This window comes from Zootoca vivipara, chromosome 5, assembly GCF_965207765.1.
Source record: "Zootoca vivipara chromosome 5, rZooViv2.hap1.1, whole genome shotgun sequence".
NCBI classification, from domain to species: Eukaryota; Metazoa; Chordata; class Lepidosauria; order Squamata; family Lacertidae; genus Zootoca; species Zootoca vivipara.
The window spans coordinates 13,603,816-13,674,413 of NC_142588.1; the positions used below are offsets into that span (position 1 = coordinate 13,603,816).

The 70,598-nt window shown below is 43.8% G+C and overlaps 2 protein-coding genes across 4 annotated transcripts; one reads left to right on the plus strand and one right to left on the minus strand.

Annotated features, from left to right (window-relative positions):
• The first annotated feature begins 3,588 nt into the window (after positions 1 to 3,588).
• Positions 3,589 to 23,987, plus strand: VDAC2 (voltage dependent anion channel 2). 3 transcript variants are annotated; one of them, XM_035137959.3, is made up of 10 exons: positions 8,366 to 8,521; positions 9,744 to 9,805; positions 12,558 to 12,629; positions 14,723 to 14,772; positions 15,545 to 15,697; positions 15,785 to 15,837; positions 17,292 to 17,519; positions 20,176 to 20,326; positions 22,582 to 22,639; positions 23,425 to 23,987. In XM_035137959.3, exons 2-10 carry the CDS (start codon positions 9,769 to 9,771, stop codon positions 23,514 to 23,516), a joined length of 894 nt encoding a protein of 297 aa, XP_034993850.1. In that variant the 5' UTR covers positions 8,366 to 8,521; positions 9,744 to 9,768; the 3' UTR covers positions 23,517 to 23,987. The 3 variants fall into 3 exon arrangements, with proteins under 3 accessions (XP_088526243.1, XP_034993850.1, XP_034993851.1); XM_088670117.1 differs by lacking the exons at positions 8,366 to 8,521; positions 9,744 to 9,805 and adding an exon at positions 3,589 to 3,914; XM_035137960.3 differs by lacking the exon at positions 9,744 to 9,805.
• A 10,267-nt stretch (positions 23,988 to 34,254) lies between these two features.
• COMTD1 (catechol-O-methyltransferase domain containing 1) lies at positions 34,255 to 42,803 on the minus strand. The gene is made up of 7 exons (XM_035138558.3): positions 42,626 to 42,803; positions 40,805 to 40,932; positions 39,421 to 39,526; positions 37,554 to 37,672; positions 36,653 to 36,707; positions 36,170 to 36,303; positions 34,255 to 34,527 (listed from the first exon to the last, which is right to left on the minus strand). Exons 1-7 carry the CDS (start codon positions 42,705 to 42,707, stop codon positions 34,375 to 34,377), a joined length of 777 nt encoding a protein of 258 aa, XP_034994449.2. The 5' UTR covers positions 42,708 to 42,803; the 3' UTR covers positions 34,255 to 34,374.
• Between the last annotated feature and the right edge of the window lie 27,795 nt (positions 42,804 to 70,598).

The following is a 70,598-nucleotide window of genomic DNA, read 5'->3' on the forward strand; positions in this document are numbered from 1 at the left end:
CTTAATCCAAAGTCGACCCCCCTTTCCAGCCTCTCAGTTGGTGGGAAACGTTTTTACTTTGTTCTTAATTATAGCAAAGAAAAAAAAAGGGCAGCCTCCGTCTTTCCCCCCTTCGGTGCTGCAGCGATACAAGCAAAGCACTCAGGCAACTCAAAGCTCCTCTGCATTCAGGGCTAGAGCGCAGAAAATATAAAGTTCCCAGATCGCTTGCAGTTCCACCCCCAGGAAAGAGACAAGGTAACAATATAAAAGCTCTAAGCAATTCTTTTCCACCCTCAAAAAATTGCCTTGTTACAATGTAATCAAGGACTTCTGAAAAACTCACTCCGCAGGCAATCAGTTTCACTTTCCGTCGCTCAGCTCCTACGATCTCTTCTCTGCGCCATTTTTCCCCGCTGTTGGGACGGACTCCCTTTTTGCGCCCCACAGCTTCATCAATCCGATTGTTAACTTCAATCCAAAATCAATTTCACCTTCTTTATTCCTCAGATTAATTATAATTTAAGGAAGCTTGCTGCTTACCATCGGAAGCCAGAGACTGCACTTAACGGAGTCAGTGGTCTCTCCCCCTTCGCGCCCGCAGCTCAATCCTTCCCCCGGCTCCCACGCAGTAAAAACCGGGTGAAGGAGAGCACGCAGGGCGCTGCTGGGTGCCACGACACTCAGGGTAACCCCCCCTGAGGTTTTTGAGGTCCGCGGAGCCTTCGCGTGACCTCTAAAGGCTCCGTTAAGTTCGGGATTCCCCGGAGGGCTACCCCGCGCTTCCTTCGATGGCCGCAGCTCACCGGAAGTCAGCAAACCAGAGCAGCACATGGAAATGCTGTTTACCTTCCCGCCGGAGTGGTACCTATTTATCTACTTGCATTTTGATGTGCTTTCGAACTGCTAGGTTGGCAGGAGCTGGGACCGAGCAACGGGAGCTCACCCCGTCACAGGGATTCGAACCGCCGACCTTCTGATCAGCAAGCCCTAGGCTCAGTGGTTTAACCACAGCGCCACCTGGGTCCCTAAAAAATGTTTAGGAGTACTCTAATTTTGTCTCAAGAAAATCACCATTTTATAGTTCAAATTGGGAAAAATAAATACAGTCAAGTACAAAGATTCGCAAAATGTTTAGGGGTGTGCAGACCCCTGCATCTCCCGGGGGGGGGGAAGCACTGTTCCAGCCATATTTCTTAAAGGAAGAAAGAAACAAAATAACCGCAGCCCTTCACAATGTGTGATTGCACCAAACAGGTGTTTGCTAACTCTACAGGTAGAGTGACCAGGGAGCTGCAGTGGCTGCAGCCCCTTTTGAGTGTAGCCTCAGTGGCATACCCACGCTGGCAGCAGATCATAGACTCTTGACAGAGACAAAGGAAGCTTCTCCGCTGTGATTCAAGCTAAGGGAGTTTTTCGACACACATTCGCAATTTGTCCTTGCCACGTGGGGGCAGCATTGTGAAGCTGCTCAGGCTCGGAAAATAAAAAATTACAGTCAGATGTGAGAAATAAGGACGTGAATTTGCATTTTACTACAGACAGGTCTTTCTGCAGGAGATTAATTTCTTTATACCATATTACAGTGCCCGTTAACAAAAAAAAAAGAGACACACTCATGCAATCTGGAACAGTTAAAACAGCATCAGCATAAAAGCAGTCGCAGAAAACAACACCCGTTCAAACCACTTAAAGGCACTGAAATGAAAAAGTTTGTGAGACAACAGAAATGTGTGGTTTTTTAAATTTATTTATTCGTTGTTTTTTTCAAATTATAGTTTTACAATCACATTACAAACAAGATTCCAATGAATCTCCTGGAATTCCCTCCTCTCCTTTCCTCCTGCATATAATAAACCAAATCTTTTACATCTCCATTATATCCAAAATTCACCATTAAACTACAAGTGTTATTCCAATCCTACTAAGAATTTTAACTGTTTACAATGGTTTTTAAGATAAATTATAAATTTTCCTCATTCTTTTTTAAAATTTTGGTCTTCCTGCTTTCTGATTCTTCCTGTCATTTTTCCCATTTTGGCATAATCCATCAACTTAATTTGCCACTCTTCTCTGGTTGGGACTTCACCTTCTTTCCATCTCTGGACCAGTAACACCCGTGCAACTGTGGTCGCCTACATAAATAGTCTTTTCTGCTCCATTGGGATCTTGGCACCTAGAATTCCTAAAAGAAAGGCTTCAGATTTTTATTTTTAGAAAAAAAGTCATATATCATTTCCCAAAATTCTTTTAATACCTTACATGTCCACCACATATGATAGAAGGTGCCATCAAGACAAGGTGCTAAAGAGGCCACAATGTAGGTGCCAGGCAAATCTTTGTAGGAAAGGCATTGCACCAACTAGGGTGCCACCACAGGAAAGACCTTCTACCTAGAAGCCACACACTTCTTGTTGTGCAGCTATTAAAGGCACAGAAACTCTGCCAGAAAAGAAGTAGCAAACCTAGGCTTTCTGCAGCCCATAAAGAAGAATTCAGGTGTGTCTTTAATTAACAGAATACACACGGATACGAGAAGGCCACCCAGTGCAATTTGCTCCACCCCAATCTTAAATTTATTTATTTATTTGCTCCACCCCAATCTTAAATTTATTTATTTATTTAGAAGCAAGTCCCATTGATTTTAATGGCACATGATTTCCCCACTGCGCCAGCAGAAAGGCCGATAACAGAGGCGCCCCTTTTATATTGCCTTCCTAGACCTGACAAAGGTCTTTGACTTCGTCAGCTGAAAAATAACTCTTCACACTGCCCAGCAAGATAGGATAGGCGACAAGGACCTGGCTTCAGGCACGAGGCCCATTGGCAGGCCAACTCCGCATTATGAAGATGTCTGCAAATGAAACGTGAAGGCTGTCAACATTAACTCCGCCATGTGGGAATCCCTTGCAGACAACCATAGTGCCTGGAGACAATTGGTCTGGTTGTGTGTCCACAGCAGTGACCAGAGGAGGAGCACGGAGAGAAGAAAACACCATTGTGCATCTGCAGCAGCACAACTGGGGGTCTTCCCCTGCCCCAGTTGCAACAAAACATGTCTCTCCTGTATCAGTCCCTACAGCCACAGCAGGCGCTGTGCCTTCCAACATTTTTTACTTCACCCCTTAAACGCGCACTCTTCCATTGTCTCCCGGGGACAGATGGATGTCAACCATATTTCCAAAGGAGCATACACTAAACTGCAGTCTGGTGCTACCGTATACCTATTTAATCCTCAGTGAAGTTGCACTAAGTTGAACAGGATATTGCCTTAGAAGACCTCTTGAACTATAGGAGCCAACTCCTAGGGGTTGAGATCCGTTTGACCCCCCCATAAAATATTTGAGGGTACCCCCCCCCAAAGTTGATGGGCACTGCCATTCAAATGGTGTGCTTGCATCTTGTGATCAATTATATGGACCGGGGCTCACCTGCCCCTCCATATTTTATTCAAGACAATGCCTGTCTCAGACAATAAAGTGGAACCAAACTATATAACATGTTTTGTGCACGTTTGCTCTGAAGTAAGTCTTACTAGGTACAATAGGTAAGTGGGTTGGGATTGCAGCTTTGAAAATATACGCCCCTCCCACTGACATATAAGTGGCAGGAAGTGATTGTTTAGTCTTCCTCCATTTACAAGAGGCCCCTACAGCCCCTTTAAAGACAGAGGTCCTTCTCCCTAGAAAGAGGCAGTGACAAAAGTAGTTTTGCACCAGTGCCAAAGTCCACATCTTCTGCAAACGGAGTCTTGAATTGAGTCAGATTGCCTTGAAGGAAGCAAAACACCGAGAGACGGTTTTCACTTATGCCAGAAAATCTGCTTTTCTCTATGCTGCAGGGGGAAATGGTGGAAATGAAGAAAGAGGAAACGGCTGACAAGAAAGAGAAGAAAAAGAAAACACATAAACGGTCGCATAAAGAGAAGAACAAATGTGAGTACAATCGTGGCCACATTAAGAAGAGAGCTCCATCATTATCCTCATGGTTCAGGATTGACTCAGGGTGATGATGGAGCAGTCAGGCGTTTATTTGGGCCCTAAGACTGGGAGGGGCTGGCCTCCTCACTGCTCTGTGGGGAGCAGAAAGCCAGGTGGAAATTCTTGTTTAGCACACTCTCTTGACTCTTCCAGTTTAAAGGAGAGTCTTCCTAGGCATCTCCATGATCCTCGCAATGGTCGTGCTGTTATAAATCTCCTTGTATCTCTTATAGATCAGACATGAACTAATTAGGGTTGTATGAAGATTATATGATTACCTGTATATGATGGCAAGCAGCCTGCAGGGGAAGGTGTACGGAGGTTAGTCTGTAACTAGGGTGCTATTTTGGCTGTAAGATTCTAAGGCCTGCTCTTTCTTGGATATATTCAATATTCAATTGCAAACAATCCCCCCCATGTAGTCTTAGAATACTGATTGTGATTTGTCCTGTTGTGTATCTCATAATAACCGGAGGGAATAGCATAAGTGCTTCTTTTCAAGCAAAAGGATTTGGCATGTGTGCCTGTTACTAGGGCTGTTGTAACTGGCTTGCTGGATCTTACCTGGATTCTATCCATGTTACTTTTTTATCTTATTTTTTATCTGGATCCCGCTTTCAAGCAATATAGAACCAAAGATAGGAGGCAAAACTGTCTTTCTGATCATGCCTGCTCCTACCTTTCATTGTTCTCTAGGACTAGGTCCACATTAGATGCCGGCGCTAAAGATAAAAAAAAGTTTGAGTGACACACCCATTGACTGAAGAAAGGGCTTGCTGGTTATTTTGAATCCAGTTGTTTGTCTTCCTGGTGGAAGAGTGATTACTATCCATAAGGGATAGTGGGGAAATCCCTAATTTTATTGTAGCTGTAAGAAGGGCAGTATTGCATGCACTCCTAAACAAAAGGCGGTTTTCATTCTCTTTCAAATTTTTCAATGCACTTTTACCATTTGCAACTATTAAAGAAAATTTGCTGGCCCATGCAAATAAAGCCAACCATTATTATGCTCGTGTTGTAGAGAGTTGCACCAGTTCTGCAAGTTGCACCAGTTCTGCAAGGTAGTTGGTGGTGTTATATCCGAATTGATCGGGGGGGGGGGGGGGAGAGCTAAGAAACACATATTTTGCACACCTTACCTGCTTGCCCCAGAACATAGGCAAAGGGTGCTTTATTCCCCAGTATGAACATTGCTGTAACCCACCCTGGGACCTTGGGGTGGAGGGCGGAAAATAAGTACGTAAGAGAAATTTGGGATAGTTCTGTTCTTACCGGTACTAGGTACAGTACCTCATCTGCTAGTTTCCCCTTTCCAGTGCCCTGGCATAGTTCAAAATGAATTCCAGCGGTTGTGATTTGGGAAGTGGCAGTTGTACAGTCCCATTGTGCTTTAGTGTCCATGCATACTCGATAGAAGTGAGATTCATGCAGCTGAATTCTGGGGGGGGGGGGTTTCTGGGGGGAATGCAGGGGTACACATACCCCTAAACATTTTTTCATTGGGTGAATTAATTGTCTAAACCACCGTGAGCCTCTTGGGCTTGCCGATCGGAAGGTTGGCGGTTCGAATCCCCGCGAAGGGCTTAGTTCCCATTGCTCTGTCCCAGCTCCTGCCAACCTAGCAATTCGAAAGCATGCCAATGCAAGTAAATAGTTACAGTTGCGGCGGGAAGGTAAACGGCGTTTGTGTGCTTTGGTTTCCGTCATGGTGTCCTGTTGCGCCAGAAGCAGTTTAGTCATGCTGGTCACATGACCTGGAAAGCTGTCTGTGGACAAATGCCGGCTCCCTCGACCTGAAAGCGAGATGAGCGCCACAACCCATAGGCGCCTTTGACTGGACTTAACCGTCCAGAGGTCCTTTACCTTTTTTTACCTTATCATATTGCATTGAACTGTTTTGATGCCGTTGGTCACGCCATTTGTTTGGAAACATGGGATATCAATTATTCTGACAAATAAATGCTAAGATAAAAACGTATCTATTTATTTTACAAACTACTTCTAGGGGCATGGGGGGGGGTTAAAGCCTTGCAAATAGCAACTTTATTGCAGAAGTATGCAACACTAAATATTTTATTTCAAAACTGGAAGGGGGAAATGGAGCATGGCCTGTACATAAGAGACAGTCCACAGTTAATATGTTATGCCTCAATACAACATGACAATCCTCTCCTTTTCACATAAGCATTGGATGGAATTTGATCCAGCTAAGTGAAGTCTTTATTAGTGTTCTTCTTGATTGCTAAGTTGTTCCCCTTGGAAACTGTGTTTTAAGTATTTGTTCAGGTTTGGACAATGGCGATTCTTAACAATTTTGCCTATTTTTTAACTATCCTTTGCGACGTGGCTTAACCAAATAATAATGTGCACCAAAAGGCAGATATGTGGGCAAAATTGGTTCATGATTTGCTTTGGACAGGTACCAGGAAAAAAGGAACCGATCCCAGAAGCATATGATTACGGTGTGCTTAGGGCTGCAAAATCGTTGACAAAAGTGGGATTTGCTTCTGAGAATCAGTGTGTAGCAGGCTGCTGCTGAGCTAAGAATCCAGAAATCCATTTTCAAACTCTCCTCTGCTGTGCACTGATTAGGTGATCTTCGGCAAACAATTTCCTAATTCCGGAATCCAGCATGGATTCAATTGTTGGACAAACCAGGACAGCCTGGGAACAGCCCACTAAGGCGGAATCTACACACACATATATAAAAAAATGCTGTTTTAAAAAACGTTTTGAAAAATACTCACCCCAAAATGGAAAGAAGCAGAAGTCCCAGCAAAGGAAGAATGGATACAAAAACTTATGGAATATGCAGAAATAGCAAAACTTAATGGGAGAATAAGAAATCAAGACAACAAACCTTTTATAAAAGAATGGAAATGGTTTATTGAATATTTGCAGATAAATTGTCAACAGGTAAGAACATTGGCAGGATCATTGCAATAACCTGCAGTTTTATAAGAGTATATATTTAAGGCAGATGCAACTGCATATCTGAGCGGTAGATTCGCAAAAACCCCAGTAGAACATCGTTTGTGCCCTTGCCTTATGAAAATTAAAGAGGATCTTATACATTACCTCCTCTACTGCCCCATTTACTCGGGCTTTAGAGACGCAATGCTGCAAATTATACCCAACTCTATAATCAATCCTGAAGATAGAGTAAAATTTTTGTTAGTTGATGCAAACCCACGTATTACCCATGCGGTAGCAGTTTTTGTGATGAAGGCCATGAAAGCCAGGGAAAGATTTATGGATGACAATGTAAAGACCCCTTCATCGTCTGTTTAACTCGTTGCTTGTTTTCCTTCTCTTCCTGTTTTGTGGGATGAAGGTTATGCAATGAATTTTATTATTTTTAATTATTTTTCTTAATTATTTAATATTTTTAATTATTGTTGTGTTGATATTTGTGTACAGGCATGGTCCTCACAATAAACAGATTTGTTGTTATTTAAGGCAGATGAATAAATGAGCAAATTAATTTGGATATGCAGAAGACATAAGGAACCGCAGAAAGAGGGGGATGGAAGTCAAGTTTTGAAATGTTAAAATGATTGCAAAATCAGGGAAATGTATAAATCTGAAAAGCATAAATTATATATAGAGAGAACCAAATAATCTATATGTTGCGATATATGCAATTGCATTTACCATATATCCCCATAAGCCAGCAGAGCACAAGGTGTTTCATCTCACAGCACCTTCCAACATTTCTGTGATTTTATATTTATAGAATATATTATAAAAAATTTTGTGTGTGTTTATAGATCTCTCCTTATCTATATCTAAACATATGTATATATCATATGTATATATTAAAAACCGGGAATACTGTACTTTTTTCCATTGCAACAAATGCTATATCCAGACACACAACCCACTAGCAAACGGATAAACTTATTATACGCGTTTCTACTCTTGTTCGGAAGGCTCCAATTCCGCGCATGCTCAGCTCAAAAGCAACTCCGCCCTGAGCTCCCCGCGGCTTCGTACCCGACAAAGCGCAGGCGCGGCCTCCCAGCGCCATCGAAACCCGCGCTTCTGCGTTCGCTCGCACTGCGCACGTCTGCTCGGCTGCTCGTCGCAGCCCGCCCCTCTTCTCCTCCCTTAGGAGCCCCGCCCCTTTCCGCCCCTCCCTCCTGGAGCCGAGGACTTCGACGGCCCGCGGCATCTCCTCGATAGGGCTGTCTTCTCCGGCGCCTGCCTGGGCTTCGACACTCCCCGCGCCCGTCCCCCCTCTCTCTGCCTCCCTCCCTCTGCAGTTTGCCGCAAAGTGTCTCCTCGGCGCTCCCTTGCTCGCCGCCGGCCCGTCTCCGTAAGCGTCCCCGGGGCCGCTCCAACTTAGGCGCCTGCCTAGGACAGCTCGTCCGTCGTTGCGCGCCCGAGTCGCGGAGGGGGTCCTTGCGCGCAGGCGGGCGGCGAGCGCGAGGTGTCTCCTTCACTTCGCCCTCCAGCGCGGCCTTCACGCGGGTAGAAGAGGGAGGGGCGGCGGAGGAGGCGCGCGCGGGTCTCTCTGGGTCTCGGAAAGAAGCACGTTCCTTTCCCCCCCGACTGGGCAGGTAAGGGCCTTGGCGGGGTTACCATGACAACGCGGGGTGGGGTGGGGGGGTTCCTTTTGCCCGGGGGTGATGGCGCGGGAGAAGAAAGAAGTTGAAAAGGAAGCATCTCGTTTCCCCGCAACAACAGCCCGGCGAGGTTGGCTCGGCCTCAAATCCCTCCTGCGGGGCTTAATAGGGAATTTATTCTGTTCAGGGTGTTTCTCCACGCGCTCTTTTTGTCAAGGTTTTCCGTGGGTGGGATCGCGAGTAGGGTGTTTCCTCCCGATCCCCCCATTTCCTTTCCTTCTCCCTTTGCCCCTTGTGAGGTATCTGGCGCAGGCCCTCCTCTCTCCAGTTTCCTGTTGGGGCTTTCCTCTTCGCTTGCTTTCCAATCAGTCAATCATTTTGTTTGTATGCTGCCTTTCCGAAGTTAAAACTATGCTCAAGGCGGCTTACAACATATATAAGAAAACCACAGAACTACAAACATAAAAGCAATTACGGTATAAATAATGAACAAAACTTCAAAAAGTACACAAGCAAATCGAACAATTCCAAAATAAAGATACGGACAACCTGTCATTTGCTTTATTTCCTGTCGCTCCCCCCCTCCGTTAACCCCTCATAGTTTGGGGGTCAAGTAGCCTTGGCGTCAAGTTGAGCATCAAGGTGGCTCCCTCTCCCTTTCCTCTGCAGTTTCCGGATGGTTCACCCTTGGAAGTTTTTGGCTTGGCTCCCGTTTGCAAACTGTCCCCTTTGCAAAAAAAGAGCTGGCATTCTCCTATACCCCCCCTTTTCAATCCTAGTTTTCGGGTTCAGATGCTTATTCCTTTATTTGTAGCTTTGTGACGTTTGCAAAGAGGAGAGGAGGATGTGCTTTTCTGGTGGGCTGTACTTAGGCTGGTGATGCAGGGAAGGGGTCAGGACTTGCTCCCTAAGATGGCCGCAAGGAAGAATTCACATTGCAGTAGCAGGGGGAAAGTTATTTTATCTTCTCTCTCTCCACCCCCCCTCCTTTGTCCCCAATAGCTGCCCCACCCAAAGTCATCTCCTTTATGTGGGACAGAGGCAGCCTCCATGAGTAAAGGGACACTTCTGTGAGGGAAACTGCAGACATTTTCTGTTATCTTTGTGTGTAGCATTCCTCCCCAAAGTCATGACACGAGAGTTATCTGAATACCATGAGTTATTAATTCTAAAATCTGTATAATTTTTATTTTTAATGTAATTTTCCATTTTATAGATTCTCTAAATTGGACTAGATAGCTATGTCTTTTAATCCAGCATGTCAGCCGCGTCCAAGACGTAAGTAGGGAGATGAAGTAAGGATGTTGAAGTAACCTAACTAACAGATTTATAAGTTGCAGTAAGAGTGATCGTTGAAGTTGAGACTAATACCTAACCCACTATATAATCCACAGTCAGAAAAAGTCAAAATAAGTATTTGAAATCTAGGGGACTAAGCTGCTTAAATATGTCTTTAAATGAAATCTTATAGGTTTGTCTGCCTGGACTGCTTAATATGTTAATATGTTGGGAGTTGCAGATATTTGCAAAGCCTTGGGGATGTGCATTGTGATCAGGGTGTGGAGATGTTTGAAATAATAACTTGAGGGAAAGGTGCAGCATAATTATGTAATCTTCATAACTTGTGGTTTAATCATCATACATTGGGCTGCCCTTAGCAAGGGTTTTGCAAATATTTTCTCTCCTTGGTTGTCTGTCCCTAGGGCTCAGCACATAACTGGAATTAGAAAGTGCAATTATTTGCTAAAATTCATTATTAAGAAGTTGTTACATGGCTGGCACCTTATTCTTAATTGTATTGACTTCGAATTCTGCCCCGCTTCCCATTGGTTTCAATGGAACTTAAACACTTAACTGTTCAAATTGGCAGGCCTTGTGTTTTTTCTTTGCAAATGTATGTTCTGATAAAATTGTCAACATTTTTTGAAATTGGGAGAGAGTGATATTTAGAATGCCTATTAAAACTTTGCCTCGTGCTCTACCAACTGAGCTACCCATAAGTGCCCCATTGAGAGTGCAGGGTAGTGGACCCTGCCTATCCCCAAAGTGAGTTGCTTCAGCTACCACCAGCTGAAGAAATGGGTGGTCTGAGGTTCAATTTGCTGATCCTACTGGATAGGAAAGGAGATGTTGGCTTTCATTGAGCCCATGCTATCCCAGTTGACAAAACTAGATAGTACAAACCCACACACTTGCATTTCTCTAATACAGTGGAACCTCGGTTTATGAACACCTCGGTTTATGAATTTTCGGTTTACGAACGCTGTGGACCCATCTGGAACGGATTAATTTACTTTCCATTACTTTCAATGGGAAAGTTCGCTTCAGTTTATGAACGCTTCAGTTTATGAACAGACTTCCGGAACCAATTACACCCATGCTTCGGGTTAAGTACGCTTCAGGTTGAGTACTCTGCGGACCCGTCTGGAACAGATTAATCCACTTTCCATTACTTTCAATGGGAAAGTTCACTTCAGTTTATGAACGCTTCAGTTTAAGTACTCCGTGGACCATCTGGAACAGATTAATCCACTTTCCATTACTTTCAATGGGAAAGTTCGCTTCAGTTTATGAACAGACTTCCGGAACCAATTGTGTTCATAAACCGAGGTACCACTGTATGCAAGTGAAACATAATTAGTATTGTGTTATTGTAATATTTTTATACCCAGCACAGCAGAGAGATGGAAACACAGGCCTTTGTTGTAGGATAAATATTTATTTATACACTAGTACATGTGAAAATGTACTAATGTTATCCTTAATGCCTCAAATGTGCACTAATGCATTTTGACTCGGAAATATTACATATTGATGTTTGGTTCAAACCACTCATTGAATTCTAACTTTCTCTCAGAATGAAAGATTCATCATCTGAGCAGGAGTCCATCAGATTGTGACTAGGGTTGCCAACTGACCAAAAATAATGGGCTTGGCCTGCTTTGGTGCTTAACAGCAGCATAGTGTGCAGAAATCTGAAACCGAAGCTCTTCACAACATTATATCCGCCCGTCAATATTTTAAACATATTAATAACAAATGCTGTGAACCAAGTTTAACAAGTATTTTGTTCAGTGATATGCAAGTTAAATGTGGTGTCTAATTCATGGTACACGTTTTGCCAATCGGAAAGTTGGTGGTTTGAATCTGTGCATTGTGGCAAGCTCCTGTTGCTCTGTCCCAGCTTCTGCCAACCTACCAGTGCGAGTAAAAAGGTACCGCTGTGGTGGGAAAGCAAACGGCGTTTCTGTGCACTCTGGCTGCCATCACAGTCCTCCTCATGCTGACCACATGACCCGGAAAGCTGTCTGTGGACAAACGCCGGCTCCCTCGGCCTGAAAGCAAGATGAGCACCACAACCCCAGAGTCGCCTTTGACTGGACTTGACCGTCCAGGGGTTCTTTACCTTTTTTTACACGTTTCATGCAGTTTGTGCTATATGGGGTGTGCGTGTGTCTGTCCTCCATTGTCAAAGGATTCTCCATATTCTGCATGAGCAAAGCTGTATTACAGATTAAAACAGATTTGTGTGGGAACAGTTTAATAAGTAAAGAGGATATTGGGTTTTACTTCCACTATGTGAATAGATTTGCAGCTGTTACTGAGTGGCTCCTGGCATTATTGGATGTGAACATCTGCTTTTTAGGACTTCCATGCATGGAATCGGGGAGGAGGCATTTTGTAAAATGCATCAACATTTGTTTGCATGTTACAATGTATTTTAACTATTTGTATATATTTGAAATATTTGCCCTTGCAAATATTTGCCCTTGCACCCAGATCCCCCCCTAAAAACATCTAGAGGTATGTTAGTCTGTCATCTTAACTTTGCAATTCCTTTAAGTACAGTACTGCATTGCCAGACTAAATATATCACCTTTTGTCAAATTACTTTTTAAAAAAATCATGCAGCAGTACTGGCTAACCATCTCATATATGACTTGTTATTTGACTTCACAGCAGACAGAACTAATTACTGCTTATGTTTTGTTCTTGCAGTACTAACATTCCCATTATTGTGTCTCCCTAGCTCCAATGGCTATCCCGCCACCATATGCGGACCTTGGCAAGTCTGCCAGAGACGTCTTCAACAAAGGATTTGGTATGAAAACATTTGTAAAGAATATAGTATTGTTTCCAGGCAGACACAACATTTACTGCTGCTTTCAGCAAACCCAAACTATGCAACATAGTTGCTGTCTTCCACCTTTCCCCCCACATTATTTAGCAAATTATTGCTAGAAGTGGAATGTTTATCACCAGAATGTTTGGCATGTCATTAGACATAAATGTAACTTGCTGCTGAATATTTTCACTGTTTAGTTTAGTTTCTCTTTGCACATAAAGATTGGCACTGCCGAGTACAGTGGAAGCCTACTGTATCAGGACACTAATGTAGTAAACGTATTAAATATAGTGCTTAGGGAATACTTAGAAGGTAGCTCAGATCAAAAGTTTCTTACGATAGGCCTTAGCACTACAATTTTCAAACAGGAGTAGATGTTGCAAAGGGGATTTACTATTGGTTATAGCAAAGTGAGAACTCGCCTGTCTACCCTGGGTGCTGTGTTTTTTTCTGACAGGAGCAAGAGGTGGGAGTTGAATGAACAACATTCCCCCCTACTAGTGCTGGTAGCTGATTTCCAGCGAGGGAAACCTTAGTTTTCAAACTGTGGGATGGTTCTTTCTTGGGGGTTGCAGGGCACCAGGAGCAGGGTGGGAGTTTATGAGGTTATTGGGAGGGATAAGGTCCTGAGGCAGTTAAAAATTTCACTCACCAGCAGCTGAGAACCTCATGGGTTGAATGCCCCTGAACAGAAAGCACTGATTGATGCATTTTTGGGTTTGTGGAAATAAACAATGTACTGGGAAAAGGGGGACTCTGAAAGAGCTGCTCCTTTTTTCCTTGTGTTAATTTGTGTATCATTTTATAATGGTGTCAAAGATTCTGCTCTGTTTCTCTTCTAATGTCAGTGCAGAATTGCATGTTCACTGACATTAGAAGAGAAACACTTAAAACCACTTTGAGGTTGCTGGTTTTACTTTGTTTTGTTACAATCAAGCTGTATAGTAAGTATTATTAATCGAATGAATCAATCAATCAATGCACCACTTGAAACAGTTAGGGATTCCCCAAAGAATCCTGGGTACTGTAGGATAATCCCAGTCTCCTCACGGTGCTACAGTTCCCAGCGGGGCTTAACTATATTCCCCTCCCCATAGAACTCTGAATACTAGCTCAGAAGAGGAATGGGGACTCCTATCAGCTCTTAGCACACTTGACAAATGCAGTCGGTGGCATTCTTTTGCGAAGCCATAACTATTTAAAGTGCTTTGATACTGCTTTAAATGTATAATGCAAATGGGACATACCCCCCCCCCCCCCCGGGCAAAACAGCTTGCTAGGAGAGAGCCTTGCTGGAGGAATGCAAGGAGAATTGATTTCTGGTCTCTGGGTTCTAAATTGAGCAATGACTGCTTTCATGAAACCATTTACGTATTCATATTCCATACTAACTACTGTGGGGTGCATCTAAGTAAATATCTCTCAGGTAAATATTGGGTTCATTCCGCATTGCCAAAACTTCAAGGGGATCATGGAAGCCATAAATTGGTTTTTATATTGCTCTGGTCTAGCAAAGGTCTGTTGAGTTTCTGTGGACCAACAGTGAATCTTTCAGAAGGGTGTGGGGTGAGATAGATAGGCAAAGATGCTTTAGAGTTGGTCAGGAACCCATCGGAAAGCAGCATGTCCTGGGCCTACTCTGTAAAGTGCTTTTGCTCCCACTAAAAGCTTGGTGTGAATTCTTTTGGGGGTGGGTCCTTGTTCCAGGATTTCAGTTTTTAAAAGTCTTTCCCCCCATCTGTTCCGGGAACGAGCATTTTATATGCAAGATGTTGCTAGAGAAATTGATTACATCCATATAGATGGTAATTTCAATTGTAGAATGCTTTGTTACCACTCTAGTTAAATAAAAGCAATGCTTTAGTAAAAGAGCCCTTGCTTATTCATCAGAGATGTAGATGTCCTGAGATCAGAATTTTGTTACAGTTATGCAACCAGGAAGAGAGCAGCGTAATGTTTTCTTACGACTCTGCCTGGAATTGTATTCAAGCTTGGCTATAGTGTAAACTGATTGAAACACTGGCATGTTGTATAAAAGGGCAGTAGTAATTTCAGTTCTGTCTGTCAAGGTTTTGGTCTGGTGAAATTGGATGTGAAAACGAAATCTGCAAGTGGAGTGGTAAGTGCATTTCGGTGTAATATTAAACAGTAGCTCATAACCTCTGAAATGTGGTGGGGAGGGCTCCAGCCCCTTCTCAGCCTTCCCACACACCCTTTCTCCCCTCCCCAGGAAATAATAATAATAATAATAATAATAATAATAATAATAATAATAATCTGCCCTTCATTACATGTTGCCAAGGTGACAAGAATATTAAAATCAGTGAAAACATCTTAATAAGCAAAAGCCCATGGGTTAAACTTTTCTCCATGAGGCATTATTATTATTATTTACCCTCCCATCATCCTAAGGTCCCACGGAAGGTCTCAACAATTTAAAATGCAACATTAAAAACAGTTCAAAACAAATTCAATTCCAAATTATTATGTTGCATGCTCCCCCCCTTAAGATTTCAAGCACATAGAAATGAAGGAGAAAGTGGTTTTATTTCGTTTCATTTTCTCTTTCTCTTTTCTTTTAAGGGAATCGTTCTTGTCTTCATTGCAAACTAAGTTGACCTTGTTTAACATGCAGTGTTCTGATGTGACAGCTGAATGGGGAATCTGCCATGGGCTCATTTCTCTTCCTTCCCTTGCAGGCTCCTTGCCCCTCCCTTTTCTCATCTGTAATAATCATAGTTTGTTCATGATCACAATTGTAGCAGAGATATACAGCCTGTCAAGAAAAAATAAGGGATATTATAATAGCAATACAGTAGTAGTAATTGCTCCTCTTGGCATTCCCCTTTGGTTTGTTAAACCTTTTCTTCCCACCTGCATTGTCCTGCTAGGAGTTCGCAACAGCTGGTTCATCAAACACAGACACAGGAAAAGTGAATGGGAGCTTGGAGACAAAATACAAGTGGTCTGAGTATGGTGTTACTTTCACAGAAAAATGGAACACGGATAACACTCTGGGAACAGAAATGGCAATTGAAGATCAGGTAATTGAATTTCGATTTGCTGAAAAGTTAAGTGGAAGTCACTTTTTACACCTGCTAATTCATAACTTTTTTCCCTCTCTAAACTAGCTTGCCAAAGGTTTGAAGTTGACATTTGACACAACTTTCTCACCAAACACCGGGTAAGTTCTTTCCCTCTTAAGTCTTGACATGTTCCACGTAGATTACACTAAAAGTGAGAGATGAGTTAATGAATGCTACTGAAGAAGACTTCAGTGGCTGGAGACATACTGTGGTCTTTATAAACAAAAAGACAAACACAAAACGAATTCACACCACATACAATACTTACTTTAATTTGTCTTAATTTTAAAATACATCTCAGGGAGATACATGGTGCCTCATGCCCATGGTTCAAGAAATAATTCTATTAAATCTCAAGTGAATTCAAGCAGATGATCCCAAAAACATGTGACAGAGGAAAACCAGCCAAATGTACAATAATGGCTATTCATCTGACCTGGCAAAAGACACTTTTCTGTCTCCAAATGCCAGTTATAACCAGAGTGGACAGTATGAAGCTGTTTTTTTAGTTCTTGTTGGTGTCACAGAATCCAGACTTCACTTCATAAAATGTAGTAGCAGATATTGCTATCAAATACCGTAGTAGTAAGTGGGGAAAGCCTCCATTAACTTGTGTTTGAACTGCCTCGATTCCTAAACTCTGACTAAAACAACTTAAACTGCTGAATCGACTTATCTACTCTACAAGAACAGGAGTTATTGATTGTCTTAGGGTGGGCTTCTGCCTGGCTCATGGAGAAGAATGACGGGCAAATATTTGTATACTTGAGTGGCATATAATAAACTTACTGATTTCCATTTACCCTATGATATGCTTCCAGTTATAGCATTTGAGAGGGACCCAGGTGGCGCTGTGGTTAAACCACTGAGCCTAGGGCTTGCTGATCAGAAGGTCGGCGGTTCGAATCCCTGCGACGGGGTGAGCTCCCGTTGCTCGATCCTAGCTCCTGCCAACCTAGCAGTTCGAAAGCACGTCAAAATGCAAGTAGATAAATAGGAACCGCTACAGCGGGAAGGTAAACGGCGTTTCCATGTGCTGCTCTGGTTCGCCAGAAGCGGCTTTGTCATGCTGGCCACATGACCTGGAAGCTATACGCCGGCTCCCTCGGCCAATAATGCGAGATGAGCGCGCAACCCCAGAGTCGGTCACGACTGGACCTAATGGTCAGGGGTCCCTTTACCTTTACCTATAGCATTTGAGAAAATGTGGAACCACTTAACACCAAGTGAGGCCATAGGTTCAACTACCAGCAGCTCCCCATGATTTTCCTGCCCTACCTAGAGGTGCCAGGAATTTGATACCGAACAAGTTTCCTACTGTAGAGTTGAGTTACTAATTTCAAGTAAAGTCATTCTACAAACTCTCTTGCCCCTTAAACATACAGATCTCCTCCTTCTAACCACAGGTTGGCTCTGTGGCTCTTGATCTAGTAAATATTCACATTTTGGACTATGTGGACATCTTTAATTTATCTGCTTAAGATGAGAATCAGTATAACTTGTGCATTCCAGGGGAAGAGCGTTTTTTTCTCTTACATATTTCTTTTTCCAGAAAGAAAAGTGGCAAAATCAAATCTGCTTACAAGCGTGAATGCATAAACCTCGGGTGTGATGTTGACTTTGATTTTGCTGGACCTGCCATCCATGGTACCGTTGTCTTGGGTTATGAGGGCTGGCTTGCCGGCTACCAAATGACCTTTGATAGTGCCAAATCCAAGTTGACAAGGAATAACTTCTCTGTGGGATACAAGACTGGAGACTTCCAGTTGCACACCAATGTGTAAGTATCAGAAACTAACCTTTACACAATTGCAGGTAATGAAGGCATCCAGAAATCTTGAAAACTAGGGGAAATAATTTCATTGTTGGAGCTGTAGTAGTACTGAATATGCCTATAGTCTGAATAGATTTTTTTTGCTGGGTGATTAATTATCAAAATAATTTTTGAAGGTCTAGAATAGCAAAAGTACTTTTTAAGCATTGTTCTATATTGGTTGTTTTTAAAAAATGTTTTTAAAAAGTTCATGCATGATGCATTTTTTTTTTAAAAAAATGGACTACCTTCCTAACTTAGGTTTCATGCTCCAGTGAGTAGTTTTATTTCATACAGCTTCAACTGGATATGATCTAGTATTGGTATGAGAACTTGCAGTTTCTCATTGATAAATACTGCATTAGAGTGTGTTGGATTGTTCAACTTCCGATTTCAAAAAATGAGGGTTGCTTAAAAAAAAATTGTAACATGGCTTGTAAATTCAAAATATATTTTGGTTAAATTAATATAATTTAGTTTTGCTTGGTAAGTAAAATGTGTAAAATTGCATAGAAATTATTAAAAAATTATTTAAAAAATCATTGCCAAGTACTTGTAGTTATGTTATATATTTATAGTGCTTAGCTAATTGAAGATTATTATTAAATTAAGTTTCGCCCCTAAAATGGCGCACCCTAATACTGTGTGGAACATCTTGATTAGTTAGAAGACTGCAGTACCTTTTTAACTCGGCAAGTCGAATTAACAGAGACAAGGCAACCTGAGTTGCGTTGACAGCCCAACAGAAAATTGAGGTTTCAGTTACTTAAAAGAAATGGTGGCTTGCAATTGTAGCATGATATGGAAGGCTTTCTGAGAGGCTGTAATCTGAACAAAGAACTGTAAAATAAGCAAGGAAGTACAAGCCTTTGAGAAAAAACTTATTGCATACCTTTTAGTACTGATTTTTGTGTGTGTGTGTGTGTGTGTGTGTGTGTGTGTGTGTGTGTGTGTGTGTGTGTTCTGAAGTTTCCAACTACATGGCATCAGTTTGTATGCAGTTGTCTCTTTTTGAGGGCCAGAAAACAAGTGTTTGCAGAGCCATATCCTTTTTCCCAGCCCCTGAGAAACCTTGGGCTGGGCTGGGCTGGACAATACCGTACTTCTCCCTTGTGATGTTTGCCCTGCCCCCATTCCTGGATGCCTGTTTGAATATTGCCTCTACGTGCACACCTGTTTTGTGCAGTTAAATTTTCCAGTTCTAATCCAGCAACTGACCTTTGTGCAATCTGGGCCTACAAATGACAAATCTTACATGTGCATTCTACCTGTTTTGAATATTGTGCTGCCATTGTGCCCCCATCCCAGAGTGGACATCCTGGGGACATTGGAGATGGGGCGTGGGAAGAACAGGCGTACTCTTGCTCCCATCCATATAACTAGAGAGATATGGTTGTGTTTTTGTTGGAGGCAGACGTTGGGTCTCTTCTCTGCCATTCTTGGGAACATGGGAAGCTACCTTATGCTGAGGCAGGCGCTTGGTCCATCTAACTCAATATTGTTTACACTTGACCAGCAGCATATCTCCAGAATTTCAGACAAGGGAGTCTCTCCCAGCCATAGCTGCCAAGTTTTCCCTTTTCTCGCGAGGAACCCTATTCAGCATAAGGGAAAATCCCTTTAAAAAAGGGATAACTTGGCAGCTATGCTCCCAGCCCATTTAGAAATGCTGCAGATTGAACCTGGGACCTTCTGCATTCTCCTTTTAATTTCATCAATCTAGGTTTTCAAGATAGCCTGCAAAAGAGAACCATGAAACAAATATAAAACAGATCAAAAACATCAGAAACAAAAGCAATTATCGTAGCAACTGTAAAAATACAAAAAGCAGTAGATATCAAATCAGTTCTGTATTTCCTCAGCTCCAGCTTCTTCTCTTGAGTGGCAGCAGGAGGGAGTGCCTTGAGGGAATCTTCGTACTTGAAAAGTTACTGGTGGGCCTGCTGCTGTAGTTCAGTTGGGATGTGGGCGATGCTGTGGTCTAAACCACTGAGCCTCTTGGGCTTGCCGATCAGAAGGTCGGCAGTTCAAATCCCCGCAACAGGGTGAGCTCCTGTTGCTTTGTCCCAGCTCCTGCCAACCTAGCAGGTCGAAAGCATAGCAGTGCAAATAGATAAATAGGTACCGCTGCAGCAGGAAGGTAAACAGCGTTTCCATCCCCTCCGGCACTCGTTGCAGGGTCCCGTTGCTCCGGAAGCGGTTTAGTAGACGCAGAAAGCTGTCTGTGGACAAACGCCGGCTCCCTTGGTCTGAAAGCGAGATGACCGCCGCAACTCCATAGCCGCCTTTTCAGTTGACTTAACCATCCAGGGGTCCTTTATCTTTTTTACCTTTTAGTTCATTTGGCAGTTAGTGCATGGATCAATGGGGTCTGGAACCCTAATGTACTACGGGTTTTTTGGTGAGGTGGATGAGAACTGAATATTCATGAGCAGAACAAAAGAATCTGTTGTGGCTTGCCATCATTGTAGCCTTTTACTTACCAGGCTTTTTATCTCCCACTACCACCCTCAAATGCAGTCACTTGCTATGTCACGGGGAAGCCTCAATGCTCTTCTTCATTTGAAGCTTTTCTTTATTTTATCACTTGAATTAAAAAAACCATTTCAAAAATATCTTTCAGCAACGATGGGTCAGAGTTCGGTGGCTCAATTTACCAAAAAGTCAGCGACAGCCTTGAGACTGCTGTAAACCTCAACTGGTCAGCGGGCAGCAATAGCACTCGTTTTGGAATTGCAGCAAAGTACCTGTTGGATCCTACCGCTTCTATTTCCGTAAGTAGAACTAGAGAAGAAAATGCCATAGCTATCTTGGTCCACAAAATATATCCCTTGCCATGAGAAGTCCCCCCTCCCCCTCATAGCTTGAATGAGCATCTCCCAACTGACCTTTGTTCGTGCCTGAGTTTACCTTTGTGAGCTCCCTAACTCCAACTTTGGCATGAGCAGCTTTTCTTAATGGCTTCGTAGTCTAAATGAAACAGGGTAGGCTCTCAGTAGCACCATTTTCTCTGAGAACTAGCACAGCAAAATGGCTAAGAACATATTCGAAGCTGCCTTGTGCACGGACAGATAATTTGTCTACCTCAGTATCATCCACATTGATGGGCAGCATCTCTTTGGAGTTTCTGATGGGGCAGGATCATTCCCATCCCTGTTTCGTAAGTTTACACAGATGAATTGCTTTGTGTAGCAGAAAATGCTGTGTACAGTTGTACCTTGGCTCCTGAACATCTTGGAGAGCCAGTGTGGTGTAGTGGTTAAGAGCGGTAGACTCATAATCTGGGGAACCGGGTTCGCGTCTCCACTCCTCCACATGCAGCTGCTGGGTGACCTTGGGCTAGTCACACTTCTAGTCATAACAAGTCTCTCAGCCCCACTCACCTCACAGAGTGTTTGTTGTGGGTGAGGAAGGGAAAATGAGATTGTTAGCAGCTTTGAGACTCCTTCGGGTCGTGATAAAGCGGGATATAAAATCCGAACTCTTCTTGGGAGTCAAACGTTCTTGCTTCCGAATGATTGAACACTAGAAGTGAGTGTTATAGTTTTTGAACGTTCTTTTGGAAGCTGAATGTCTGATGGGGCTTCCATGGCTTCTTATTGGCTGCCGGAGCTTCCTGCAGCCAATCAGAAGCTGCACTTCGGAAGTCGAATGTTTTAGAAGTCGAACGGACTTCCAGAACAGATTCTGTTTGACTTCCAAGGTACGACTGTATGTTCTAAGAATTGTGGTAAGGTTCACTCATGAATGGAAATGAGGTCTAATTACATAGCAGGGACGTGATTGCATTGGGGCAAGGTTCCCCACAACTGTGTTTTGAGCTGTAAATTTAACTGTAGGTGTGCCATTATCTTTTACCCCATCAGTAAAATTAGGAATAAACGACCTGAAAGGAATGGTTGTAAAGTTAAGATAAAACCATATGAAGCATTCTACTGCATGTTTAAAGTGCTTTACAGATATTTGATGGAGATTATAACAGTCCAATATTGTAGTGAATAGCACTGCTTCTGAGGTTTCTGCCTGGTATGGCTGTAATGGGTTTGTACAGAACTCCCCAACGTTCCTTTGACCTGTGGCCTCATTATTTGCTAAGACACACGTACATAGATGGCAGTATATAAATACTAACCCATCTCTTGTTTTCATTGTGCATGACAAGATAGGAAGCTGTGTCATAGTAGAAACAGGCCTTAAAGCTTAAGAAACGGGAAGAAAACCCAAGTTGCATAGATCTCCTGGTTTGAGCAGTCATGAGTACTAATGATTATCTTCTGCCTACAAATTCTGGGAGCCCTTGGTAGCCAACAAAAATGTATGGTTGTCAGGACATGCTCCTACTGCTCCCGTGGGTTATGTCCCTGGTCTCGTGATAACACCACTGAAATGCAGTGGAAGGTCGGGGACAAGCAGAAGTGTGAATCTGTCACCCAGCTCTGAGCTAGAGAAGGGCTGCAGAAACATGCTGCTTCTCTCTCCCTCTGTACCTGCTGGACAGCAGAAGTTTTAACCCCTTGGCAGAAACAGAGACGATGCAACATGACTTCTTCATTCTCCTCTGGTGAGGGGCAGCAGGGGTGTGTCTCTGCTGCGACTGGGCCGTTGCAACTCCAGCAGCCCAGTTGTGTACAAAGACAAGGCTCTTGCTCTTGTGTTCTCCCTCCAGCTTGGTCCCACTGTGGGGAAGCGAGTTGCATTCATCATTACTTGCACACGGGAACTGCATTGCTAAAGCCAATTTGCGAGCTTCTGGGGCCTGTACTTATCCTGCCCACCTCGCTTTAGGAGGAAGCCCCGGGTTTGGTGTTGCCATGGCGAGGGGGTGAGAGATTATTTGAAGCCTGGTCATCATGAGTCGAAAAAGCAGTTGAAGAAAGCATTACATTCCGGTTGCGGGTGCTGCCTTCTTGCTTTAGTTGGGCGCTACGTTCTTTGGAGCAGGGCAAAGGGATGTTGAAATTAGGGTGCAACATATTGTGAGGCACAAAGGATTGATAAAAATGTCATCTTGCTTCTCGTTGTTTTGCAGGCAAAAGTGAACAACTCAAGTCTAGTTGGAGTTGGGTACACCCAGACCCTGAGGCCAGGTAAATAAATTTGATAAGAATGTAAGAGATATTGAAGGTTTTGATTAATATGCAGGTTAACGGTGGCTGGAGTCTGTTGTTAACATGCTCTTGGAAGTTGGCAGCTCTCCATTCAAGTTTCAAAAGAGACTTTATATATAACGATGAGAAAACACTGTCCAAAATGTATAAGATCTTATTAGAATGGTCAGTGAAGGACGAGGAGGTAAAAATCAGCCATGGTAAAATGGGCAAGAGATCTAGGTCATAACATGCAACTCTCAGAATGGCAGAAATTGTGTAGGGAAGATCTTAAGTTCACAGCATGTTATTCTATTAAGGAAAACTACATGAAGGTCTTCTGTCGCTGGTATATAACACCGAGGAAATTGACGATCATGCAGAAAAATAATTCAGACTGTTGGAAATGTAAGGAGGCAGTGGTGGGATCAATGTACCATGTCTGGTGGACTTGTAAAAGAACAAGGGAATTTTGGGATTCAGTCTATAACGAGTTGAAAAAGATGTTCAAAATTTGACAGTTCTCAGAGCAGCAGAACTTGCATCTTCAAAAAGGATTTACTTCCATTCAGTATGAAAGTTTGAAACTTTCCCTTTTAAGTGTCTCCGCAACTTAACTGGTATGTAGTTGTGTGAAGCTTGATGCTTCTAATCCCAGTGGCGTCAGCACCCATGTGTGTTTCAATATAATTTACTACCTTTGAGTATTGAATATTGTTAGCAGCAACTGATGTGTTCTGTGAACCTTGCCTTCTCTAAAACCCTTTGGTTATATTGATCTGCAGGTGTGAAGCTCACCCTGTCTGCCCTAATCGATGGGAAGAACATCAATGCTGGTGGACACAAACTTGGTCTTGGCCTAGAATTGGAGGCTTAAGAGGTGTGAAGAAAGCTGCCGCAGGAAATGGGATATCAGAAGAATATGGCCTTAAAAATGTATTTCCAGTGTGACCCGGGGGGCTTTTTTTCCTACTCAGACGGATGGCCTAGAACAAGAGCTGTATTCAGAGTATTTAGGCAATTGTTAGCTGGTTTTTAGTTAAATTGGTTACCTATCTAGTTCTCAATTCTGCATTAGTGCAGTCACTACATAATACATTATTTAAATGTATTTAACTGTTGAATGCACTACCCACAAATAATGAAATAGACTTTATGAAAACCTGTACACATGTGTGCATGTTATGTTTCTTTTAACACGTGATAATAGCCATTGAAATAACAGAATGGATCAGTGGATGTTCTGAAAAGTAAGGTCAACGGTTTTGTTAAAATCACCTTAACTAGAAATACTTTTGGTATCCCAAGGCAATTCGAAAATTATGAATAAAACAAATACACACACATACTTGTGCCTCCAGATATGTTCAAGTTATTGATAGGGAGGGCTGAGGTCAGCCTTACTTTTGCTTTAAAAAAAGCTGCCTGTTGTTCCAGGTGCCCTTGCTCCTCGGTGTTCTGGAGCATTTGCTATGCATCCAGTTTGCCGAAGCTGTTAAATGTACAATCTGGGGATTTCTTGAGTTTGGCCATGGCTTAGCGAGATTTTTTGAGTGCAGTACTACTCTTGGGGCAGTGGTTTAGTGATGCCTTAAGGAATCATAGAATTGTAGAGTTGGAAGGGACCTCGAGGGTCATCCAAGCCGCTGAAATGCAGGAATCCTGCCCGCAGCTGTCCATGGGTGGGTTCGAACCACCAACCTTCTGGTTAACAGCCAGATGCACGGGCCTATTGAACCACCCGAGGGCTGCTTCTCTTCTTGCCTCTTAACAAAATATGCCAGCAATATGAAATAGAAGCGGCTTGGAGAGGAAGAGGTACAGAGATTGCCTCCTCGGGCAAATGTCTGCCGTGGGGAGTCTGCTCTACTTGCATAGGCTCCCCACGCAATTTAGAAACCCCGAGACAATGAAGGTGGCAGAGCTAGCGTGCTTGCCTGCACCCTGCCTCATACAGTCCTTATTACACGAGGGAAAGAAATGCCTTAATAGTGTTTCATAGCTGCATTAGGTACATACATTCATTTTGACGCATTGTAGAATGTGCCCGTGCTTTGTTCATGTGTGAAATGGTTCTCGGTGCCTGTTGGCTTGGGGAGCTATTGGTTGCAGTGTCGGGATTTTTTTTTTAAAGCGTCTCCATCAATTGCTTTCTCCCATATATTGAGAGTAGCTTGCTACACAGGGGGTAGCCCTGTATTACCCCCAAATGGTGGACCTACAAGAGATAGTAAAAGGTCTGTTCCTCTGCGGGGTTTTTTTTTTTAAAAAAAATTACGGTTATTTATTAAATTTGTGTACTGCTCTTCATCCATAGATCTCCGGGGGGGGGGGGGGCGTTCACAACATAAAAATAAGAGGTAAAAAAACACAGAATAAAACAAGAAAAACAAACCAATAGCCCCCCTCCCTCCCACAAACACATTTAAAGGGGTATTGGATGTTAATGAGGCACAGGCCTGGTTGAAGAGAAACATTTTTGCCTAGTGCCTAAAGGCATATAATGAAGGCACCAGCCAAACCTCCCTGGGGAAAGCATCCCACAGATGGAGCCACTGCAGAAGAGGCCCATTCTCATGTTGCCACCCTCCAGACCTGGATTTAGAGCATTGGGATTATTGAAATAGGGCAGGTGGGGCTTGTTAACCTGGGAAGGCAGCCCCTCTGGGAGAAGGAGCACTCTGATCCTAAGGTTCCACTGCCTTGCAGGATATCTTTGGGAGAAGAAAAGGATAAGGAGCAAACCCTACACAGATCTGGAGTGGAGTCCCTAAGGTGGTTAGATGCTTCCTTGTCCGCCTTCTAGCCGCAACTGCAACCCAGCTGCTGCCAAACTTATTGCTCTGTTTTCCTTTGGACCATGTCAGCGAGGCCGAGTGGGTGGGTCTTGTGGTCTGGGCAGCCCAGGACCTCCATAGACTTCACTGCCAGAGGTTCACTCCATTGTTTCTTGAGACATGGATGCAAAGCAGTCATCGAAAAAGCCCCAGTCTTGCTCAACAGGACATTGGAGACTTGCTAATATTGAAATATGTGGGATCTAGAAAAGGTTTTCTCCAGGGCTGGACTCTCCGAGCCTTCCAAGATTTTTCCATCCAGGAAGCATTTACTGTCTCCTTTACCCAACAGGTGAGCCCCCTTTGTTCTGATGGCTCTATTTAGCTCGGCAAGGCAAGGCTCCAGAGTGCTATTAATATACAGACTTCGGGTCTTTATCAATGTCCTTGGGCTGCCATAACCCCAAGCAAATGTGGCAATGAGATTGCAAGGACATTCAGAGCACAACAAGCAATGTGACACCCAAGTTAAAGCTGATAAATGAGCGAGATTATCTGCAAAGTGATTCGCAAGCGGGTCACAAAGGTTGACCAAGTGTTCCTCATGTGTAAATTAAAAGTCTGTAGAGATGGACAGAGAAGTTGATTTAGAGCATCCTGGAGTCAGTGCTTGGGAATTCCATTTTAGAAAGGAATTAGTTGCAATCCGCATTCACCCCTTCCAAAAGAGAATGAACGGTTTCCAGTTCGATTCACAGCTCATTATGTAATTGATTCACGTGGTCCTTGGTGTCTGCTCCCCTCCAGCCTTCAGAATTTTACAAGCTGCTCTGCTGTATAAAATAGACATAAAAAAACCATCAAAACACACGAGAGTAATGTGAACAATGGTTTCATTTATTTCCCCCAACAATTAGGATCTTCAAACTTAACACAGCAGCATTACTTTTCAGGGGCCACAAACCCAGAATTAAGTGTGATGAAACTACTATACATATACAAATGATTGAAATGCAATTAAATTGAATTAAAATTGCCCCAAGCCCCGTTGCAAAAGGAACTTAATTTGCTTTTCAGTTCCCCCCGAAATTATAAGGAATGGCTTTCAGGTGCCATTCAGTGATTTTTGAATCTGTTTATAGTGAATTAATTTGCCTGAATTATTAGTTCATGCCAAGCACTGATCAGAGCTAGAACCGAGTGGCTGAGAAAACAAGCAAAATAAGGTTGGGCTAATATGCTGGGGTAACTTGGGAGAAAGTTTTAAGAAACTTTCCATCTCCAGAGTTTCATGCAAATAGCCTTGAATGGGAGACAGGGCATGTGAACTTTGACCCCTCTGGAGTGAGGAAGTGTGCGCACATGGGAGATGCAACTTGCATATTGCCAAAATAAGGGGAAACGGCCACCAAAAAGAGGATTCAGATTCACATATAGTCTTCACATGTTACCATACACATATGTCTGCAAATATATAGACTTGCTTGCTATAATTTAAATAGAAATAAAATACAGAAAAGCTGTTCTGGTAATCTGTGTCTGCCTCCTCAGTTCTGCTGCCCAGATACAAACTGTGGATGAGCAACTTCAAACCACCAGCAACACTCCTCTTTTTTGGGGGGGGGGCAACGGGACGTTCTTAATCTTTAAACTGGACTTGGACAGGACAGCCCTTCAGATCAGGTCCAGCCCGTCCGTGAGGCAGACACCTTGGGTGGCAGAATCCCCGGGGTGGCTCTCCATCCCTTCTACCAGAAAGGCAAAGTGCTGGTGGCTTTGAGCAAGATCTCTCAAGCGGGATCTCACTGGGACATGGGAGTTGCTGCCACACTGCCCCAATCCGCGAGGCTTCAGGGAGGCATGGCACCTTCCCACTTCACCTCCAAAGTTGAAACATGACATCCCGTCCCTGCATTGGATAGAAGACTGTCCTCCGTCAAGTAGGGTAAAAGGTAAAGTCCAGTCAAAGGTGAATATGGAGTACGGCGCTCATCTCGCTTTCGGGCAGAGGGAGCCGGAGTTTGTCTACAGACAGCTTTCCGGGTCATGTGGCCAGCATGACTAAACCACTTTTGGCGCAACGGGACACCGACGGAAACCAGAGCTCACGGAAATGCCGTTTACCTTCCCGCTGCAGCGGTACCTATTTATCTACTTGCACTGGCATGCTTTCGAACTGCTAGTTCGGCAGGAGCTGGGACAGAGCAACAGGAGCTCACCCTGTTGCGGGGATTCAAACCGCTGACCTTCTAAATTGGCAAGCCCAAGAGGCTCAGTGGTTTAGACCACAGTGCCACCCACGTCCCATGCTGTCAAGTAGGATGCATAGTCAGCAGATGAAAGAGACACCCACAAGGTGTTTCTCTCTCTCTCTGTGTGAGAGAGTTTTAGAAAGAAAGTTTCCACCGGCAGCTGTGCTTGGGATCCTTTCCTCCAAGCAGCAACAGAGGTCTGGCATAGCACCCCTGCCGCCTGCAAATCATGGAAGGCACAAAAGGGCCAGAGGCTATATTGTGGGAGCTTCAGTTGCTCCTGTGCCCTTCCCTCGCCATCTGCTTCTAATGCCAGGGTGGGAATGAGTAGCCCATGGCAGAACTTATGACACACAGAACCATGGGCTGAATGCATGTATGAGACTATGTGCAGGTAGGCTTGCCATGCGTCAGGAAAATTCCTGACATGTCCTGGTTTTTGGGTGTAAGAATGGCGTCGAGGGAATTTTGGCGAATCGGCAAAATGCCAGGGGAAACCCGGATGTATGACAATGCCACGGAAAAAGCAGTGGAAACAGCTCAAAAAGCTTTATTTGGGGAGGGGGAGTTTCTCCAAAAATGCTGAAGAATTTCGGTTTGTTCCCCAAAAACAAAGTTCAACAATTATGCAGGTGTCAGGAATTTTACTTTTTTGAAATATGGCAACCCTATGTGCAGGGAACTGTGTGCGCTTTTTGCCTGCTGAAGAAGATTCGCAAGTAGCTTGCGGGCTGAGATGGTAGAGTTTAGAAACGGAAGAAGGCCAGTCTCAGGTGGAGCAATTGCACCATCTGCTGGCAATCCAGAGCAAAAAAACCAACAACCCAACCACGGAGAAGAGATTTCTGGAACGCTACTTAATGGATAGCTGGAGCCTAAACCCCAACCGCTGGTGGTCTGGCTAAATCTGTGGACAAGAAGGGCAAGTTATATTGTTGCAGACTCTCCAAGTGTCCCTATTTTCCAAGGATGTCCCTGATTTAGAGAAGCTGTTCTGGTTTCTGATTTGATCCCGGAACGTCCCGCTTTTCCTTAGGACGTCCCTATTTTCATGGGAGAAATGTTGGAGGTTATGGTAAGATGGTAAGATGTCCCACTTTTCATCAGAGAAATATTGGAGGGTTTGGAGTTGCAGTTTCACATGGTAAGCTTTCCTTTGACTTAATACTGTGTGTGTGTGTGTGTGTGTGTGGGAGAGAGAGAGAGAGAGAGAGAGAGAGAGAGAGAGAGAGAGAGAGAGAGAGAGAGAGAGAGAGAGAGAGAGAGAGAGAGAGAGAGAGAGAGAGAGAGAGAGATGGGGGGGTTGTATGTGAATGCTTAGTACAGGCTTCCTCAACCTAGCTAGCAGGACCAGTGGTTAGGGATGATGGGAATTGTACTATCAAAACATTGTACTATCAAAACATCTGGAGGGCCAAGGTTGAGGAAGCCTGGCTTAGTACTTCCTCACCCCACAATCCTTGCACATAGAAAACCAGCATGTCAGAAGGAAAGCTCACCCTTCTCCATGATGTGCTAGTTTTCTAAGTAAAGGAATGTGTGGGGTGTTTTTTTTATTTTAATGATGCATTCAAACACATAACCCTCTCACATTTCATTTATTCTATTGTTTCATTGTTTATTCTATTTCCATGCTTCTTTTCACTCACATGAATCGCAAAGCGGCTTGCAAGCGGTAAATAACAATAACATAACAGCACCTCACAGTTACAACTTAAATCATAAGAAAAACTAACAAATCATCAGTAGCAATTGCAAATCATCGCTAAAACAAACACCTTCGGTAAAACACCTGAAGGAGCGTCTCCATCCCCATCGTTGTGCCCAGACATCATCATCATCATCATCATTTTATTATTACAACCACAACAAAGGTAATATCTGCCCAATGTTGGACAGTCCGGGCAATTCTGCTGACCATGCAACAAGCCCTGAGCCCCATGAGGACTCAAGAACAGCTGACATAGTTGCGGGTGTTTAGTTAGGAGGAGATAAAGTATAGGGTGGGACGGGACATGTTGGGGGTCTTCAAATACCTGAAGGTTTGTCACCCAGAAGATGGAGCAGACAGTTGTTGAGAGTGTTTAGGAGGTGCCTATTGCCCTCACAGAGCTACATTTCTCAGAGTTCCCTGGGGAGAGGGATTGACTGTTAAACCTCTCTGGGAATTCTAGCTACGGCAAGGGGAACAAAGGTCTCCTAGCAACTCTCGGCACCCATAACAAACTACACTTCTCAGGATTCTTGGGGGGTGGGGGTGGGGAGCCGTGATTATTTAAAGCGGCGCCATACTGCTTTCAGGGCATAGCGCTGATGGGACCCAAGAGAGGAGCTGAAGCGAATTAGCCCCCAATTGTAATTTACATTTAATGTAAAAATACATTAAAATATCAGTCATTAAAAACTTCCCTAAACAGGGCTGCCTTCAGATGTTTTCTAAAAGTTGTTTATCCCCTTGGCATCTGATGGGAGGGCGTTCCACAGGGTGGGCGCCACCACTGAGAAGGCCCTCTGCCTGGTTCTCTGTGACTTTGCTTCTCGGCAGTGAGGGAACTTCCAGAAGGCCCTCGGCGCTGGACCTCAGGGTCCGGGTTGAAGAATGGGGGGTGGAGACGCTCCTTCAGGTATACTGGGCTGAAGCCATTTAGGGCTTTAAAGGTCAGCACCAACACTTTGAATTGTGCTCGGAAACGTACTGGTTGTCATGAGGCTTTCTCTGCACTCGGATGGGCTGCTGTTTCCCAGCACTTCTGACACCATGTGGCGTTGACAGAGAACCAGGATGCCGGCTTGGGCTGAAACCCCAAGCCAGCTTTAGTTTCCTGGCCTCTTCTCTCCTTGCGCTGGCGTTTATGCGGCTCAGACCGCACACCCTCCTTTCCCAGTGTCAGAATAAAGATATGTACGACCTGTACATGTATGTCTGAATGCAGAAATACCTGCACATGTGCTCAGAATGGGGAAAGGCAGGTGAGGGACATAAGAATATTTAAAAAATAACAATAACAAAAAAACCCCACACCCTAGGTACATTTATGGGTGTGGATGGCAAGCAATGGAACAACAGGGGATACTGTGGGAAAACGGGAACGTGTGGAAATTGATACAGATGTGAGAAATGGCACTGCCAATGTTACCCCACAACTACACAGCAAACCTCATTCCATTCAACTTTTTTGTTTTGTTTTAAAAGAGTCAAAGTGACTCTGTTCTGTGGTAAGAGACTCTATTCCATTTCTGTAGCAACATACAACTCAGTCGGTAGATCACGAGACTCTTAATCTCAGGGTTGTGGGTTCGAGTCCCACGCCGGGCAGAATATTCCTTCATTGCAGGGGGTTGGACTAGAAGACCCTTGGGGTACCTTCCAATTCTATGACTCTTAAGTTTTTACAATCTGGCCCCTGCTCCCCGCTCATGGCATTTCATTCATTTTTTTAAAAATGTTTGTATTAAATATTTTATCGGGTTACCAAAGTACAAAAATACAGAGAGCTTCACAAATTTTCTTTCATTAATTTCTTCCTTGCTGTATTATTTTATGGGTCAAAAACCACACTACAGTATAAATGTTTGCAGCTGTTTGGCATTTATTTTCAAAACTGGCTGCAAGGCCCGAACATGAATTATTTTTAGTAAGTCTGGTGTGGCGCTATCAGTAAATGTTGTGAATATTCAGCTTCTCCCAGGAGCCTTAGCAGTGTAGGAGGTTGTTGTGTTTAGCGTTGTCAATGAAACTTAGAAGCCTTTAAAGAATGATTCATCACCACCGAGCCCCCTTTGCAGTAAAGCGCTAGTCAATCAATAGTCTTGCCGCTAACTCTGGGGAGGATTTTTAATTTTATTTTTTAGTTGCCTTCATAAAATATTTTAATTATCTCAAAATCATAAAATATAAGTAGGCACAATTTGCTTGGAACTCAGGAGGGTAATATGAACGAGAGGAAGAGATAAATGTTTGCGTTTCCACAAACTTAAATCAACCTCTATAATATGAAACCTAACGCAGAGCAAAACCAGTGAGTTATTGGCAATATTTAACTTCCCAATAATAGGAATAAATATCACAGCAGCCAGTTTATGTACTCGCTGTTATGGAAAAGAGAGAGAAATAAATACATTGTTCGGAACTGTGCATTAATCCCCCCTTTGGCATGTTTCCCACCACCACAATTGTTCATTTCTTCTTTCCAACTGTTTTACAACTATGCATTCTTTGGCGGGATCTAGCCGCATCAAAGAAGTGTTTTGGTTTAAAGCACTGTAAATTTAAACAGGGAAATCCTGTAGGGAAAAACAGGACTCCGCGTTGCCATCTGGTGGCACACGACATTATATTGCACATACAATATAAATGGCTTTTTCTTTAGCACATAAAATGCACATAAATGGCTTTTTCTTTAGCAGTCTAGCCGAGTCCCTTCTTTCTGAAGCCCTGCTTCAGAAGTTACTCTTATGGTATTATGGTATTATTGTATTAGTGCAGTAAATGACAGAGGCTGTGAGCAGCTGCAAAGGGTCACTGTGTGACAGCCTTCCGAACAGAAGGACAACCTCACGCCAGCAGGGTCAAACTTGGTGAGAGAGGGGGACTTGGTGCTCACCTTCTCTGCCCCGGGGCAGACAAGCAGCAGCACCGTGCGCTGGAATGGCCCCCTCTTGCCCAAACTTGCCAATTCCCTCTTGTATGCAAAGGTGCAAGAGTCTGTCCTCTTTGCAAACTCCTCTCCCGCTCTTCCTACCCCAAATTTCCCGGGTTTCCTAAGTTAGCTTGCCATGGACACACTAATTCGGCCCACAGGGCATTGCTGCGGAGGCAACCAGGAAGTGTACCTTTGTATCAGGATTTTCATTTAAGTGCTGATGGAGATCCTTGAACCCATATTACATTTGGTAGGAGGCACTGCCCAAATGAAGAGGCAGGGCATTGAGGCAATTCTCTTAAAAAAAAATAATTTTCATTTATAACAAACATTTCAACTCTAATTCTCACATTTCAAACTTGGACTTCCCTCCCTCTTTCTGCGGTTCCTTAGATTTACTTACATCTTTCCCCACAAATCCCAACCATCTCTACTTATTCCTTTGTTCACCTGTTTTCATAGATGTTTTCGAAACTACAAGTTTCCACACTAACCCTGCTAATGTCCTGATCTGTTTGCAATTTGTAGACATTTAATGAACCATTTCCCATTCCTTAATAAAAAGTTTGTTGTCTTGATTTCTTATTCTTCAGACATGTTTTGTCGTTTCCGCATGGTCCATTAATTTCTGTAGCCATTCTTCTCTCATTGGGACGACTTCTTCTTGGGCATTGAAACAATTCAACTTATCTTGCAGGGTTGAGCTATCTCTCTTTTTCTCCTGCTGACAACACAGATTTTTTTGGGGGGGGGGATTGGGAATACTCTTTGCAAAGAGGCAGGGAAGAATGCACAAAAGAGTTCCACGCGTTTTTGCACCTCCAAAATAGGTTTTGCAGCATAGATTCCACACACACAAAAATCACTGGAGTAGGTAGACGTAAAGCCTTTGCAATGGAGAAGTAGGATTATATTACTGGTGAAGAGCTGGCAGAAAACATATCCAAACATGTCCTGCCATAGCTTTCCTGAAACTCCTCAGGCTGACTCACAACCATGATATCTGGAGTGGGTTGGTATGGAGAGCAGATTAAAATGCCGTTAGCATCAAAGAAAGAATCGAGGGATATTTAGTAGTCATGAATGCAAGACAACCCGACACAAGCTGCTCAGGGTTCGCCCACGCTTTGAGGAAATGGGAGGCGGTGTAATATATTTTCGGTATCCAGTTCCACCCTGCTTCCTTCTTAACTTTTGCGGCAAATTTACAGATGGCTCATTGATTGTTGGCCAAGGCGGGCATTGGGGGGGGGGTCTTCCCTAATGGCAGCTACAGGATCAGAAAAGAGGCAGCTTTCATGAACGTGCTCTCTCTATGTCTTTAACGTAGAAGACAAGCAAGGATCATTGTAGGAGGGAAATGGCCCTATGGTCTAAACCACTGAGCCTCTTGGGCTTGCCGATTGGAGGGTAGCAGTTCGAATCCCCGCGGCAGAGTGAGCCCCCATTACTCTGTCCCAGCTCCTGCCAAACCTAGCAGTCCAAAAGCACGCCAGTGCAAGTAAATAAATAGGTACAGCTGTGGCGGGAAGGTAAACAGCGCTTCCATGCGCTCTGGCGCGCGTCACAGTGTTCCGTTGCACCAGAAGCGGTTTAGTCATGCTGGCCACATGACCTGGAAAGCTGTCTGTGGACAAACGCCGGCTAGAACCCCTCCCCAACATGCAATTTTCTACGCTTCGGAGCTTTCAACCATACAAAGACCAAAGCAGTTTACCCACCTCCCAACATGAATTGCTCGTTTTAGCAACTGGTGTCCAACGTGTCCTGGAAACACCTTGGGTATTTTGAAGCTCATTTTCATTGTATGATTTTGCATGTGAAAATACAAGTTTTTGGTTTCCACCCCCCCACTGAGAACATGCAAAATACAGTTTCCTTGCGCCCTCCATGATTTTCAGCCATGACTGCGATAGAGAAAAGAAGGAACTCGTCTATGTCGGTTGCTGATTTCAAGTCTAGGCTATTTTATTGAGGCGAGCTCAAATATATATATATCATTTCATCTTCATTGTTCCCATGATTGGAGGGCCCAGCCCATCTACAGCCCCTGGGCTTCTCTCCTACAGCTTAAATGCCAACGTCACCCCATCGCCAATGGAGAGCATACTAATATTCACTCGTGGATCACGGAAGATCTTCTTATTCAACTGATGGAGGTGCTGGCCATCTAGGTCATCTTTGGCTGGCTTAAGGACTCTTCCCGACCACAAAACCTATTACAAGTAAAACACAGCAAAAGCGCACCTTTTATCCTTATATTTGCATAAATTTCATTCTATTTTATCTATATTTATTTCCATATATGCCTAGAGCCTGACACTGGAGTCTGACCAATGTACCACCAGATACGAAACAAAAAGCCCATTTCCCAAAATGTTCCTTGAAAAGTGTAGACTGCAGCTCTGAAAATAAGATCTAAGCCATCTAATGATGATGATGATAATTTATTTATATCCCACCCATCTGGCTGGGTTTCTCCAGTCACTCTGGGCGACTCCCAACAGAACATTAAAGCACGATAAAACATCAAACATTAAAAACTTCCCTAAACAGGGCTGCCATCAGATGTCTTCTTAAAAAGTCAGATAGTTGTTTATTTCCTTGACATCTGATGGGAGGGCGTTCCACAGGGCAGGCGCCACTACCGAGAAGGCCCTCTATATTTCAATCTTTGCTCATAAGTTGAGTCAAGCCGTCTTACTCCCAAACAAGGGACTGTACTTTTTGTCTTTTTTCTAATAGTAACTGAGATATTTTTAAGGGTACATGAGATAATTCCCTTCCCAACGAAGTTCCAAATGCTCCCCACCTTTCCTTTCCTTCCTGTTAGTAAAGGCATAATATGTGCCCTCTGTCCACCATCGCCAGTATTTTCCCGGTAAAACATACTCATGTGACTGAGGGCCTGTTAGTTTAACGCTGTCACCCCAAAATAAAGGAGTGGCTTCTATGAATTCCCTTGATCTGGACACTATGCATCAACAAAAGTCTAGTGTCCAGATCAAAGGAAGTCATAGTCCTGCTCTACTCTGCCACACCTGGAGTCAGGCCACACCTGGAATAATGTGTCTAGTTCTGGGTACCACAATGTAAGAATATTGACAAGCTGGAACATGTGCAGAGGAGGGCGACCAAGATGATCAAGGGCAGGCATAGGCAAACTCGACCCTCCAGATGTTTTGGGACTACAACACTCATCATCCCTGACCACTGGTCCTGTTAGCTAGGGATGATGGGAGTTGTAGTCCCCAAAGCTTCTGGAGGGCCGAGTTTGCCTATCAAGGGTCTGGAAGCCAAGTCTTATGAGGAATGGTTGAAGGAATTGGGAATGTCCAGCTTGGTGAAGAGGAAACTGAGAAAAGAGATGATAGCCATCTCCAAATATCTAAAGGGCTGTTACATGGAAGATGGAACAAGCTAGCTTCCTCCTGTTCTGGAGGGTAGGGCCCGAAGCAATGGCTTCAAGTTTCAAGGAAAGAGATTTTGACTAAACATCAGGAAGAGCTTTCTGACAGTAAGAGCTGTTTTGACAGTTGAGCGGACATCTATGAGGCCGTGGACTCTCCTTCCTTGGAGGTTTCTAAGCAGAGGATGGATGACCATCTGTCATGGATGCTTTAGTTGAGATTCCTGCATCACAGGGGGTTGGACTAGATGGCTCTGGGTGCCCCTCTTCCAGGTCTACAATTCAATGATTCTATAGTGTTCATATAATCAAATTATCTGTTGGAATTCTTTGAAATGATTTGGTATTTGATTGTTAAACAGGCTCCACAAAAAACCTATGCTCCAATAAATTTGTTAAGAACTTTTAAGGTCCCCCAAGACTTTCCTGAGGAAGCATGCTGTGCTTACATTATCAATTGCTATTATTCCTCCTTTTCTCACGAGCTTTAAGCATTTTTCATAGTAACCGTCATATCCATCTTTGTTAGCATCTATGAAAGCAAAGTCAAATGTCCCAGCTTCACCATTTTCCAGAAGTTCATCTAGACATTTAAAAAAAGGATAATTTCATTTCAAATAGGAAACATCTGTAGGACAGTTCAGTTTCAGTGAAATTAGCAGACTCCTCCAATTAGCATTGCCTAATGTCCAATAGCGCTTTGCTATAATATTAATAGGAGTTTGATTTTGTGTAAGTTGACATTTCAGAGGTGAGGGGCCTACAAGAAAGCAAACCATCCTTTATGAAAAACAACGCTTTTTTTGCATTAAGCCCCTCTCCTGACACACCACTGAAATGGTGAGCCCATTTTTTTATCTACTCTTCTCAACCTGTATGACATGTCACAATTCAGCTGCACATTCTATAATTTTCAGGTATTATTTACATACCTAGTGTTTGGCTGGCTGGATTTATCCTTAGGTCAATTTTGTGATCCACTCCTGCCTGAAGAAAGAGAGGGCTAAAAAAGGTTATTTCCTATGGAAGGCATACAGTCATACATTGGAATCCGTTCCGGAAGTCCGTTTCAACTTCCAAAACGTTTGAAAACCAAATTTTGGCTTCTGATTGGCATGGCCCAAAAGAGGCTGGGAACCACTGATTTAGATAGAAGGAAACAGCATCAAGGGGAGAGATTGATATACTCGCATAAGCCCAGCTGCGCCAACCAAATTCGTACTTCCCTGCAATTGATTCAGAGTTTAAAAACTAAGACGGATGTAAGAGAGAGGGCTTGCAGAGAGAAGCCCACTCTGCTTACTTCTACCAGCTGGGAGAACAGCAGTGAGAGCAGCAAGTCTGGGAGGGAAAACCAGGAACAGGAAGTGGTCAAGAAGGGTCCAGGGCTCTGCAGAGTCCTGGAGGCTCAGCTCCAGGCTGGGAGCAGGGAAGCAGGGGAGGAGCTAGCTTCAGCAGGGGCTGGAAGGGAGGGGGTGGGTAGAACGGCACCTCAGGAGCCTGGTTTGGGACCACGGAGGACCCGTAGAGCAAGGAGGAGGGGCGTTTGGATGCCCAGTCTTAAAAAGGCGGTCAGAGCCAGCGAGACACTATTGCGGGCTTCTGCCCCAATGCAGAGCAGACATGATTTGAGACATCTCACCACTGTATATAGCATGCACAATAAAACTCTGAAAAATCCAGAGGATGTGTGGAGTGCTTACTCGGGAGTAGCCAACACCCAACTGTGACAACACCCAATGCCTGAAATGACAGATCTCCCATGCAAAACATTGCTTCGCTCCGGTTATCAGGTCTCCCAATCCCCCAGGTGTGCCGGTGCTGCTCATTTACCTCTTTCCACACTGGCTTTCCGATATTGGCGTAATCTTCGCTTATATCGCAGGCGACGACTCTGCCATCCTCGGGTATGACCAGAGCCATGTTTAAAGCATTGTACCCTGTGAAGACACCTGAAACACACCAGGAATTACGGGCAGTTGTTGGAGCTTGGTCCCTATTTCTGCGACACAGGAGTTCCACGAGTTCTAGATCCCATTCTTAACTGGTATCTTTACACAACCTCCTCCATGCATGAGAGACTGCGGATGTCCTCAGTACTTGTTTACAGAGAGAGAGAAATATTAAAAATAATATCCTGGCCTCTTGGGTGGGTTATTCCAATCCTACTGACAATTTTAACGGTTTACAATGGTTTTTATGATAAATTATAAAATGTCCCCATTCCTTATTAAAATTAAAATCTTCCCGATTTCTGATTCTTCCGGTCATTTTGGCCATTTTGGCATAATCCATCAACTTGATTTGCCATTCTTCTCTGGTAGGGTTTTGAATATTTTCATGTCCTATTTGTAGAATGCCATTGTGTCACGAGAAAGCTACAGCAGAGAGAGAGGGAGAAGCAGACTCCACAAATCTCTTGTTCCTTTGTCCAATGACCAATCCTGCACGGATGCTTGTGGTGTCTCTGCAAAACCCCAAAATTGCTCTCTTCTGCCCCACCCCGAATTATCTTGCAGTCTCTAGTAACTAATACAGAAGTGGAGGTGGTGGCAGAGACGGCCCAACTGAAACTTGCGTGCCAAGTGTTTTTTCCCCACCCATGCAGCCCTTGAGACTTGTCTCTCATTTGGCCCTGCCGTGCCCTTCCTATAAGCAGCTCAGAATGGTGCTCTTGACCGTGGGTTAAGCCCTGAAATGCAATTATTCAATGCTTACTTATTTATAGTGTTTGCCCTTGCGACTTCACAACACTCAGAGCAATCTAACCGCAGTCAATGTACATTTGCAGGAGCTGTGGCAAGTTTGGGAATACAATATGGTCTGGGACGCAGCGCCGTTCGGAAGCCACTTCCTGGAAAAATAAAACTTCTCAGAATGGTTGGCCTAAGAGATTGCAGCCTGCTCAATGCTAGGCTTCCATTCAACATGGAAGCCGGCCAGCTCAGCTCAAAGAAGCTAGGATAATTCAGACTGGGCTCAGGCACTGAGGCATCTTTGGAGAAACCAACACAATGTTTTAAGGTGTTTTAAGATTGAATGCTGAGAAAGTCACAGAAATTCTAAAAGAACAAACGTCTGTGGCAGAATTGGGAGTATTTGTTCCTCTGCCTCAGTCCACAGCCTGAAAAGAACACGGGGATCTTTAGAGTCAAGCAAAATGTTGGGGCCAAAGAACAGAAACTAGAAACTGGTTGGATGCTAAGCAAAGTAATGGGCTATGTTGAATCAGCCATGCTAACAGATAAAATACAAGAATATAATGATGATTGGTTGGGTTTTTTGTTTTTGTTTTTGAAGAATTGAAACCTTTTTCAAATTATTTGAAGAAATACTATAGCACAAAGAACCCGCCAGCGGGTTTCAAACTATGAGCGACAGAAAGAATGAAAGATTATTGTGTTATGACTACATTAAAAAAGAGGGGAGACAGGATGTAGCATAGGGGGAGGATATGGAAAAAAAAATTCATGGAAAATGGGATGGGATGGTGACACTCTCTCTAACGTATTGGATTTTTTATGTGGAATTTTTTAAAAGAAAGAAAGAAAGAAAGTGATTGGATGCCAGACTTCCAGTGGACGCAAGGTCACTTCTCTTCCAGATGTGATTAGCAGGCAACAGCCACATGACCCACAGATCCTGCAATTCAGCCTACAGATCATTCTGGAGCCATCCCTGCATAAACAGAATGACTTACCTACTTCAATGACCTTCTTTGCTTTGATCAGCCTCGCCAGGTTGGCCATAAGCTGGGCCTGGTCAATGGACACCATCATCCTTTTATTGGGAAGGTTCGAAGTGACCTAGAAAAGAACATCTGTTTATTACAAGTTGCTAACTTACTGATCAGTAACCAGTGCTATAAGTTATTATGGGGTGTGGGGGCTGTTTGTGCATGTGAACATAATTTGCCTTTGGCTGATTTCTCCATCTGTATGACCAGAGAAATGACAATAACCTTCTGCACAGTGCTATTTTTTTTCAAGCAAAAGAGGTGCCAGAACTCTCCAGGAATGCCGCGCTTGTTCTCTTAGTTTGGGCAAGATCTCTTCGTTTGGGCAAGTTCTCTAAGTTTGGGCAAGTTCCAGCTGAAAACCTCCCCCTGCTTCTGCATAAAATATTTGGCTGTAAGTCATTTGAGTTGCCTTTAGCAAAGAAAAAGCAACCGATAACTTTGACGAATAATAATAATCACAATAATAATGGCAAAGGCTGTACACTGAATAGCAGGGGTGTGGGGAAACTATTGATCCACAACTGAATAGACAGGTAACACAGGGATACACATTTTCAAAACTGTTACATGCAGTGGCAGAGCTTCACGCTCCGGCACCAGGGGGCGGAGAGCAGACGGGGGCGGGGTTGGCACACGTCCTGGGGGCGTGGCACGCCGTTTGTGGGGGCGTGGCACCCAGCGCGGACGGGGGGGGGCAGCCACGATGAATTGCAAGGGTATTTCAAATTGAGTTCAGAGCGGCAAGGGGAAAGGAGAGTCCAAGCGAGGATACAGCCTACTTCTCACTGTGGCTTAGCAGTTCCACTTCAGAGGAACACAGCCTGGTGTTCACGTGATGCAACACTCTCTCAGGAAAGCAAAAGCTTCATTCCCCCCCAAACAAGACTAGCAGGTTGGGGAGAAACCTAACTGAGCACCTCTCTCTCTTGTCTTGAGTCAGCATTCAGCCAGCCAGTGTGCACCTCCACTTGCAATGGAAGTCAGCATGGCCACATTTACAGGGGCAAAGGGAGGTCCTGGTCTTTACTGATTTTCTATTGTTTTTTAGAAGGCTATATGGGGATTATCTGGTGAAAATAGCACAGAAACATGGGGCGGAGCTTGTGGGTTTCATTGTGGGCCCCATAGATCTTTTCCTCGAAACAACACAGAGTGGCTTCGGTTCTGACGCGGAAAGAAAGCATTGTGGAAAATAAACATCTTCTGGGGTGTCTACCCTTATCATCTCATGGAGAAGACAAAACCCAGTTCTGGAGAATGAGCAAGTTCCTAAGTGGACTCTGAACGGGGCACTTATGTGAGAGCTGAAGTCGTCAGATAGACCCAGTTAGAAAGACGTACTTACCAATCTTAGCTTCTTCAAAGCTGGGTGCTCCCTCAAGGAGTGATCCAGTACGTACTGCAGTAATGGGCTGTTTTTCCCTCGGAAACGGCTTTTGGGAGTTCCAAAGGGAAGGCCTGAATATCTTCTGCCTTTTGGGAAAGAAATAAGACAAGCATACAAACCCGTAAGCTTCCAAAGAGCCCAGGTATGACTGCATGCACACATCGCTCCCTTGCACCTAAGGGTTTCCCCCGTTCATAGAATAATAGAATCATAGAGTTGGAAGAGACCACGAGGGCCATCCAGACCAACCCCTTGCCAAGCAGGAAACACCATCAAAGCATTCTTGACATATGGCTGTCAAGCCTCTGCTTAAAGACCTCCAAAGAAGGAGACTCCACCACACTTCTTGGCAGCAAATTCCACTGTCGAACAGCTCTTACTGTCAGGAAGTTCTTCCTAATGTTTAGGTGGAATCTTCTTTCTTGTAGTTTGAATCCGTTGCTCCGTGTCTGCTTCTCTGGAGCAGCAGAAAACAACCTTTCTCCCTCCTCTATATGACATCCTTTTATATATTTGAACATGGCTATTATCTCCCCTTAACCTTCTCTTCTCCAGGCTAAACATACCCAGCTCCCTAAGCCGTTCACTTCAATGGCGGAATCAGATCTGCCCATGCAATCATTTACAGGCCTGTCTTCTTCATGGAAGTTAATGGTAAAGCTCATCCCAAACTCAGTGTGTACATCAAAGCACAAGAGCCCTGGGACAGGGGCAGTAGACATCAAGGCTGGGTCCCACCCTCTTTCCTCTAGAAAGGCGTCACAGGACTGGGAGCATGCCGATTGCTGCAATGTGATTTCCCACAGCCCGCCAAACCGAACAGAGCACCATAGCACTACTGTACAGTGGAACTCTGCTTCCTCCAGGCTCCATCCAGCCCTGAACAGGAGGGCTGTTACACTATACAGTGGTACCTTGGTTCTCAAACTTAATCCGTTCCGGGAGTCTGTTCGACTCCCAAAACCATTCGAAAACCAAGGCGCGTCTTCTGATTGGCTGCAGGAGCTTCCTGCACTCAATCGGAAGCCGCGTCAGACGTTCAGCTTCTGAACTGGATCACTTACTTCCAGGTTTGCAGCGTTTGGGAGCCGATTCGTTAGACAACCTAAGGCATTCGAGAACCAAGGTGCCACTGTACAAGGGGCATGGGTGGCGCTGTGGTCTATCTAAACCACTGAGCCTCTTGAACTTGCCAGTCAAGAAGGTCAGCAGTTCAAATCCCCGCAACGGGGTGAGCTCCCGTTGCTCTGTCCCAGCTCCTGCCAACCTAGCAGTTCGAAAGCATGCCAAAAAGTGCAAGTAGATAAATAGGTACCACTACAGCGGGAAGGTAAATGGCATTTCCATGCACTCTGGTTTCCGTCACAGTGTTCTGTTGCGCCAGAAGCGGTTAACTCCTGCTGGCCACATGACCCGGAAAGCTGTCTGTGGACAAACACAGGCTCCTTTGGCCTGAAGGGAGATGAGTGCCACAACCCCATCGTCAACCCCATAGTCGCCTTTGACTGTCCAGGGGTCCTTTACCTTTTCTTTTTTATTGAGTGTCACATAGTATCAAAACCCTAAACTCCCTCAATTTGTCCTGTTAAAGGGAGACTGGGGCTTGCCCCAACCCTAAACCATTAGGGTTTGGGTTGCCCCCTCAGCACAGCCACTCCTCCACCCTCGCCCGGTCCAAGCCGTGGGGCCGCTGGGGAACGCGCAACAGGGCGGCGCCCACGCGGATCCTGCTTCCAAGGCGGACTCAGAGGACAAAGGGATCTAGTCGCAGGATCTTACCTACTAGGAATCCAGCAACAGCAACTAACCCCAGCGCTGCAGTCCCGACGACTGCTTCTTTGGAGAGGTTGAAAGCGGGCATTTTTGTTTTGGTTTTATTTTTGAGGTTTTCGTGGAAAGCGTGCTAGGGAAGGAGGAGACTTCCTGCAGCTTTGCACGCCGAAGTGGACTTTCTCCCCGCCGCGCTCACGTGACGCCTGCAAGCTCTTGCTGTCGTCACGGGAAGGGAGAGGAAATTCTCGGTTTGAGCGGGCGCGCGCGTGCAGGAGCGGAACTAGGGGAAAGCCCACCCGTCTTGTGGGTAGAGCAGCCGGGGCGTCGCAGGCTCGACCCCCGGCAGCTGCGAAAAGGCTGAAAGCCTGGACAATCGTAGAATGATCGAATCGTAGAGTTGGAAGAGGGGCACCCAGAGTCATCTAGTCCAACCCTCTGCGATGCAGGAATCTCGAACTCTAGCATCCAGGACAGACCCAATCTCTGCTTCGACACCTCCAAGGAAGGAGAGTCCGCAACCTCACGAGTGTGTTTATTCCACTATCGATCAACTTCTTTTAAAAAACAACAACACACACACACACACACCTTTTTTATTTTGACAAAGTAATAATCATAAATAAGCATAAATAAATAAGCAATAATAAAAATTGCACCCCACCACCAAGACCATTCCATTGTAACTATCCGACCTCCCAAAATGTCAACACCTCTTGCGATGGTTCGACCCCTTTCCGTTTTAACGGTACAAATTCTACAAACACCTTCCAGATCTTCTCGAAATCATTTCTCCCGCAAATTCCCCGTCTTACCTTAATGGCACATGTTAATTCATCATTAATAGCTATATCCCACACCTCTTTATAGTCGAACTACTCTTCCGGCAGGAAGTTCTTCCTGATGTTTAGTCGGAATCTCCTTGAGACCTTGTAACTTGATACCTTGATACTGTGTTTTAATTTGTTGGAAGCTGCCCAGAGTTCCTGGGGTAACTCCAGGCATAGGCAAACTCGGCCCTCCACCTGTTTTAGGACTACAACTCCCATCATCCCTAGCTAACAGGACCAGTGGTCGGGGATGATGGGAATTGTAGTCTCAAAACATCTGGAGGGCCGAGTTTGCCTATGCCTGGATAACACAGTCAGATGGGCGAATATTATTGTTATTGTTATTGCTACCATTGGTTAGGGTCCTACCCTCCAAGCCTTCTGCCAACCTAGCAGTTTGAAAGCATACCAGTGCAAATAGATAACTAGGTACCGCTGTGGTGGGATGGTAAACAGCGCTCCCATGCGCTTTGGTTTCTGTCACGATGTCCTGTTGCGCCAGAAGCGGTTTAGTCAAGCTGTCTGTGGACAAACGTTGGCTCCCTTGGCCTGATAGCGAGATGAGCGCTGCAACCCCATAGTTGCCTTTGCCTGGACTTTACTGTCCAGGGGTCCTTTACCTTTTACCTCCCCTGGAAGGGTCAGGATGGCGAGGCGGTCTCCACCATTTCTCCTCCTGTGCCCAGCTCCTGACAGCACCACAGAGATAGGGCAATGTATCTTAGAAATACAACTACGTAGGTAATTGGTATATAAAATGTCTTAAGCAAATTAAAAAAGGGGAAAACTTTGCATGCTAAATCTCTGCCGGCCAGGCAGCCTTAAAAACAGAGGAGCCTTGCTATAGGTCAGGCATAGGCAAACGCAGCCCTCCAGATGTTTTGGGACTACAACTCCCATGATCCCTAGCCAAGAGGACCAGTGGTCAGGGATGATGGGAATTGTAGTCCCAAAACATCTGAAGGGTCGAGTTTGCCTATGCCTGCTATAGTCCAATACAATACAAGCAGCACGCAAAGGCACAAGATTCAATCAAGTTTCAATCAAGTATTATTAGTACAAAAAGAGAACAATAAGAGAACCATATACAAACGCTGACACAGAAGCCAAAACCAAAAGTCAAGCAGATAGCATATGCAAATAAATACCAAAAGGCAAACCAGTCTTTATGGTCCTTGAGGCTCTGTAGTGGTCAGCCAACTGTCCGTTCCAGACAGTCTGTGGAGTACTTAAACTGAAGTGTACTTAACTTGAAGCAAACTTTCCCATTGAAAGCAATGGAAAGTGGATTAATCTGTTCCAGATGGGTCTGCGGAGTACGCAACCTGAAGCGTACGTAACTTGAGGTATGAGTGTAATTGGTTCCGGAAGTCCCTACTTAACCTGAAGCGTACTTAACCTGAAGCGAACTTTCCCATTGAAAGTAATGGAAAGTGGATTAATCCATTCCAGACAGGCCCGCGGAGTACTTAAACTGAAAATACTCAAACTGAGGCATACTTAAACCGAGGCATAGCTGCCAAGTTTTCCCTTTTTTCGCGAGGAAGCCTATTCAGCATAAAGGAAAATCCCTTTAAAAAAGGGATAACTTGGCAGCTATGACGAGGTATGACTGTACATCACAGAATCCTAGAATCATACAGTTGGAAGGGACCACGAGGGTCATCTAGTCCAACCCTCCGCAATGCAGGAATCTTTTTGCCCAACATGGTGCTCAAACCCACAACCATGAGGTTACGAGTCTCATGCTCTACGGACTGAGCTATACCACCCAACCACCTCTGCTCAACATTCTTACAACCCACAAATGGAAAGATCCCTGCCTTTACATTTGATTTGCATCAGTCCAAATAACTGCAGAATGGATCACAGTCGTAGGATTTAAAAAATGGATTTAAAAAAGGATTTAAAAAGAAAGTTGGGAGTGCAGCTGAAGGTGCCATGTTAAATATCATAAATCAGATTACTGTAGTAACTATCTGCCTCCATCTAGTGGTCATTCTTAGTAACCACTTCCTATTATGTGGTTCCTATTATGCTTTCGAAAGTTTAGCATCATTGATTTTATGGATAGAGACATGGGTTTTTCGATTTTTGGTGTAATTCTGACCCGCCGGTCAGGGATTTTTTTTTAAAAAAATGTTTCTCCGCAGGTCAAGTTGTCGAGGCCTGATTTTTCTTCCTATGATAAAAACACTTTTTTTCCTACCGCCTAATGTATCAGGGGGGTCTTTGCAACAGTTTGGCACCATAATAGAGTGAATAGGATAACGTCAGATTTTTGGTGAAATTCTGACCGGCGGGTCAGGGATTTTTTTCAATAAAATGTTTTTCCACAGGTCAAGTTGCAGAGGACTGATTTTTCTTCCTATGGTGAAAACCCTTCTGTTTCGATCGCCAAATGTATCAGGGGAGTCTTTGCAACAGTCTGGCACCATTTTTGAGTGAATAGGATAACGTCAGATTTTTGGTGTAATTCTGACCGGTGGGTCAGGTTTTTTTTTCAAAAAAATGTTTTTCCACAGGTCAAGTTGCCGAGGACTGATTTTTCTTCCTATGGTGAAAACCCTTCTGTTTCGATCGCGAAATGTATCAGGGGAGTCTTTGCAACAGTTTGGCACCATTTTTGAGTGAATAGGATAACGTCAGATTTTTGGTGTAATTCTGACCGGCGGGTCAGGGATTTTTTTTTCAAAAAAATGTTTTTCCGCAGGTCAAGTTGTCGAGGCCTGATTTTTCTTCCTATGGTGAAAACCCTTCTGTTTCGATCACCAAATGTATCAGGGGAGTGTTTGCAACAGTTTAGCACCATAATAGAGTGAATAGGATAATGTCAGATTTTTGGTGCAATTCTGACCAGCGGGTCATGGATTTTTTCAAAAAAATGTATTTCCGCAGGTCAAGTTGTCGAGGCTTGATTTTTCTTCCTATGATAAAACCCCTTCTTTTTCCACCGCCAAATGAATCAGGGGAATTTTTGCAACAGTTTGGCACCATAATAGAGTCAATAGGATAACGTCAGATTTTTGGTGAAATTCTGACCCGCGGGTGAGGGATTTTTTTTTCAAAAAAATGTTTTTCCGCAGGTCAAGTTGTCGAGGCCTGATTTTTCTTCCTATGATAAAAACCCTTCTGTTTCCACCGCCAAATGTATCAGAGGAGTCTTTGCAACAGTTTGGCACCATTTTTGAGTGAATAGGACAACGTCAGATTTTTGGTGTAATTCTGACCTGCGGGTCAGGGATTTTTTTCAAAAATGTTTTTCCGCAGGTCAAATTGTCGAGGCTTGATTTTTCTTCCTATGACAAAAACCCTTCTTTCTTCACCGCCAAATGTATCAGGGGAGTCTTTGAAACAGTTTGGCACCATTTTTGAGTGAATAGGATAACGTCAGATTTTTGGTATAATTCTGACCGGCGGGTCAGGGATTTTTTTCAAAAAAATGTTTTTCCGCAGGTCAAGTTGTCGAGGCCTGATTTTTCTTCCTATGGTGAAAACCCTTCTGTTTCGATCGCCAAATGTATCAGGGGAGTCTTTGCAACAGTTTGGCACCATTTTTGAGTGAATAGGATAACGTCAGATTTTTGGTGAAATTCTGATCCGCGGGTCAGGGATTTTTTTCAAAAAAATGTTTTTCTGCAGGTCAAGCTGCAGAGGCCTGATTTTTCTTCCTATGGTGAAAACCCTTCTGTTTCGATCGCCAAATGTATCAGGGGAGTCTTTGAAACAGTTTGGCACCATTTTTGAGTGAATAGGAAAACGTCAGATTTTTGGTGAAATTCTGACCTGTGGGTCAGGGATTTTTTTCAAAAAAATGTTTTTCCGCAGGTCAAGTTGTCGAGGCCTGATTTTTCTTACTATGACCAAAACCCTTCTTTTTTCACTGCCAAATGTATCAGGGGAGTCTTTGCAACAGTTTGGCACCATAATAGAGTGAATAGGATAACGTCAGATTTTTGGTGTAATTCTGACCCGCCGGTCAGGGATTTTTTTCAAAAAATGTTTTTCCGCAGGTCAAGTTGCCGAGGACTGATTTTTCTTCCTATGGTGAAAACCCTTCTGTTTCGATCGCCAAATGTATCAGGGGAGTCTTTGCAACAGTTCGGCACCATTTTTGAGTGAATAGGATAACATCAGATTTTTGGTGTAATTCTGACCAGCGGGTCATGGATTTTTTCAAAAAAATGTATTTCCGCAGGTCAAGTTGTCGAGGCTTGATTTTTCTTCCTATGATAAAACCCCTTCTTTTTCCACCGCCAAATGAATCAGGGGAATCTTTGCAACAGTTTGGCACCATAATAGAGTCAATTGGATAACGTCAGATTTTTGGTGAAATTCTGATCCGCGGGTCAGGGATTTTTTTCCCAAAAAACTGTTTTTCCGCAGGTCAAGTTGTCGAGGCCTGATTTTTCTTCCTATGATAAAAACCCTTCTGTTTCCACCGCCAAATGTATCAGGGTAGTCTTTGCAACAGTTTGGCACCATTTTTGAGTGAATAGGACAACGTCAGATTTTTCGTGAAATTCTGACCGGCGGGTCAGGGATTTTTTTCAAAAAAATGTTTTTCCGCAGGTCAAGTTGTCGAGGCCTGATTTTTCTTCCTATGGTGAAAACCCTTCTGTTTCGATCGCCAAATGTATCAGGGGAGTCTTTGCAACAGTTTGGCACCATTTTTGAGTGAATAGGATAACGTCAGATTTTTGGTGTAATTCTGACCGGCGGGTCAGGGATTTTTTTCAAAAAATGTTTTTCCGCAGGTCAAGTTGTCGAGGCCTGATTTTTCTTCCTATGGTGAAAACCCTTCTGTTTCGATCGCCAAATGTATCAGGGGAGTCTTTGCAACAGTTTGGCACCATTTTTGAGTGAATAGGAAAACTTCAGATTTTTTGTGAAATTCTGACCGCACCGGTGCGTCAGGGATTTTTTTCAAAAAAATGTTTTTCCGCAGGTCAAATTGTCGAGGCTTGATTTTTCTTCCTATGGTGAAAACCCTTCTTTTTCCACCGCCAAATGTATCAGGGGAGTCTTTGCAACAGTTCGGCACCATATTTGAGTTCATAGGACAACGTCAGATTTTTGGTGTAATTCTGACCGGCGGGTCAGGGATTTTTTTCAAAAAAAAATGTTTTTCCGCAGGTCAAGTTGTAGAGGCCTGATTTTTCTTCCTATGATAAAACCCCCTCTGTTTCCACCGCCAAATGTATCAGGGGAGTCTTTGCAACAGTTTGGCACCATTTTTGAGTGAATAGGATAACGTCAGATTTTTGGTGTAATTCTGACCGGCGGGTCAGGGATTTTTTTCAAAAAAAAATGTTTTTCCGCAGGTCAAGTTGTCGAGGCCTGATTTTTCTTCCTATGGTGAAAACCCTTCTGTTTTGATCGCCAAATGTATCAGGGGAGTCTTTGCAACAGTTTGGCACCATTTTTGAGTTAATAGGACAACTTCAGATTTTTGGTGTAATTCTGACCGGCGGGTCAGGGATTTTTTTTCAAAAAAATGGTTTTCCGCAGGTCGAGTTGTCGAGGCCTGATTTTTCTTCCTATGACAAAAAAACTTCTTTCTTCACCGCCAAATGTATCAGGGGAGTCTTTGCAACAGTTTGGCACCATTTTTGAGTGAATAGGATAACGTCAGATTTTTGGTGAAATTCTGACTGGCGGGTCAGGGATTTTTTTCAAAAAAATGTTTTTCCGCAGGTCAAGTTGTTGAGGCCTGATTTTTCTTCCTATGATAAAAACCCCTCTGTTTCCACCGCCAAATGTATCAGGGGAGTCTTTGCAACAGTTTGGCACCATTTTTGAGTGAATAGGACAACGTCAGATTTTTGATGAAATTCTGACCGGCGGGTCAGGGATTTTTTTCCAAAAAATGTTTTTCCGCAGGTCAAATTGTCGAGGCTTGATTTTTCTTCCTATGGTGAAAACCCTTCTTTTTTCACCGCCAAATGTATCAGGGTAGTCTTTGCAACAGATTGGCACCATTTTTGAGTGAATAGGACAACGCCAGATTTTTGGTGAAATTCTGACCGGCGGGTCAGGGATTTTTTTTCAAAAAAAATGTTTTTCTGCAGGTCAAGTTGCAGAGGCCTGATTTTTCTTCCTATGGTGAAAACCCTTCTGTTTCGATCGCCAAATGTATCAGGGGAGTCTTTGCAACAGTTTGGCACCATTTTTGAGTGAATAGGATAACGTCAGATTTTTGGTGAAATTCTGACCGGCGGGTCAGGGATTTTTTTCAAAAAATGTTTTTCTGCAGGTCAAGTTGTTGAGGCCTGATTTTTCTTCCTATGGTGAAAACCCTTCTTTTTCGATCGCCAAATGTATCAGGGGAGTCTTTGCAACAGTTTGGCACCATTTTTGAGTGAATAGGACAACGTCCGATTTTTGGTGTAATTCTGACCGGCGGGTCAGGGATTTTTTTTCAAAAAAATGTTTTTCCGCAGGTCAAGTTGTCAAGGCCTGATTTTTCTTCCTATGGTGAAAACCCTTCTGTTTCGATCACCAAATGTATGAGGGGAGTCTTTGCAACAGTTTGGCACCATTTTTGAGTGAATAGGACAACGTCAGATTTTTGGTGAAATTCTGACCGGCGGGTCAGGGATTTTTTTCAAAAAAATGTTTTTCCGCAGGTCGAGGCCTGATTTTTCTTCCTATGGTGAAAACCCTTCTTTTTCGATCGCCAAATGTATCAGGGGAGTCTTTGCAACAGTTTGGCACCATTTTTGAGTGAATAGGACAACGTCAGATTTTTGGTGAAATTCTGACCGGCGGGTCAGGGATTTTTTTCAAAAAAATGTTTTTCCGCAGGTCAAATTGTCGAGGCTTGATTTTTCTTCCTATGGTGAAAACCCTTCTTTTTTCACTGCCAAATGTATCAGGGTAGTCCTTGCAACAAATTGGCACCATATTTGAGTGAATAGGACAACGCCAGATTTTTGGTGAAATTCTGACCTGCGGGTCAGGGATTTTTTTCAAAAAAATGTTTTTCCGCAGGTCAAGTTGCAGAGGCCTGATTTTTCGTCCGATGGTGAAAACCCTTCTGTTTCGATCGCCAAATGAATCAGGGGAGTCTATGCAACAGTTTGGCACCATTTTTGAGTGAATAGGATAACGTCAGATTTTTGGTGTAATTCTGACCGGCGGGTCAGGGATTTTTTTCAAAAAAATGTTTTTCCGCAGGTCAAGTTGTCAAGGCCTGACTTTTCTTCCTATGGTGAAAACCCTTCTGTTTCGATCACCAAATGTATGAGGGGAGTCTTTGCAACAGTTTGGCACCATTTTTGAGTGAATAGGACAACGTAAGATTTTTGGTGAAATTCTGACCTGCGGGTCAGGGATTTTTTTCAAAAAAATGTTTTTCCGCAGGTCGAGGCCTGATTTTTCTTCCTATGGTGAAAACCCTTCTTTTTCGATCGCCAAATGTATCAGGGGAGTCTTTGCAACAGTTTGGCACCATTTTTGAGTGAATAGGACAACGTCAGATTTTTCATGAAATTCTGACCGGCGGGTCAGGGATTTTTTTTCAAAAAAATGTTTTTCCGCAGGTCAAGTTGTCGAGGCCTGATTTTTCTTCCTATGATAAAAACACTTTTTTTCCTACCGCCTAATGTATCAGGGGGGTCTTTGCAACAGTTTGGCACCATAATAGAGTGAATAGGATAACGTCAGATTTTTGGTGAAATTCTGACCGGCGGGTCAGGGATTTTTTTCAATAAAATGTTTTTCCACAGGTCAAGTTGCAGAGGACTGATTTTTCTTCCTATGGTGAAAACCCTTCTGTTTCGATCGCCAAATGTATCAGGGGAGTCTTTGCAACAGTTTGGCACCATTTTTGAGTGAATAGGATAACGTCAGATTTTTGGTGTAATTCTGACCGGTGGGTCAGGTTTTTTTTTCAAAAAAATGTTTTTCCACAGGTCAAGTTGCCGAGGACTGATTTTTCTTCCTATGGTGAAAACCCTTCTGTTTCGATCGCGAAATGTATCAGGGGAGTCTTTGCAACAGTTTGGCACCATTTTTGAGTGAATAGGATAACGTCAGATTTTTGGTGTAATTCTGACCGGCGGGTCAGGGATTTTTTTTTCAAAAAAATGTTTTTCCGCGGGTCAAGTTGTCGAGGCCTGATTTTTCTTCCTATGGTGAAAACCCTTCTGTTTCGATCACCAAATGTATCAGGGGAGTGTTTGCAACAGTTTAGCACCATAATAGAGTGAATAGGATAATGTCAGATTTTTGGTGCAATTCTGACCAGCGGGTCATGGATTTTTTCAAAAAAATGTATTTCCGCAGGTCAAGTTGTCGAGGCTTGATTTTTCTTCCTATGATAAAAACCCTTCTGTTTCCACCGCCAAATGTATCAGAGGAGTCTTGCAACAGTTTGGCACCATTTTTGAGTGAATAGGACAACGTCAGATTTTTGGTGTAATTCTGACCTGCGGGTCAGGGATTTTTTTCAAAAATGTTTTTCCGCAGGTCAAATTGTCGAGGCTTGATTTTTCTTCCTATGACAAAAACCCTTCTTTCTTCACCGCCAAATGTATCAGGGGAGTCTTTGAAACAGTTTGGCACCATTTTTGAGTGAATAGGATAACGTCAGATTTTTGGTATAATTCTGACCGGCGGGTCAGGGATTTTTTTCAAAAAAATGTTTTTCCGCAGGTCAAGTTGTCGAGGCCTGATTTTTCTTCCTATGGTGAAAACCCTGCTGTTTCGATCGCCAAATGTATCAGGGGAGTCTTTGCAACAGTTTGGCACCATTTTTGAGTGAATAGGATAACGTCAGATTTTTGGTGAAATTCTGATCCGCGGGTCAGGGATTTTTTTCAAAAAAATGTTTTTCTGCAGGTCAAGCTGCAGAGGCCTGATTTTTCTTCCTATGGTGAAAACCCTTCTGTTTCGATCGCCAAATGTATCAGGGGAGTCTTTGAAACAGTTTGGCACCATTTTTGAGTGAATAGGAAAACGTCAGATTTTTGGTGAAATTCTGACCTGTGGGTCAGGGATTTTTTTCAAAAAAATGTTTTTCCGCAGGTCAAGTTGTCGAGGCCTGATTTTTCTTACTATGACCAAAACCCTTCTTTTTTCACTGCCAAATGTATCAGGGGAGTCTTTGCAACAGTTTGGCACCATAATAGAGTGAATAGGATAACGTCAGATTTTTGGTGTAATTCTGACCCGCCGGTCAGGGATTTTTTTCAAAAAATGTTTTTCCGCAGGTCAAGTTGCCGAGGACTGATTTTTCTTCCTATGGTGAAAACCCTTCTGTTTCGATCGCCAAATGTATCAGGGGAGTCTTTGCAACAGTTCGGCACCATTTTTGAGTGAATAGGATAACATCAGATTTTTGGTGTAATTCTGACCAGCGGGTCATGGATTTTTTCAAAAAAATGTATTTCCGCAGGTCAAGTTGTCGAGGCTTGATTTTTCTTCCTATGATAAAACCCCTTCTTTTTCCACCGCCAAATGAATCAGGGGAATCTTTGCAACAGTTTGGCACCATAATAGAGTCAATTGGATAACGTCAGATTTTTGGTGAAATTCTGATCCGCGGGTCAGGGATTTTTTTCCCAAAAAACTGTTTTTCCGCAGGTCAAGTTGTCGAGGCCTGATTTTTCTTCCTATGATAAAAACCCTTCTGTTTCCACCGCCAAATGTATCAGGGTAGTCTTTGCAACAGTTTGGCACCATTTTTGAGTGAATAGGACAACGTCAGATTTTTCGTGAAATTCTGACCGGCGGGTCAGGGATTTTTTTCAAAAAAATGTTTTTCCGCAGGTCAAGTTGTCGAGGCCTGATTTTTCTTCCTATGGTGAAAACCCTTCTTTTTCCACCGCCAAATGTATCAGGGTAGTCTTTGCAACAGTTTGGCACCATTTTTGAGTGAATAGGAAAACTTCAGATTTTTTGTGAAATTCTGACCGCACCGGTGCGTCAGGGATTTTTTTCAAAAAAATGTTTTTCCGCAGGTCAAATTGTCGAGGCTTGATTTTTCTTCCTATGGTGAAAACCCTTCTTTTTCCACCGCCAAATGTATCAGGGGAGTCTTTGCAACAGTTCGGCACCATATTTGAGTTCATAGGACAACGTCAGATTTTTGGTGTAATTCTGACCGGCGGGTCAGGGATTTTTTTCAAAAAAAAATGTTTTTCCGCAGGTCAAGTTGTAGAGGCCTGATTTTTCTTCCTATGATAAAACCCCCTCTGTTTCCACCGCCAAATGTATCAGGGGAGTCTTTGCAACAGTTTGGCACCATTTTTGAGTGAATAGGATAACGTCAGATTTTTGGTGTAATTCTGACCGGCGGGTCAGGGATTTTTTTCAAAAAAAAATGTTTTTCCGCAGGTCAAGTTGTCGAGGCCTGATTTTTCTTCCTATGGTGAAAACCCTTCTTTTTCGATCGCCAAATGTATCAGGGGAGTCTTTGCAACAGTTTGGCACCATTTTTGAGTGAATAGGACAACGTCCGATTTTTGGTGTAATTCTGACCGGCGGGTCAGGGATTTTTTTTCAAAAAAATGTTTTTCCGCAGGTCAAGTTGTCAAGGCCTGATTTTTCTTCCTATGGTGAAAACCCTTCTGTTTCGATCACCAAATGTATGAGGGGAGTCTTTGCAACAGTTTGGCACCATTTTTGAGTGAATAGGACAACGTCAGATTTTTGGTGAAATTCTGACCGGCGGGTCAGGGATTTTTTTCAAAAAAATGTTTTTCCGCAGGTCGAGGCCTGATTTTTCTTCCTATGGTGAAAACCCTTCTTTTTCGATCGCCAAATGTATCAGGGGAGTCTTTGCAACAGTTTGGCACCATTTTTGAGTGAATAGGACAACGTCAGATTTTTGGTGAAATTCTGACCGGCGGGTCAGGGATTTTTTTCAAAAAAATGTTTTTCCGCAGGTCAAATTGTCGAGGCTTGATTTTTCTTCCTATGGTGAAAACCCTTCTTTTTTCACTGCCAAATGTATCAGGGTAGTCCTTGCAACAAATTGGCACCATATTTGAGTGAATAGGACAACGCCAGATTTTTGGTGAAATTCTGACCTGCGGGTCAGGGATTTTTTTCAAAAAAATGTTTTTCCGCAGGTCAAGTTGTAGAGGCCTGATTTTTCGTCCGATGGTGAAAACCCTTCTGTTTCGATCGCCAAATGTATCAGGGGAGTCTATGCAACAGTTTGGCACCATTTTTGAGTGAATAGGATAACGTCAGATTTTTGGTGTAATTCTGACCGGCGGGTCAGGGATTTTTTTCAAAAAAATGTTTTTCCGCAGGTCAAGTTGTCAAGGCCTGACTTTTCTTCCTATGGTGAAAACCCTTCTGTTTCGATCACCAAATGTATGAGGGGAGTCTTTGCAACAGTTTGGCACCATTTTTGAGTGAATAGGACAACGTAAGATTTTTGGTGAAATTCTGACCTGCGGGTCAGGGATTTTTTTCAAAAAAATGTTTTCCCGCAGGTCGAGGCCTGATTTTTCTTCCTATGGTGAAAACCCTTCTTTTTCGATCGCCAAATGTATCAGGGGAGTCTTTGCAACAGTTTGGCACCATTTTTGAGTGAATAGGACAACGTCAGATTTTTCATGAAATTCTGACCGGCGGGTCAGGGATTTTTTTCAAAAAAATGTTTTTCCGCAGGTCAAGTTGTCGAGGCCTGATTTTTCTTCCTATGATAAAAACACTTTTTTTCCTACCGCCTAATGTATCAGGGGGGTCTTTGCAACAGTTTGGCACCATAATAGAGTGAATAGGATAACGTCAGATTTTTGGTGAAATTCTGACCGGCGGGTCAGGGATTTTTTTCAATAAAATGTTTTTCCACAGGTCAAGTTGCAGAGGACTGATTTTTCTTCCTATGGTGAAAACCCTTCTGTTTCGATCGCCAAATGTATCAGGGGAGTCTTTGCAACAGTTTGGCACCATTTTTGAGTGAATAGGATAACGTCAGATTTTTGGTGTAATTCTGACCGGTGGGTCAGGTTTTTTTTTCAAAAAAATGTTTTTCCACAGGTCAAGTTGCCGAGGACTGATTTTTCTTCCTATGGTGAAAACCCTTCTGTTTCGATCGCGAAATGTATCAGGGGAGTCTTTGCAACAGTTTGGCACCATTTTTGAGTGAATAGGATAACGTCAGATTTTTGGTGTAATTCTGACCGGCGGGTCAGGGATTTTTTTTTCAAAAAAATGTTTTTCCGCAGGTCAAGTTGTCGAGGCCTGATTTTTCTTCCTATGGTGAAAACCCTTCTGTTTCGATCACCAAATGTATCAGGGGAGTGTTTGCAACAGTTTAGCACCATAATAGAGTGAATAGGATAATGTCAGATTTTTGGTGCAATTCTGACCAGCGGGTCATGGATTTTTTCAAAAAAATGTATTTCCGCAGGTCAAGTTGTCGAGGCTTGATTTTTCTTCCTATGATAAAACCCCTTCTTTTTCCACCGCCAAATGAATCAGGGGAATCTTTGCAACAGTTTGGCACCATAATAGAGTCAATAGGATAACGTCAGATTTTTGGTGAAATTCTGACCCGCGGGTGAGGGATTTTTTTTCCAAAAAAATGTTTTTCCGCAGGTCAAGTTGTCGAGGCCTGATTTTTCTTCCTATGATAAAAACCCTTCTGTTTCCACCGCCAAATGTATCAGAGGAGTCTTTGCAACAGTTTGGCACCATTTTTGAGTGAATAGGACAACGTCAGATTTTTGGTGTAATTCTGACCTGCGGGTCAGGGATTTTTTTCAAAAATGTTTTTCCGCAGGTCAAATTGTCGAGGCTTGATTTTTCTTCCTATGACAAAAACCCTTCTTTCTTCACCGCCAAATGTATCAGGGGAGTCTTTGAAACAGTTTGGCACCATTTTTGAGTGAATAGGATAACGTCAGATTTTTGGTATAATTCTGACCGGCGGGTCAGGGATTTTTTTCAAAAAAATGTTTTTCCGCAGGTCAAGTTGTCGAGGCCTGATTTTTCTTCCTATGGTGAAAACCCTGCTGTTTCGATCGCCAAATGTATCAGGGGAGTCTTTGCAACAGTTTGGCACCATTTTTGAGTGAATAGGATAACGTCAGATTTTTGGTGAAATTCTGATCCGCGGGTCAGGGATTTTTTTCAAAAAAATTTTTTTCTGCAGGTCAAGCTGCAGAGGCCTGATTTTTCTTCCTATGGTGAAAACCCTTCTGTTTCGATCGCCAAATGTATCAGGGGAGTCTTTGAAACAGTTTGGCACCATTTTTGAGTGAATAGGAAAACGTCAGATTTTTGGTGAAATTCTGACCTGTGGGTCAGGGATTTTTTTCAAAAAAATGTTTTTCCGCAGGTCAAGTTGTCGAGGCCTGATTTTTCTTACTATGACCAAAACCCTTCTTTTTTCACTGCCAAATGTATCAGGGGAGTCTTTGCAACAGTTTGGCACCATAATAGAGTGAATAGGATAACGTCAGATTTTTGGTGTAATTCTGACCCGCCGGTCAGGGATTTTTTTTCAAAAAATGTTTTTCCGCAGGTCAAGTTGCCGAGGACTGATTTTTCTTCCTATGGTGAAAACCCTTCTGTTTCGATCGCCAAATGTATGAGGGGAGTCTTTGCAACAGTTCGGCACCATTTTTGAGTGAATAGGATAACATCAGATTTTTGGTGTAATTCTGACCAGCGGGTCATGGATTTTTTCAAAAAAATGTATTTCCGCAGGTCAAGTTGTCGAGGCTTGATTTTTCTTCCTATGATAAAACCCCTTCTTTTTCCACCGCCAAATGAATCAGGGGAATCTTTGCAACAGTTTGGCACCATAATAGAGTCAATTGGATAACGTCAGATTTTTGGTGAAATTCTGATCCGCGGGTCAGGGATTTTTTCCCCAAAAAACTGTTTTTCCGCAGGTCAAGTTGTCGAGGCCTGATTTTTCTTCCTATGATAAAAACCCTTCTGTTTCCACCGCCAAATGTATCAGGGTAGTCTTTGCAACAGTTTGGCACCATTTTTGAGTGAATAGGACAACGTCAGATTTTTCGTGAAATTCTGACCGGCGGGTCAGGGATTTTTTTCAAAAAAATGTTTTTCCGCAGGTCAAGTTGTCGAGGCCTGATTTTTCTTCCTATGGTGAAAACCCTTCTGTTTCGATCGCCAAATGTATCAGGGGAGTCTTTGCAACAGTTTGGCACCATTTTTGAGTGAATAGGATAACGTCAGATTTTTGGTGTAATTCTGACCGGCGGGTCAGGGATTTTTTTCAAAAAATGTTTTTCCGCAGGTCAAGTTGTCGAGGCCTGATTTTTCTTCCTATGGTGAAAACCCTTCTGTTTCGATCGCCAAATGTATCAGGGGAGTCTTTGCAACAGTTTGGCACCATTTTTGAGTGAATAGGAAAACTTCAGATTTTTTGTGAAATTCTGACCGCACCGGTGCGTCAGGGATTTTTTTCAAAAAAATGTTTTTCCGCAGGTCAAATTGTCGAGGCTTGATTTTTCTTCCTATGGTGAAAACCCTTCTTTTTCCACCGCCAAATGTATCAGGGGAGTCTTTGCAACAGTTCGGCACCATATTTGAGTTCATAGGACAACGTCAGATTTTTGGTGTAATTCTGACCGGCGGGTCAGGGATTTTTTTCAAAAAAAAAATGTTTTTCCGCAGGTCAAGTTGTAGAGGCCTGATTTTTCTTCCTATGATAAAACCCCCTCTGTTTCCACCGCCAAATGTATCAGGGGAGTCTTTGCAACAGTTTGGCACCATTTTTGAGTGAATAGGATAACGTCAGATTTTTGGTGTAATTCTGACCGGCGGGTCAGGGATTTTTTTCAAAAAAAAATGTTTTTCCGCAGGTCAAGTTGTCGAGGCCTGATTTTTCTTCCTATGGTGAAAACCCTTCTTTTTCGATCGCCAAATGTATCAGGGGAGTCTTTGCAACAGTTTGGCACCATTTTTGAGTGAATAGGACAACGTCCGATTTTTGGTGTAATTCTGACCGGCGGGTCAGGGATTTTTTTTCAAAAAAATGTTTTTCCGCAGGTCAAGTTGTCAAGGCCTGATTTTTCTTCCTATGGTGAAAACCCTTCTGTTTCGATCACCAAATGTATGAGGGGAGTCTTTGCAACAGTTTGGCACCATTTTTGAGTGAATAGGACAACGTCAGATTTTTGGTGAAATTCTGACCGGCGGGTCAGGGATTTTTTTCAAAAAAATGTTTTTCCGCAGGTCGAGGCCTGATTTTTCTTCCTATGGTGAAAACCCTTCTTTTTCGATCGCCAAATGTATCAGGGGAGTCTTTGCAACAGTTTGGCACCATTTTTGAGTGAATAGGACAACGTCAGATTTTTGGTGAATTTCTGACCGGCGGGTCAGGGATTTTTTTCAAAAAAATGTTTTTCCGCAGGTCAAATTGTCGAGGCTTGATTTTTCTTCCTATGGTGAAAACCCTTCTTTTTTCACTGCCAAATGTATCAGGGTAGTCCTTGCAACAAATTGGCACCATATTTGAGTGAATAGGACAACGCCAAATTTTTGGTGAAATTCTGACCTGCGGGTCAGGGATTTTTTTCAAAAAAATGTTTTTCCGCAGGTCAAGTTGCAGAGGCCTGATTTTTCGTCCGATGGTGAAAACCCTTCTGTTTCGATCGCCAAATGTATCAGGGGAGTCTATGCAACAGTTTGGCACCATTTTTGAGTGAATAGGATAACGTCAGATTTTTGGTGTAATTCTGACCGGCGGGTCAGGGATTTTTTTCAAAAAAATGTTTTTCCGCAGGTCAAGTTGTCAAGGCCTGACTTTTCTTCCTATGGTGAAAACCCTTCTGTTTCGATCACCAAATGTATGAGGGGAGTCTTTGCAACAGTTTGGCACCATTTTTGAGTGAATAGGACAACGTAAGATTTTTGGTGAAATTCTGACCTGCGGGTCAGGGATTTTTTTCAAAAAAATGTTTTTCCGCAGGTCGAGGCCTGATTTTTCTTCCTATGGTGAAAACCCTTCTTTTTCGATCGCCAAATGTATCAGGGGAGTCTTTGCAACAGTTTGGCACCATTTTTGAGTGAATAGGACAACGTCAGATTTTTCATGAAATTCTGACCGGCGGGTCAGGGATTTTTTTCAAAAAAATGTTTTTCCGCAGGTCAAGTTGTCGAGGCCTGATTTTTCTTCCTATGATAAAAACACTTTTTTTCCTACCGCCTAATGTATCAGGGGGGTCTTTGCAACAGTTTGGCACCATAATAGAGTGAATAGGATAACGTCAGATTTTTGGTGAAATTCTGACCGGCGGGTCAGGGATTTTTTTCAATAAAATGTTTTTCCACAGGTCAAGTTGCAGAGGACTGATTTTTCTTCCTATGGTGAAAACCCTTCTGTTTCGATCGCCAAATGTATCAGGGGAGTCTTTGCAACAGTTTGGCACCATTTTTGAGTGAATAGGATAACGTCAGATTTTTGGTGTAATTCTGACCGGTGGGTCAGGTTTTTTTTTCAAAAAAATGTTTTTCCACAGGTCAAGTTGCCGAGGACTGATTTTTCTTCCTATGGTGAAAACCCTTCTGTTTCGATCGCGAAATGTATCAGGGGAGTCTTTGCAACAGTTTGGCACCATTTTTGAGTGAATAGGATAACGTCAGATTTTTGGTGTAATTCTGACCGGCGGGTCAGGGATTTTTTTTTCAAAAAAATGTTTTTCCGCAGGTCAAGTTGTCGAGGCCTGATTTTTCTTCCTATGGTGAAAACCCTTCTGTTTCGATCACCAAATGTATCAGGGGAGTGTTTGCAACAGTTTAGCACCATAATAGAGTGAATAGGATAATGTCAGATTTTTGGTGCAATTCTGACCAGCGGGTCATGGATTTTTTCAAAAAAATGTATTTCCGCAGGTCAAGTTGTCGAGGCTTGATTTTTCTTCCTATGATAAAACCCCTTCTTTTTCCACCGCCAAATGAATCAGGGGAATCTTTGCAACAGTTTGGCACCATAATAGAGTCAATAGGATAACGTCAGATTTTTGGTGAAATTCTGACCCGCGGGTGAGGGATTTTTTTTTCAAAAAAATGTTTTTCCGCAGGTCAAGTTGTCGAGGCCTGATTTTTCTTCCTATGATAAAAACCCTTCTGTTTCCACCGCCAAATGTATCAGAGGAGTCTTTGCAACAGTTTGGCACCATTTTTGAGTGAATAGGACAACGTCAGATTTTTGGTGTAATTCTGACCTGCGGGTCAGGGATTTTTTTCAAAAATGTTTTTCCGCAGGTCAAATTGTCGAGGCTTGATTTTTCTTCCTATGACAAAAACCCTTCTTTCTTCACCGCCAAATGTATCAGGGGAGTCTTTGAAACAGTTTGGCACCATTTTTGAGTGAATAGGATAACGTCAGATTTTTGGTATAATTCTGACCGGCGGGTCAGGGATTTTTTTCAAAAAAATGTTTTTCCGCAGGTCAAGTTGTCGAGGCCTGATTTTTCTTCCTATGGTGAAAACCCTGCTGTTTCGATCGCCAAATGTATCAGGGGAGTCTTTGTAACAGTTTGGCACCATTTTTGAGTGAATAGGATAACGTCAGATTTTTGGTGAAATTCTGATCCGCGGGTCAGGGATTTTTTTCAAAAAAATGTTTTTCTGCAGGTCAAGCTGCAGAGGCCTGATTTTTCTTCCTATGGTGAAAACCCTTCTGTTTCGATCGCCAAATGTATCAGGGGAGTCTTTGAAACAGTTTGGCACCATTTTTGAGTGAATAGGAAAACGTCAGATTTTTGGTGAAATTCTGACCTGTGGGTCAGGGATTTTTTTCAAAAAAATGTTTTTCCGCAGGTCAAGTTGTCGAGGCCTGATTTTTCTTACTATGACCAAAACCCTTCTTTTTTCACTGCCAAATGTATCAGGGGAGTCTTTGCAACAGTTTGGCACCATAATAGAGTCAATTGGATAACGTCAGATTTTTGGAGAAATTCTGATCCGCGGGTCAGGGATTTTTTTCCCAAAAAACTGTTTTTCCGCAGGTCAAGTTGTCGAGGCCTGATTTTTCTTCCTATGATAAAAACCCTTCTGTTTCCACCGCCAAATGTATCAGGGTAGTCTTTGCAACAGTTTGGCACCATTTTTGAGTGAATAGGACAACGTCAGATTTTTCGTGAAATTCTGACCGGCGGGTCAGGGATTTTTTTCAAAAAAATGTTTTTCCGCAGGTCAAGTTGTCGAGGCCTGATTTTTCTTCCTATGGTGAAAACCCTTCTGTTTCGATCGCCAAATGTATCAGGGGAGTCTTTGCAACAGTTTGGCACCATTTTTGAGTGAATAGGATAACGTCAGATTTTTGGTGTAATTCTGACCGGCGGGTCAGGGATTTTTTTCAAAAAATGTTTTTCCGCAGGTCAAGTTGTCGAGGCCTGATTTTTCTTCCTATGGTGAAAACCCTTCTGTTTCGATCGCCAAATGTATCAGGGGAGTCTTTGCAACAGTTTGGCACCATTTTTGAGTGAATAGGAAAACTTCAGATTTTTTGTGAAATTCTGACCGCACCGGTGCGTCAGGGATTTTTTTCAAAAAAATGTTTTTCCGCAGGTCAAATTGTCGAGGCTTGATTTTTCTTCCTATGGTGAAAACCCTTCTTTTTCCACCGCCAAATGTATCAGGGGAGTCTTTGCAACAGTTCGGCACCATATTTGAGTTCATAGGACAACGTCAGATTTTTGGTGTAATTCTGACCGGCGGGTCAGGGATTTTTTTCAAAAAAAAATGTTTTTCCGCAGGTCAAGTTGTAGAGGCCTGATTTTTCTTCCTATGATAAAACCCCCTCTGTTTCCACCGCCAAATGTATCAGGGGAGTCTTTGCAACAGTTTGGCACCATTTTTGAGTGAATAGGATAACGTCAGATTTTTGGTGTAATTCTGACCGGCGGGTCAGGGATTTTTTTCAAAAAAAAATGTTTTTCCGCAGGTCAAGTTGTCGAGGCCTGATTTTTCTTCCTATGGTGAAAACCCTTCTGTTTTGATCGCCAAATGTATCAGGGGAGTCTTTGCAACAGTTTGGCACCATTTTTGAGTTAATAGGACAACTTCAGATTTTTGGTGTAATTCTGACCGGCGGGTCAGGGATTTTTTTTTTAAAAAAATGGTTTTCCGCAGGTCAAGTTGTCGAGGCCTGATTTTTCTTCCTATGACAAAAAACCTTCTTTCTTCACCGCCAAATGTATCAGGGGAGTCTTTGCAACAGTTTGGCACCATTTTTGAGTGAATAGGATAACGTCAGATTTTTGGTGAAATTCTGACTGGCGGGTCAGGGATTTTTTTCAAAAAAATGTTTTTCCGCAGGTCAAGTTGTTGAGGCCTGATTTTTCTTCCTATGATAAAAACCCCTCTGTTTCCACCGCCAAATGTATCAGGGGAGTCTTTGCAACAGTTTGGCACCATTTTTGAGTGAATAGGACAACGTCAGATTTTTGATGAAATTCTGACCGGCGGGTCAGGGATTTTTTTCCAAAAAATGTTTTTCCGCAGGTCAAATTGTCGAGGCTTGATTTTTCTTCCTATGGTGAAAACCCTTCTTTTTTCACCGCCAAATGTATCAGGGTAGTCTTTGCAACAGATTGGCACCATTTTTGAGTGAATAGGACAACGCCAGATTTTTGGTGAAATTCTGACCGGCGGGTCAGGGATTTTTTTTCAAAAAAAATGTTTTTCTGCAGGTCAAGTTGCAGAGGCCTGATTTTTCTTCCTATGGTGAAAACCCTTCTGTTTCGATCGCCAAATGTATCAGGGGAGTCTTTGCAACAGTTTGGCACCATTTTTGAGTGAATAGGATAACGTCAGATTTTTGGTGTAATTCTGACCGGCGGGTCAGGGATTTTTTTTCAAAAAAATGTTTTTCCGCAGGTCAAGTTGTCAAGGCCTGATTTTTCTTCCTATGGTGAAAACCCTTCTGTTTCGATCACCAAATGTATGAGGGGAGTCTTTGCAACAGTTTGGCACCATTTTTGAGTGAATAGGACAACGTCAGATTTTTGGTGAAATTCTGACCGGCGGGTCAGGGATTTTTTTCAAAAAAATGTTTTTCCGCAGGTCGAGGCCTGATTTTTCTTCCTATGGTGAAAACCCTTCTTTTTCGATCGCCAAATGTATCAGGGGAGTCTTTGCAACAGTTTGGCACCATTTTTGAGTGAATAGGACAACGTCAGATTTTTGGTGAAATTCTGACCGGCGGGTCAGGGATTTTTTTCAAAAAAATGTTTTTCCGCAGGTCAAATTGTCGAGGCTTGATTTTTCTTCCTATGGTGAAAACCCTTCTTTTTTCACTGCCAAATGTATCAGGGTAGTCCTTGCAACAAATTGGCACCATATTTGAGTGAATAGGACAACGCCAGATTTTTGGTGAAATTCTGACCTGCGGGTCAGGGATTTTTTTCAAAAAAATGTTTTTCCGCAGGTCAAGTTGCAGAGGCCTGATTTTTCGTCCGATGGTGAAAACCCTTCTGTTTCGATCGCCAAATGTATCAGGGGAGTCTATGCAACAGTTTGGCACCATTTTTGAGTGAATAGGATAACGTCAGATTTTTGGTGTAATTCTGACCGGCGGGTCAGGGATTTTTTTCAAAAAAATGTTTTTCCGCAGGTCAAGTTGTCAAGGCCTGACTTTTCTTCCTATGGTGAAAACCCTTCTGTTTCGATCACCAAATGTATGAGGGGAGTCTTTGCAACAGTTTGGCACCATTTTTGAGTGAATAGGACAACGTAAGATTTTTGGTGAAATTCTGACCTGCGGGTCAGGGATTTTTTTCAAAAAAATGTTTTTCCGCAGGTCGAGGCCTGATTTTTCTTCCTATGGTGAAAACCCTTCTTTTTCGATCGCCAAATGTATCAGGGGAGTCTTTGCAACAGTTTGGCACCATTTTTGAGTGAATAGGACAACGTCAGATTTTTCATGAAATTCTGACCGGCGGGTCAGGGATTTTTTTCAAAAAAATGTTTTTCCGCAGGTCAAGTTGTCGAGGCCTGATTTTTCTTCCTATGGTGAAAACCCTTCTGTTTCGATCACCAAATGTATGAGGGGAGTCTTTGCAACAGTTTGGCACCATTTTTGAGTGAATAGGACAACGTCAGATTTTTGGTGAAATTCTGACCGGCGGGTCAGGGATTTTTTTCAAAAAAATGTTTTTCCGCAGGTCGAGGCCTGATTTTTCTTCCTATGGTGAAAACCCTTCTTTTTCGATCGCCAAATGTATCAGGGGAGTCTTTGCAACAGTTTGGCACCATTTTTGAGTGAATAGGACAACGTCAGATTTTTGGTGAAATTCTGACCGGCGGGTCAGGGATTTTTTTCAAAAAAATGTTTTTCCGCAGGTCAAATTGTCGAGGCTTGATTTTTCTTCCTATGGTGAAAACCCTTCTTTTTTCACTGCCAAATGTATCAGGGTAGTCCTTGCAACAAATTGGCACCATATTTGAGTGAATAGGACAACGCCAGATTTTTGGTGAAATTCTGACCTGCGGGTCAGGGATTTTTTTCAAAAAAATGTTTTTCCGCAGGTCAAGTTGCAGAGGCCTGATTTTTCGTCCGATGGTGAAAACCCTTCTGTTTCGATCGCCAAATGTATCAGGGGAGTCTATGCAACAGTTTGGCACCATTTTTGAGTGAATAGGATAACGTCAGATTTTTGGTGTAATTCTGACCGGCGGGTCAGGGATTTTTTTCAAAAAAATGTTTTTCCGCAGGTCAAGTTGTCAAGGCCTGACTTTTCTTCCTATGGTGAAAACCCTTCTGTTTCGATCACCAAATGTATGAGGGGAGTCTTTGCAACAGTTTGGCACCATTTTTGAGTGAATAGGACAACGTAAGATTTTTGGTGAAATTCTGACCTGCGGGTCAGGGATTTTTTTCAAAAAAATGTTTTTCCGCAGGTCGAGGCCTGATTTTTCTTCCTATGGTGAAAACCCTTCTTTTTCGATCGCCAAATGTATCAGGGGAGTCTTTGCAACAGTTTGGCACCATTTTTGAGTGAATAGGACAACGTCAGATTTTTCATGAAATTCTGACCGGCGGGTCAGGGATTTTTTTCAAAAAAATGTTTTTCCGCAGCTCAAGTTGTCGAGGCCTGATTTTTCTTCCTATGATAAAAACACTTTTTTTCCTACCGCCTAATGTATCAGGGGGGTCTTTGCAACAGTTTGGCACCATAATAGAGTGAATAGGATAACGTCAGATTTTTGGTGAAATTCTGACCCGCGGGTCAGGGATTTTTTTCGAAAAAATGTTTTTCTGCAGGTCAAGCTGCAGAGGCCTGATTTTTCCTCCTATGGTGAAAACCCTTCTGTTTCGATCGCCAAATGTATCAGGGGAGTCTTTGCAACAGGTTGGCACCATTTTTGAGTGAATAGGATAACGTCAGATTTTTGGTGTAATTCTGACCGGCGGGTCAGGGATTTTTTTTCAAAAAAATATTTTTCCGCAGGTCAAGTTGTCAAGGCCTGATTTTTCTTCCTATGGTGAAAACCCTTCTTTTTCGATCGCCAAATGTATCAGGGGAGTCTTTGCAACAGTTTGGCACCATTTTTGAGTGAATAGGACAACGTCAGATTTTTCGTGAAATTCTGACCCGCGGGTCAGGGATTTTTTTCAAAAAAATGTTTTTCCGCAGGTCAAATTGTCGAGGCTTGATTTTTCTTCCTATGGTGAAAACCCTTCTTTTTTCACTGCCAAATGTATCAGGGTAGTCCTTGCAACAGATTGGCACCATATTTGTGTGAATAGGACAACGCCAGATTTTTGGTGAAATTCTGACCCGCGGGTCAGGGATTTTTTTCAAAAAAACGTTTTTCTGCAGGTCAAGCTGCAGAGGCATGATTTTTCTTCCTATGGTGAAAACCCTTCTGTTTCGATCGCCAAATGTATCAGGGGAGTCTTTGCAACAGTTTGGCACCATTTTTGAGTGAATAAGATAACGTCAGATTTTTGGTGTAATTCTGACCGGCGCGTCAGGGATTTTTTTTCAAAAAAATATTTTTCCGCAGGTCAAGTTGTCAAGGCCTGATTTTTCTTCCTATGGTGAAAACCCTTCTTTTTCGATCGCCAAATGTATCAGGGGAGTCTTTGCAACAGTTTGGCACCATTTTTGAGTGAATAGGACAACGTCAGATTTTTCGTGAAATTCTGACCCGCGGGTCAGGGATTTTTTTCAAAAAAATGTTTTTCCGCAGGTCAAATTGTCGAGGCTTGATTTTTCTTCCTATGGTGAAAACCCTTCTTTTTTCACTGCCAAATGTATCAGGGTAGTCCTTGCAACAGATTGGCACCATATTTGTGTGAATAGGACAACGCCAGATTTTTGGTGAAATTCTGACCCGCGGGTCAGGGATTTTTTTCAAAAAAACGTTTTTCTGCAGGTCAAGCTGCAGAGGCATGATTTTTCTTCCTATGGTGAAAACCCTTCTGTTTCGATCGCCAAATGTATCAGGGGAGTCTTTGCAACAGTTTGGCACCATTTTTGAGTGAATAAGATAACGTCAGATTTTTGGTGTAATTCTGACCGGCGCGTCAGGGATTTTTTTTCAAAAAAATGTTTTTCCGCAGGTCAAGTTGTCGAGGCCTGATTTTTCTTCCTATGGTGAAAACCCTTCTGTTTCGATCACCAAATGTATGAGGGGAGTCTTTGCAACAGTTTGGCACCATTTTTGAGTGAATAGGAAAACGTCAGATTTTTGGTGAAATTCTGACCGGCGGGTCAGGGATTTTTTTCAAAAAAATGTTTTTCCGCAGGTCAAATTGTCGAGGCTTGATTTTTCTTCCTATGGTGAAAACCCTTCTTTTTTCACCGCCAAATGTATCAGGGTAGTCTTTGCAACAGATTGGCACCATTTTTGAGTGAATAGGATAACGTCAGATTTTTGGTGTAATTCTGACCGGCGGGTCAGGGATTTTTTCAAAAAAATGTTTATCCGCAGGTCTAGTTGTCGAGGCCTGATTTTTCTTCCTATGACCAAAACCCTTCTTTTTTCACTGCCAAATGTATCAGGGGAGTCTTTGCAACAGTTAGACACCATAATAGAGTGAATAGGATAACGTCAGATTTTTGGTGAAATTCTGACCGGCGGGTCAGGGATTTTTTTCAAAAAATGTTTTTCCACAGGTCAAGTTGCCGAGGACTGATTTTTCTTCCTATGGTGAAAACCCTTCTGTTTCGATCGCCAAATGTATCAGGGGAGTTGTCACAGTGGCCGGAGTGGACTACTTCAGAGTAACGACGCTACGCAGCTCTGCATTTTATTCTTTTATTGGTGCTGCGTATTTACAGTGCTCAAGTCATTGCTATTTACACGGAGCGATGTTGTCAGTCGGTTTCAGAACCTCCTAATGGCTTTTGGCGCGTCTTTCTCCAGCACAAAAGCTTTGGCAGACCCATCCTCTTGCCCCTCCTCTTCCTGCGTAATTCTGGAGTTGGGGGGATGGGTCTTCCCCCCTTACTTGCCCCTTCCTGTCCCACCTGGGACCCTGGCTCCTCTACCTTGCCTGAGCCTCGGACACGACTTCCTGCTTCCCCACTGGAATCGGAACTCTCCCTGCTTTCCCCTTTGCTCGGGGACGGGCTTGAACTCAGGAGGGGAGGGACTTCGCGATATCCCCTGTCCCTCACATCCACCCCCCTCCCAAGCTCTCCTTCACCCCTCCCCAGGCCCCCCCCATGTGTCGGTGACGACTGGAAGCCTAAAAACTCGGTGCTCTCCGAGCCCGTTGGTGTGAACACCTCCCCCCAGTCCTGCGAGCCCCCCCCTTCCGCCTGGGAGGACGGGAATCCCAAAAAGTCCGTGGCGTCAGAGCTGGTGGGGGTAAAAATGTTTTGCCAATCTGCTCCTTCCTCTGACTGGGTGGATCTTGGCGACACCCATACCTCATCCTCTGGTTCCTCAAACTCCGCTTCCCAGCGCCATGGTGAGCTGTTCTCCCGTGCCTCCTCCTCCTCCCCCTCCCTTTCCATGTGCCAGGGCTTGGGTCTGTGGGGAAAGAGGGCGTGAAATTCTTCCACCAAGAATTCCTCCTGTATCTGAGTGGCGGGAACCCATTCATTCTGGGACGGTGGAGCATCCTCCCATGCCATGAGGTACTCCAGGCCCCCCACCCCCCACCTTGAATCCAGGATGGCCGTGGCCTCATTGAGTTGCTCCCTGCTTTCCCTCTCCCCCCCTCCCTCGGGGGTTTGTTCGCTGTCTCTGAGCCTGCTGCTTTCCCTGTACGGCGACAGCAGCGATCTATGAAACACTGGATGCACCCTCATGTCCTCTGGCAGTGCCAGCCTGTATGCCACCGGGTTGACCTGTTGCGTGACCGTGAAGGGGCCCAGCCATTTGGGTGCCAGCTTTTTGCACCTCCCTCTGGTGGGAAGGCCCTCCGAGGACAACCACACCTTGTCCCCCACCCTGATGACCTCCCCTTGTCGCCTGTGGCGATCTGCCCCCTTTTTGTACGCTTCCTTGGCCCTCTCCAAGTGTTCTCTGAGCTGCTGGTGCACCGTCTCCAGTTCCTCTGCCCAATCCTCAGCCTGTGGGCCCTCCTCCTCCTCCTCCCTCTCCCTCTCTGGGAAAGATCTGAGGTCGCGCCCGTAATTGGCCTTAAAGGGCGACACCCCTGTGGAGACGTGCACTGCATTGTTGTAGGCAAATTCTGCTAGTGGCAAGCGATCCACCCAGTCCGTTTGCCGCTGGCTGACGTAGCATCTCAGGTACTGCTGCAGAATGGCGTTGACCCTCTCCGCTTGTCCGTTGGTCTGCGGGTGTCTAGCCGTCGACAAGCTGACCTCCACCTGCAGGAGGTTCATGAGCCGCCGCCAGAACCTGGAAACAAATTGGCGGCCACGATCCGAAATAACCCTTAAAGGTAATCCATGCAGTCTGAAAATGTGATCAACAAACAGTTTGGCTGTCTCTTCTGCCGAGACTGCCCTGGCACACGGTATAAAGTGACACATTTTGGACATGAGGTCCACCACCACCAACACTGCAGTCTTACCCCTGGACGAAGGCAGATCTGTGATGAAGTCCATGGACACCACTTCCCACGGCCTGTGTGGTGTGGCTAAGGGCTCCAGCAACCCTGGTGGCGCTGCTCTGACCACCTTCGCCCGCTGGCAGGTGGTACAGCCCCTTACATAGTCTCGAACATCTTCCCTCACCCCTGGCCACCAGAAGTGTCTCATGACTAGGTGAGTGGTCTTGTCCCTTCCAAAATGCCCCGCTGTAGGGTTGTCGTGCATCTGCTTGAGGACCGTACGTCGAAGCTGGGTGGTGGGTAGGTACAGCGCACCCTTGTAGAAAAGCAGCCCTCTGCGTTCTGCAAAGTCTTTTGCCTGCTCCCTCCCCCCTCTCAGTTCTCTGAAGATGCGGTTGGCAAATTCATCCGCTGCCGTCAGTGCTGTGAGTTCTGCCTCGCTCACCACTGCTGCTCCGCAGGACCATGCCGACGGGGGGAAAATGTGCCTTGGGGCTGGTGGCGCCTCCTCCTCCATGTACTCTGGCTTGCGGGAGAGGGCATCCGCCCTGACATTCTGCTCTCCTGGGATGTAGTGTATGGAGAAGTTGAAGTTCGAGAAGAACTCCGCCCACCGTATCTGCCGCTGGTTGAGCACCCTGGCAGTTCTCCAGAACTCCAGGTTCTTGTGGTCTGTGCACACCTGGATGGGGTGCTTGGCGCCCACCAGGAAGTGTCTCCAGTGCTGGAACGCCGCGTGGATCGCAAGAAGTTCCCGATCAAAAACTGTGTAGTTTCGCTCGGGCTGGGTCAACTTCCTGGAGAAGAAGGCACAGGGTCTCCACTCTCTGTTGGCGTCCAGTTGCAACAAAATGGCGCCCACAGCCTTATCAGAAGCATCTGTTTCAATGCGTAGGGGCGCGTCCTGAACCACGTGGAACAGGTTCTGGTCTGAGGCGAACACCCTCTTGAGGCTTTCGAACGCTGCTTGCGCCTCTGGTGTCCACCTGAACTTCTGCTTGCCTCTCAGGCAGTCAGTGATGGGAGCCGTAACTCGAGAGAAGTTCTTGATGAACTTCCTGTAGAAGTTGGCAAAGCCTAGTAGGCGTTGGGCATCTTTGCGCGTCCTGGGGCTGTGCCAGTCCAGGATGGTCTGCACCTTGTCCTTGTCCATTGCCAGCCCCTTGTCTGACAGCTTGTAGCCCAGGAAGTCCACCTCCTTGGTGTGAAACTTGCACTTCTCCAGCTT

Excerpts from the sequence above, each read along its gene's own strand:
- VDAC2 (XM_088670117.1), top strand. The coding sequence starts at position 3,788 with ATGCCAGAAAATCTGCTTTTCTCTATGCTGCAGGGGGAAATGGTGGAA. Across the intron at positions 3,915-12,557 it reads GCATAAAGAGAAGAACAAAT|CTCCAATGGCTATCCCGCCA; the intron begins GTGAGTACAATC and ends GTGTCTCCCTAG. Across the intron at positions 12,630-14,722 it reads CGTCTTCAACAAAGGATTTG|GTTTTGGTCTGGTGAAATTG; the intron begins GTATGAAAACAT and ends CTGTCTGTCAAG.
- COMTD1 (XM_035138558.3), bottom strand. The coding sequence starts at position 42,707 with ATGCCCGCTTTCAACCTCTCCAAAGAAGCAGTCGTCGGGACTGCAGCG. Across the intron at positions 39,527-40,804 it reads CTTTGAAGAAGCTAAGATTG|GTCACTTCGAACCTTCCCAA; the intron begins GTAAGTACGTCT and ends GTTCTTTTCTAG. Across the intron at positions 34,528-36,169 it reads GAATAATAGCAATTGATAAT|GTTTTGTGGTCGGGAAGAGT; the intron begins GTAAGCACAGCA and ends TACTTGTAATAG.